We start from the raw sequence: 60948 nt of genomic DNA, 5'->3' as shown, positions 1-60948 counted from the left end.
GAGGCTCTCCGTGGGCCACCTCCTCTTGTCAACTTTTTTGCAACCTTGGAGTTGCCTGGTATTACTCCAGAGTTTTTCTGTAGGGTCTTTAGGGTGCAGGGTGGCTAGTGTAGCTCAGGGTACCACTCCCCTTAGAGGTGTTGCTGTCAGGCGCTCACTCTGTGGGAGTTAGTCTCTGCTCCACAGCCAGCTCCTCAGTCCCTACCCTGTCCTCTGATTCTAGTTCCCCAGGCTCTGTCCTGCTGCAGCTTCAGATTGATTTCAGCTTGTTGCCTTTTCTGTATGGGCCGTTTCGGCAGCCTGGGCTCAGTGTGTTCAATTAAAAACACATTCTGGTGAGCCCTTTGCCTGCCCAGCCCCCAGCAGGGGTTTTCAGTGTTTTCTCCAGTTCCCAAACAACAGTCCCTGAGAGTCTTATTCTTGCAAAGTCCTCCTGTGAGCTGCTCTCCCTTCCCCCTCAAGACTGTGCTCTGCCGGTGTGTCTGGAGGCCTCAGTGAGCGGGACTCACCCCTTTCCTATTGGGGGCGGTGCTCCCAGCTGCAGCTGAGGCCAGCGGGCTCCACCCCCCTGTTCAGCTCTGGTTGGCTGGTCGCACCAGGCCCGCCCCTCAGACCATCTACTGTGCAGACTCCAATCCCAGCCTCCGCTGGTCCGTCTGTGCAGTGCACGCTGGGACAGTGGGAGCCAGTTCCGAAATCAGACACACAAATGCACAAAACAACACACAGGCAGAGAGTCCGCCCTGCAAGGTCCAGCTACCCGCACACGAAGGCCCCCAGCAGGAGGGGACCCAAAGTCAGCTCCATGCAGCTCCCCGCACCACTGGTCTCAGCAAAGCTGTAGCAGCTTCACAAGCCACCATGGCACCCCTCAGAGCTGGTCACAGATCCCAGCCTCTCTGCACCCAGAGCTCAGGGCAGGAAGACACCCTCAGGGCTGGTCTCAGATGCCAGCTTCTCCCACCTGGAGCTCAGGGTGGGAGGGCTCCTCCCCTCCCCCACCCCATGCATATTCAGTGCTTTCTGGGGCTCAACACAGTGCCCCACAGGGAGGCAGAGGGTCCCTGTGTGCTCAGCACCATCCTCTGGTTTCTTACCACTTGGGTGCCACACACCTTGGGACAGCCTTTCTTATGGTTGGCACCCAGAGCACTAGGCTCTGGTCACAGCCACCACTAGAGGCTTTGTTTCCTAGGAAGGCGCCATCCCCTCCTTGCAGACTCACCACTCCCCTGGGTCCCTCTGCTCTGTCTGCTCGCTCCGGGTGTGGGATCCCCACTTTTGGAGGCCGTCCGCACTCCTGAGGGGAGGGAGCTTTGCAGCCTCCAAGCCTCGGGGCTCAGAGACCAGCACAGGCTTTAGGGGGGACTCCCCCTTCCTACGCCCACCCTCCTCTTACCGGACTCCATGATGTTTCCTCTGTGCTCCCCACTCGCACTCCGTCCACTCAGATATGTTTCTCTGTTTTTTCCAAGCTGGCTACGTAGGATTTTAGGAGGAAATCAAGTCCGTGGCTGGGAGCAGGGGCGCTGCTGCTTCTCACAGTGCCGCCATCTTCCCTCTCCTCAGTGACTTTCTTTAGTGGTTTGTTTAGATCCCTTTCTCTTAATATTTTGTGTATCTATGATAGGTTTTTGCATTGTGGTTATTATGAGGCTTATATTTTATATTTATAAAAGTCTAATTTAAGTTGATAACTACTTAAATGTGAATGCATCCTAAAGCTCTACATTTATACTTTCCCCTCACTTTTCACATTATTTATGTCACATTTTACAATTTTTTATCTTGTATATACCTTAACTAATTATTGTGGTCAGTTAGCTTTACTACTTTTGTCTTTTAACTTTCATACTACCTTTATAAGTCATCAACCCACAATAATTACTGTATATTTACCTTTATCTGTGAGATTTATACGTTTTCATATGTGTTCTTGTTACTAATTAGCACTTTTTTTTTTTTTTTATGCCTAAAGAAGTCCCTTTAATATTTCTTGTAATGCTGGTTTAGTGGTGATTAACTTCTTCAGCTTTAGCTTGTCTGTCTGGAAACTCTTTTCTCCCTTTCAATTCTGAATAACTTTGCCAAGTAGAGTATTCTTGGTTGGAAGCTTGGCCTTTTTTCAGCAGTTTAAATATATTGTGCCAGGTTTCTGCTGAAAATTCTGCTAATAGTTTTACAGGAGGTTTCCTTGTACATAACAAATTTTGTTTTTCTTTTGCTACTTTTAACATTTTTTCCTTGTCTTTAATTTGGCAGTTTAATTATAATGTGTCTTACTGTGTGTTTTTGGGTTCATCCTATTTACATTGCTTTCTATATCTGAATGTCTTTTATCATTCCTAGGTTAGGAAAGTTTTCAGTCATTATTTATTCAAGTAAGTTTTCTGCCCTTACCTCATTCTCCTCTCCTTCTGGGACTCCCAAAATGCGAATGTTAGTCTCCTTGATGTTGTCCCATAAGTCCCTTTAGCTATCTTTACAATATATTTTTTTTCCTTTTTCTTTTTGCTGCTCTGATTGGGTGAGTTCCACTGCCCTGTCTTAGAGCTCATGGATCCCTTCTTCTGCATCATCTAGTCTGATGTTGAACCCATCTAGTATATTTTTCAGTTCAGTTTTTATATTCTATAGTTCTGTGGCTTTTATTTAGTACTTTATTATATTTTCCACATATTTGTTAAAGTTCTGTGTTCACTTATTATTCTCATGAGTTTGATGAGCAACTTTATGACCATTACTTTGAACTCTTTATCAGGTGAATTACTTATCTCCATTTAGCTAAGTGTTTTACTTTTCTTTCTTCCTTTCTTCTTTCTTTTTCTTTCTTCTTTCTTTCTCTCTTTCTCTTTCTTTCTTCTTTCTTTCTTTCTCTTCTTTATTTCTCTTTCTTTCTTCTTTCTTTTCTTTTCTTTTCTTTTCTTTTCTTTTCTTTTCTTTTCTTTTCTTTTCTTTTCTTTTCTTTTCTTTTCTTTTTTTTCTTTTTTCTTCTCTTTCCCCCCCCTGAGGTTTTATCTTGTTCTTTTGTTCAGAACACAATCCTTTGATTTCTTCATTTTTCTTGACTCTCTGTATTGATTTCTACACATTAGGTGAAACAGCCCCCACCTTTCCCAATCTTGAAGGGGGGCTTTGTGTAGCAAATGAAACTTATTGTTGAACTGTACCCTTGTACAGCTCTTGTTTGCCTCTCAAACCTTTGTTATTGTCCAAACAGCCAATTTTTTTTTCTCTTTTTCTCTTTATTGTTGAGAGTATTACAGATGTCCCCCCTTTTCCCCCCATTGCTCCACTTTATTTGGTTTCCACTCTGGACCAGACTTCACCACCCTATTGTCTGTGTCCATGGGCAATGCACATATGCATATAAGTTCTTTGATTAATCTCTTCCTGCCTTTCTTCCCTCTGAGATTCATGGCTTCCAGTAATTGAGGGTGTGCCAGGACATGTCAGGACACCCTCAAAGGGGAGAATCTATGTGATCACTTAGATTTAGGCTAATTGGGAGCCATATCACAAGCTGCAGCTTTTAAAGTAAGAAAATATATACAGCTCTGTGAGATCACAATGTCCCACTGGCCACCAGAGACAGGTGCTCTGGAGGTGTTCCGTTGGTGGCAGTTGCAAAAGTATAAACTCCTTTCTTGGATATGCCAGCAAGCTGTAGTAAGGCACAGGGAGAAAGCTACAGGCCTACATTCCCTGAGATTATCTTTATAGTTCTCAAGATATGTGCCTAACTTGAGCCTGCCCTTTATGTCAAAGCTCTAGGACAAGCAAATAGGCCTCATTCACAAAATGCCTGGGGTTATGTTTCAATCTGCTGTCTGTGCAATGCCCTGGAGGTGGTAGACTGTCAAGAACTGTCTCTTTGATTGTTACAGTTTCATGGGAACACAAGTCTTCCTCCCCCACCCCCACTCCCCTGTCTCTAGAGCTAGAGCTAGGCAATCAAGGAGCATCCAGGGGGCAGCATCCTCAAAAACTAGGGTACCAGACATAAAAACAAGGTACCAGATGTATGTGAAACTCCGCTTAGAAGATGCCAATGCTCTGTAGCACAGCAGAGAAATTGGCTGGGGAGAGGCAGAGGGGAAGTATAAAAAATGGTGGCCACCTAGGGGTACAAGATGGTGCCTATCTGCCTCTGTCCCTGGAGAGTACCCCAGCAGCCCCCCTAATGTGTGTTCAGTTAGATGCCTGCCCTTCAAGCCAACACTTTAAGATTAACAAATGAGTCTCTTTCACATAAAGTCTGTATGCGACTTGATTGGCTAGTTCTGAACTGGACCTTCGGTCAGGTGAGCCCAAGCAAGTCCTATAAAAGCTCTTTCTCTGTTGATATAGCCTTGTAGGCCACATGCATGTGAGACCCATTGGCTTTTAAAGCTAGATGTTTGGGAGCTCAGGTCTCAGGTACAGCTCTTAAAAGTTAGGGTGTCTAATGTAGGGTTCAAGCCCTTCATTCCTCAGGGGGCAACTCCAGGAACTCCAGGGGGGAACTCCCCTCTTGAATGTGTGTTGTCATGCCAGGGGTGGGATTTATGGCAAGATTGGGTGTCAGCCTCTCCTACCCTCTTCAGTGTGGTGGTGTTTTTGTTTTTTTTTTTTGCTTGTTTGTTTGCCCAATGTATAGGAGTTGATAAGGTAGTTTTTAGTTTAGTTTTGTTTTTCAGAGAAAATTGTTACATATGTACCTGTAGATCAGGTGTCTGTGGTAGAAGGTGAGTTCAGGGTCTGACCTTCTTAAACCAGAACCAGAGCTGAATATTCCTAAATAACACAGCAAACATAATATGGCAAAATAACATATTTCAGCAAGAAATTATTTGCAGGAAAAATTTTAAAATACATGTAATCCAAATGTCCATTTAGTTGGTTACTCCCTTGTTATCCCTGTTTCTACTTGCACTTCTACTAAAACTGGTACATGTGAGCTAGCGATGGGGATGGGGTTGCAAGGGATAAGGGGGTGAGGAAAGGGAATTTACTAAATTAGTAGCCAATACAGATAGAGATTACAAAAACTTATGGTACCATTATTTTTAAATGATTAGTCATAAATCACTTGGGAATCCTGTTACACTGCAGAATCTCATTCAGTAGGCATGGCCTAGAAGCTGAGAGTCTGCATTTTTAACAAGTCTGCAGGTGATGCTGAGGCTGTTGGCTTAGCTTTAACACGATTAACGAAGAAATATTTTAAAACATTCATGTTTGTCCTAGCTTTATCACAGTTACCCTTCATAAGTGTGTAGAAGGGAGCATTTCTGAAATGTGTAGACATAAGCTTACTAGCATCTGAAGACAGTTGGCAAACAAAAATAGGAGTAACACATAAATAACCCATGAATAGACAATAACAGCTACTATAAAATTATAGTGGCAATATTAAACATTTAAGTAAAATATATTCAAAAATTAAAAATAAAAAGCAAAATTATTTTCCTAATAACAAAAGTACTTACCAGCATACCTCAGAGATATTGTGGGCTCAGTTCCAGACCACTGCAATAAAGGGAGTGTTGCAATAAAACAGAGTTGCAATCTTTTTGCCAGCAAAGGAGTCTTGCCTTCAAGTTATAAGAAAACGCAACATCTGTGAAGCGCAATAAAACAAGGTATGCCTGTAGTTTCAAAAATACTTAAAAATGCAGCTACCTTTGCACTGCAAACTAATAAAGCAAAGTGCTCATGTATATATTTGATACAAATATAAAACTCATTTTTAGTTTAGTAGCTCAGATCACTGCAAATAACCCAGAAAAACCAACCACCAGTAATTTTTTTGGGATATGCAGAAAAACATAATGAACTGTGATTATTGAGGTAGAGTTCAAAACCCATTTAGAATGGTAGAAAAGCCAGAAGTGGGCAAAGTGAGAGCAGCCACAGTGTCACAAACATATTAGACTTCAACCAGAAAAACCGAGCTGTCAGTTAGAATACACCCTAAGCAAACTCCAGCTAGAAAGATATTGTGTAGCTCTGACATTGATAATATGTTAAAAAATTGACATAATATTGCACCCATATAAATCCAAACACAAATCTCATGAATATTCCAAGTAAATTTTCAGAAAAATCACACATTTCTTTTCCTGAAATGATACTCACTTTACCTTTTTCCCCCTGAAAACTAAAATCTATATAGATTGTTCTCTTTCTTCATGTGTTTGTCAGCAAAAATAAGCATTAATCCATTTTCAGAGGCTGCAGATTCTCTAACTATAGCACATACTACAGATTTTCAAATTTAAGTTATGGACAACAATTCTATTTGTTGTGGTCATTAAACATAATTTGAAATGAAAATGTACCTCTCTACCAAATGGTGTTTTTCTACGGAATAAAGTACACAAACTCATCCATGTACAGTTATAAGTATCAAACATTCACCTTCTCTGAACACCATACTATTTCTCTAGGGCTAAACAACAGGTCACACATTTAAGTCATTCCCCAAAGTGCTCCACTCGCACCTCAGTGCACATCTGTGCCATTCTTTAAGGAATTGTTTCTCTTACTGGGTATTTCAATATAATCCACTTACCTTAGTGTATGAATTGTCTTTCCTCATATTTTATACAATTTAGAGAAAAAATGGTAAGGAATGATAAAGATTAGAATACATAGATATTTAGTTAAAAAACATTAAAGATACATAAGGCACAATCTTTTCCCTCATACCTAAATACTGAGATGCATTTCTGTATGAAGCTTTAAAATTGGAGTTATTGATTGGATATACAGACCTTACTTGAGGTGGACATGTATTTCCTCACCCAATTTTTTAGCACAGTTCCTGCTTTACATAATTTTAGTTCAAGAATTTAAAAATTCCTTTATATTTCTCGTAGATCAACATGTCCACAAAAATATCCTAATGCAAAGAGAGTAAACTTTTCTCTTAATTATCAGAAGAGGATTTCTAAAATCTCATTTTACACTTCACTGTTTTAGGGGGACACATCTTCCCCTCCCAGTTAAGTGGAAAGATACTAAGTATACTTTGAGGACCTTCAGATTGTCTAAGGGTCCCTCTGAACGGGTGGTATCTTGGTTGGGATTTTCATTATTTACCTTGGAAGCTAACATGAGAAAATCAAGTAATTCTTTATTTTAGTATCCAAAAAAAAACCAAAACCCCAAAACAGTTTCTAATACTTCATCCTATAAACTTCTCTGTGTAAAACACAAGATAGAATGTGGTTCATCTTCTCTTTATATCTATAGGAGCTTTTTAGGCAGAGGGGTGCTCTCTGCAATAAGTGAACCCCTGCTAGAGAAAGCAGGATTGCCTAACTATATGTCTGACAAAAAGAAATCTTTCACAGTCCAGAACTTAAGTCATGCTGCTCTAAAGAATGAAACCAAATATAGTTTGCTTGTCCTCCAATTGACTCAAAAACTTAGCCTAGGACAAAGTGTCAAGATTGAATTAGGGAGAATATTTCAGAAGAAAATACAGATTCATAAAGAAACATAGAATCAAATAAAATATTTCAGACAGAAAATCAAGGTGAATGTTTTGTGACACAAGAGGAACTAGGCAAAGTGCAGGAGTTCAGGTAAGAATGTCTTTTAATGGTTGAAATCATTCTGATGTGACTATGAAAGCAAACAATATTACAACAACCATTAATGCATTATCTTCTTTGTAATCTTTCATGCAATAATTTCTTTATTCTCACTTACATCTTTTTATACTAGCACAGCATTGTGAAGTTGTGAAGCATAAATTGTATGTAACTGAGAAGAAAGATCAAAATCAACTCAGATTTCCAGAAGAGCTGCAGAATGTGGGAAATGACAGTCCTTAATGTGGAGAGCCCAAATGTGCTAAAAATGACTTTCATCTGCATAATAAGTGGCAAAAGTATAAGCCCATATTGTTATAAAGTAAGAACATAATTATAATGCCTGTGGTTGCTATACAAAGAATCTCATAGAGAAAGAAATTTAGGTAATGTATAATAAATAACTCAAAGGCTAATCATTTATTTTCCATTCTTAAATGTCTTTCGAAATAATTGATGCTCATGAAGTGCAATGTACTGACAGCCCTGGGGTCTGTTGCAACTGAACAGTGACACTGCTCAGAGGGATGGTGTTTTCCCTTGATGAGGAAGATAAGAGTTCAGGATCCAGAATTTGTTTAGAATGTCCACCTTCTGCTGAATTTGTCACCAAGGAATCAATCAGTGAATCAGAACCAAATAAAAATAATTTGGTCATGCTTGGACCTGGTCCTTAGAAGTTGAAATGAATTTTACTGTGCACAGGATGAATTTTAAAAGATGCTGGTTTCTTGTTCAGATTATGGATTTTAATGACATCTTAATAATCCTTTGGAACTGTATTGCTGCTTCTTGCAAAAAATGAATAGTGCCACCGTTTCTTCAACTATAAGATTAAGTATGTTTTGAAAAAATAAAGCATATTAAATCTTCATTTTGTAGGTCAGTATTAAGAAAGGTCCCGATGTTGCTGGTACATAAATGTAAAGATCCATTTCCTGTCTGGAAAGTAGAAGAAATGTTACTGTTTATCAGAAAGCAGTAAAAAAATAAAATAAAATAAAACAGTTAATATTCAAATTTTAAATATCTAAGATATCATACTTTCTGTCATTCAGCCTAATTTGTTAAGCTGCAGAGAAAAGTTCTCTGGTGGACTTCTAGATGAGACAACACATGTTCCCACTCAAGAAGGATATGCTTCCCTACTTTCAAGACTGCACATAGCCAGATAAGCAGTGCTAGCTAATTAATCTGCTCTGGACAAGCATTCTACTCTTGGCTCTCCCTTCAGACCATCTTCCATTTAGAAGTGTATAAACTACTCCTTTTGAAAGGGATATTTGTTTGTTCTCTGTGTGATCCATTGAATAAAACCACTCTTTAGCTCCACCATCTTATATTTTATTTTATTTTGCACATCTGTTTCCTGTTTTTCCAATTGTTTACAAACCTTCCCAAGGCACAATTTTATAATATTCAAAACTGACGGCTTCTTAAAGGAAATGTAAATCTCTTGTGATTCTTTGAAATCTAGTAAGTCAATCTACAAAGAAAAATGTTCGTCTTTACTTGTAAAAAAAAGGCATATAGTTTTGTAAAGACCAGTAATTTTTCCTCATAACAGTTAAATGTAAAGACAATTAATATATTTGTTGACAGAGATGCTCTGGAAAGCTTTCAATCCTTTGCTCTAATTTAGCCACATGGGGAACCCAAGGAATTTGACATTCAGGGCTTATTGAGCAGTGATAAAATTTATCATGTAATTTTAATAGAGAATACTTGCTGAAAAAAAATTTAACTACTATACTTCCTTTTGAAAACATGCTTTTCCACTAGAATAAGTGTTTTTTAAATTCATTTGCTCTTCAGTGATTATTTTATCTCTCTATTACATAAATGGTTATATGAATATCTTTGTTTAACCATATCATGTTTGTTACTGGGCTAATGGTCTTAAAAAGGTGATGCAATATTTCCTTTATTTATTATAATGTGAATATATTAGGTTAGTATTTTAAATACATCCTGTCCAAATTTAATAGATTGTAGACAAAATCATTCAGTCTTCCTTTCAGTGAATAAACAGTGGCAGAAATGATCAGAACAAAAGACTGGGTTACCTTCCTAGACACAAGGACTCAATCTCACACAAAAAAGAAATAATATCCCGAAAGTTCGACTTTAAAATTTTAATTATTTGACTGATTCACACTTTGAAAATGGACAATTCTGCACTGTTAAAATTTACAAAGTTCTGGAGTGTGTGCTGATGAATCCGTGGCTATTGGCAGCACATGAAATTGTATTAGGGATTAGATGTGATAGTATATGTAACGTATTTAGCATGATCTTGACACATGGTAAAAGTGCAGTAGTTATCAGTGGCAGCTCCAGAAGCTCTATATAAGACAGCTTTGGGTCAGTAGTCTGATAGAAAGTAAAGTAAGAAAACTTGTTTTAAAGTTATGATTTTTAAGCAAGTGTATTGCTTTATTTATTTATTTATTTATTTATTTATTTATTTATTTATTTATTTATTTATTATTGTTATTTTGTGTGCCTGAGAAGGAAATGCTGTTGAAAATTATGGGGGAAGTGAAAAAATCTCCCCCATAGGCCACACCAATGACAACTAGAATTATTAAAGACAGGCTTCCACTAAGGGAAGATAGGATCAGGCATTCATCCCCGTGTATGTACAAGGGGACCTGGACACTAATATCTAACACACAGAGACTTGAACCACCTCTAGAGGTCTGCTGAAACTAAAAGGTCCACATTTACATGATTTTCCCTCTAACCTCTGAGTGTTTTGGTTTTACTGTGTTGAACACTACTTTCTTCTATTCTATTGTACTGTTATATTTAAATTTTAGCTCATGAATTTTAACTGTTAGTCAGACTTCCACATTAAGCATATAGGGCACACGCCCTGATTTGGACAATGCAAGGTCAGCCTGTCCATATGTAACGCTCCTGTATTTATATTAATGTTATCTTTATTTTAAACTTCATTTTACTTCAGTATTTATTTATTTTTTATTTAGCTTTATTATTGAAAGAATTACAGATGTCTCATTTTTTTCCCCATTGACCCTTTCTACCCGGCACCCAACCCCCGCCCGAGGCCTTCCCCACACTACTGTGTGTGTCCATGGGTTATGTGTATATGCGTATAAGTTCTTTGGTTAATCTCCCCACCCCCGACTTCCCTCTGAGATCCCTCAGTCTGTTCCATGCTTCTATGTCACTGGATCTATTTTGCCCATCAGTTTATTATATTCTTTAGATTCCATATATAAGTACTTCAGTGTTTATTTTTAATGGTATATTTTATCTCTATCATTTATTATTGAGCTTTTTATCTCTTATTAATTTCTAGCTTTTTAAATTTCTTTTACCTTTCCCTTGTACATTTCAATCTCTCTAAATATTTACCATTTTCAATTTTAGATAACCTTTCCTAATGAATATGTTAAATTATTTTTAATTTGTAAAATAATTAACTAGAAATAAACAATAAGTGAAGTCAGAATTTTGCACAAAAGCTATATATGTACTAACATTTCAAAGGTGAAAATTGTCTTTTATCCCATCCCTCTCAGAATAAAAATGTAATATACTGATCTGCTTGATATTTATAGGCCTTATTGACTCATTCACTCTTCATTTACATTAAGCAACTCAAAACTTCAAGGATGTATTTAAAAAGAATTAGCTAGACATATCCAGAAGGAGTTACAACCTAATTTATAACCCTTCTTTGATAAAATGCAAAAACTGATATCTAAACTAATGTTGCTGAAGCAATGTGTGTGTATATATATATATGTATATATATATATGTATATATATACACACATATATAGATACCTGTATCTATACATATATATGTGTGTGTATATATATATATATGTACTTACTTATTTTGCTTTCATTGATCTGCACGCACAGAATGAAATCATAAACGTAAGGAACATCACCACACCAACGCTGAGTAAGATGATTTCGACCGTGCCAAGGAGATTTATTTTTCCAGTCACTTGTTCTCTGAACATTTTTGCCTTCTCGTCGCCAATGGTACCAGTCTGTAATCAAGTTCATAATTAGCATTATTTGCGTAGATCATTGGTGCAAAATATTTAAAATCCTCCACTTATGCATCATTCTTTTCTCCAAACACCTATATAGGTAATAGTCACCTGTATCTATAAGACAAGCCAATGAAATTCCCTTTGCATGCTAAAGGAGGCAATAAATGCCAAGATAGAATACAGAGTGAAATCCAAGCCTCCTCCCATTAGGCATGTTATCTGGCACTCTTCAATATGCTAGGCTCCACTGATCTTTAAATCTGTCTTACTGAAATCTTTCGCGATTTTCCAAAGTATGTTTCCTAGTGACAGAGGAAAATGGCAAGGGTCAGCTCTTTCATTTCCTCTAAAGGCATATGCAGTGCACTTCCTAATTCTGTGGCTAATCAATTTCATGGCTTATACCAAAAGTATCTTATCAGACAACAGGATAGACTGTCTACACCTGCTCTAATCTGGCTTTTATCAGTTTAGTTGGTTTTTATTAACTATAATATTCAGTGAGTCTTGAATTATTTGAAGTTAGATGTATGAATGACTTTCCTAACACCAGCACAATGACCAAAAAAATGTTTAATAGACACATTTTGAAAATAATCTAAATGATAAAATGTGTTTTATCTTTCTAAAAGAAAAACACAGAAAACTAGCATAAATTGATATTTCTGTGTGGTTTGTTTTTCTCAAATAGCTATAATTAATCATATATAAACTCATTTGTATGGACAATGAAAACACATACAGCTTCAAATATTATACATATAGTGTGGGGCAAAAGTTAGTTTATAGTTGTTAGTACAGAAAATAATACAATAATTAATAAATAATAATAAAAGAATAAACTCTGTGTTTCTCATACTCACAACTGAAAACCTACTTTTGCCCCACCCTGAATATTCAATTTTGAAACATCAAAAGCATTTTTATATACAAAGAGGTTTACTGCTTTTTAATGACTAATAGATAAAAATACTAACCTCATTAAGCCAAAGAATGGGTATAATATAGTTCCTGGTAAGACGCTTTAAAGGCCTGTAATACACATTTAAAATTATGAAAATATATTATATTACACATATATAACAGAAATTTTAGTAATTACCAGTGTAAATAAATATTCAGAAATTAGTTGCTCTTGTAACTTAAGTTTTTTGATTTTTGTTCCCTGTAATGAATCATTTAAATTTTAATATGGCTGTTTCTCAGACATCTTTTATTCTAAAAGCATTCATAACATAGATTTATAATTGATTGACTTTTTCTAATACAGATTTTCACTTTAAACAAATTCTACTCAGGAAAGTAAAATATAAATTCTAGAAACTGTTGTCATAGAAATATTTGGAGAGCTAGCAAAATGAGAGATGCTACCTAATACTTTAAATTTTTCCAAACTATATGTAAATATCATTTCAGTGAACACCAGATATACTTCTAAATTACAGATGAAAGTTATAAGCATTTAATAAAAATTATTTAATACATTCAAGCCAAGTTGAAGTTTTATATTATTTCCTCTTGCTTTAATAAATTTACTCACATTCTTACAAGAAAATACTAAAACTCATGTAAAGATAACCTTGGTAAAGAGACTCACTCAATTTTTTTTGATGTCTTGACCAATAGGTTCACCTGCAGCCGTTTTGCAAATTGTAAAGTGAATCCAGTTATCTAAAAAAAAACAAAACACACACACACAAAAAAAACTAAAATTATTTTTAACTTCTTTTTAAAACATTCTTTTGTAATAGCCAAAATTTATTTTCAATGTTATATAGAACTTAAGGTAAAACAGTTCTACTTGAAACTTGTGAAATTTATTAAATGACTAATTGGACATATTAAATATTTCCTACATAGTTATCCATAATTACATTATATGCATATGTAGGTATGTATGCACATGCACACACACACATAATTTTTTGTCCACCCTAATTTCAAGGTTTTAGTAAGATTTGTGGTATTTACCAAAAATGGTTTTGTGGAATCAATAACAATAACAGTACTGAAACATAAGAGCTCATACAGTTTATTTACTTTCTAAACTATGCATGGTCAAATATAAATTCAGTCAGAACCCATGTATCATCAGTTTAATAGTCTTACTATTATTATTATTAAAATTAAAAATTACTATTAAAATTCTGGCATTTCATTTAATTTTTGAAAATGAGAATATGATAAAAGTAATTAAAAAATTAAAACTGTGGTGCTTCTAAAAATTTTTATAGATTTTTCTTGACACTAAGTATAATAGACCTAGCCCCAAATTCACATATACCCATAAAATCTCCTTTGATCCCCTCATAGTATTTAGTGTCTCTTCATATAAGCAATACTTGCAGTTAACTACAAAATAAGCCTAAACTAGTAATTTATATCAAATTATCTTAAGCCAATTAAAATTATTCCCATCTTTGGTATTCCTGACATTTGAACCACTAAAAATGCTTAAAAAGTTCCATATTTATAAAAACTAAAGTTACCTTGATATTTCGTAAAGCAATAGTGAAAAATCAATGTAATTTTCACTGAAATAAAAGTAATTTATCAAGATTGTGATTCAATAAATGTGATCAATAAGTGTGATTGACAAGGAAAGAATTTATTTTCTCTTTAACTTCATTGGAGAATAAACACAATATTAAACAGGGCAGATCAATAGTGTATTTGCTTACAGGTTCAACATCTAAATATGTGCTGTGTTCCTCTTCATTTGGATTTAAGCCTTCAATACTTTCTTTAATTTCAGGACTTGCATGCAGGTAATGAGGAAGTGAAATGATCACGGGTTTTCCTGAAAGCAAGTTTTAAGAAGACAATTGGAGGTAAATTATTTTCCTCAGTTCACATATCACTCAGAAAGGATTCTTTGAAAATAAAGATTTTTAAATAAATTTTAAAAAAGCATAAAATACAAAATTCTGCATCATTCTACTAGCCAGTCAGTTGATGCCTGTTGTTTATGCCTTGGATGTTATTTTTTAATATGTAAGGTTTAGCCACTGAACACAGTTTCAACCATATATGTTTTTGTTTTAGGCAGTAATATTTCTAAGAATTAATTCATTTAAGAGGGTTTTTCGCCTGGCCGGGCGTGGCTTAGCAGTTGAGCATTGACCTGGGATCCAGGCTATTGGGGTTTGATTCCTGGTCAGGGCACATGCCCGGGTTGTGGGCTCAGTCAATGACTCTCTCATCATTGATGTTTCTATTTCTCTCTCTCCCTCTTCCTCTCTCTGAAATGAATAAAGATTTTTTTTTTTTTAAAAAGAGGGTTTTTCTTTCTTTATTTATACCACTTCAACATGAAGAAGGTGAGCAAAACAAGACAGACCACAAATTGTGTGTAAGTCAATTTTTGTTTCAGAGACATGCTGAAAATACACTTATTTTTATTTGCCATTTTCAAGGAAAGAAAAATGGCAGATGGATAAGTTGAATGCTAAAAGTATTCTGGGAATTATTTTCTTTTTATCCTACATCTAAAAGGAGCACAAGGATTCTACATACAAAGGAAACCATCAAAGTAATAATAAATAATAATAATAATAATAATAATAATAATAAATAATGAGGCTACCCATGGAATGGGAGAAAATTTTTTTAAAAAATATATCTTTATTGACTTCAGAGAGAGGAAAGGAGGGGGAGAGAGAGATAGCAACGTCAATGATGAGAGAGTCATTGATCAGCTGCCTCCTGCATGCCCCCGACAGGGGATGGAGCTGGCAACCCGGGCATGTGCCCTGACCAGGAATCGAACCCCGATCGCCTGGATCTTAGGTCGAGGCTCAACCGCTGAGAAACACCCAGCTGGGCAGGAGAAAATATTTGCAGACCAGATATCCAGTAAGTACTTACTATCCCCAAATCCAAAATATACAAGAAACCCATACGACTCAAAAAGACAAAGAGAGAAAAAATAATTACAAAATGGAACATTTCCCTTACGTTGCACAGGGAAATACTAGTATGATTTTATTGAATAATAACTACGTTTTGCAGCACCAAAACACAATTGGGACCTTGAACATAGCACAAAATCAAAACAAACATTTCCTACCATCCCCCTTACTTTCTGCCCTTATTGCTTTCTCACTTTAAATTTTTAGTGAAAGGGATCCTAGGTAAAGGTTACATTTTTAAAAATAACTGCAAATTATGTCACGAACTGTGTTACTGAGAACAGTTACTCACCTTCTTTGCACTTGCTTATGTCTAGCATACCATAATATGTACAATTATTTGAGATTTCTCTGTCTGTGCAGAAACAATGGTTGTCTGGGTTTTGAACTGGAGATGCAAAGGCCTTGGGTGGAAGAACAAATCTGTATACAGAAATTCCTTTCAGATTATGTTCTGATCCAAACACAGCATAGATGGACCTAAACACAGAGAAGAAAGAGCTTCATTCCAGGGACCTGAACTACATTCTGCAGATTTATTTTTGCTTATTTTTAGATTTATATTCTTGCTTTAACTTGGAATAATCCGATATACTCTTGTTAAAATTCTTGTTTGATGTTTTGGGAAAAGGTTCTTGTGAAATTTTAAGGCATACCAGAACTCAATACCTGAGTATAAGCTATTCTTTTGTTTTCAAAAACTTCTAAGAATAATTTTTGCTTGTGAAGTACCACAGTGTATTGATACTAAAAGCATTTTTCATAGTTTACTTCCTTCATAGATTAAATATTTATATGACTGCCTCAAAGCCTTTGTTTTGTGCTCACTTCAATGAAATAAAAATAAAATGTCTGTCAAAACAGTCATGGAGAGAAAGGCCACTTACTTGATGTGGTGTGTGCATGTCAGTGCTTGATATAACATATCCTATACCTTCATTATTTACCTGGTGTCCACCATAGTCTAGGTAACGTGCTGGGGCTCAATAAATATTTCTTCCAATCACCAGATAACTCTATATGAAGAAACACTGCTCTCTTCAATTTTACAGATACGGAAAAGATTCAGGGACATTAAATACTTGCTCACAACCACAAGGCCTTTGGGAACAGGGCTAGGGTTCAAGCATATGGGTGTGGGTTCCAATGCTGCGTGGTAACTACTAGGCCCCATCAATTTGAAAAGATGCTGCAGTGGAGGTAGAGCACGTTAATTAACACAGTACTGTGACAGTGACATCATCTTCTCTGGACATCTTAGAAAAATTGGTCAGAGAAGGCTAGACTTGACTGTTACTAAACATAATGCAAGTTTAGTAAAAGAAAGAAAATTGTGAAATGACAAGAAAATGATTTACATTATGCAAAATACCTTTCTACATCCTTTAAATTTTTTAAAGCATATATAAATCCATCATGACTTCCATATTGTATTTCTTCTTAATAAATCAAGACTAATTTCATTAAGTATATTTTATTTTCCTCAAATAACATTATTAAGTATGAGCTCCTTGGCCTGTGTTTTGTTATTTGGGGGGAAAAAATCTGACTCACAGAAATATATCAGTGTCTCTGTCTTACCTGCAAATGTCAGAGGAGAAGAATTGCAGTACCCGGGTCTTCTCAACAAAAGGAGGAAATGAGGCTGCATCTGTTTAAAAATTAAGCCAGTAACAAGGAATTCGATGTAATGTGTATCCTAGAAGAATCTAGAAATCTCTATTCCAGCATGGTCAATAGAACTAATAATGCAAATTGTATATGTAATTTTAAAATTCTCCAGTAGCCACATTTTTAAAAAGTAAAACAAGAGGTATGTTTTATTTAACCCAATATATCCAAAATACTGTTATTTAAACATATAGTAGAGTGGAACTTTTTTTTTTTTTACCATGAAATTGATTTAGAATTTCTTTTCTGTTTGCATGGTACTCTTGATAGTGATTCATTCATCTGCTGTAATGGCTGACAAATTTTATTTACATCATTTTTTAAAGTTCTCTCACTAAACAGAATTTTTTACAAATGGTTTGAAAACATATCCATCAAATTAAAAAGGTTATTTTTTGAGTTTATTGAATTTCTGCTGTGGTTATGATCCATGGCACTCACTGGGCATATGAATAAGTAATGAGAGAGAACCTCCATTTGTTCCTTAAATGAATATTGCCAAACTGAGTCACCACTAAAGGTTTTTGTTCAAAATGATAAAACCCATCATTCAGTTTTGAATTTCAGGTTCTATTTCTGGTAAATCTCTAACCTTGTAATCTTATTACCTTTCACTTATACTCTTGTGATAAGTAAAATATTACAGAAGGTCACAGTGAACTTGATCCTGTCATTAAGAAAACTGAATATTAAAGATTAGTTTAAACTCCCCAGACTGGTCCCTGAATGGGCATTGCCTACAACTGCCTTACCAATGCCTTAACCATTAAAGAAAAAGAATACATTGAAAAGCTCTAAAACTCATTATCTGAAATATCACTGAAGATTATATCATAATTATACCAGCAATTAGACAGCTGATATTAGCAAGGCATTAAAAATATTCAAATGTATAGCAATATTTTTATTTTACATTTTTTCAAACTTCCTGAAGAAGGTAGAGGAAGCATTTGCAAATTGTGATGAAAACACATTACAGTTTTTCTGTTTTGTTCATCTCTTTTCCTTAGTGCTTTTCCCAAGAATCTGTCTCACTGGGATCACATCAGAGTCCCCTGCCCTGTCCAATATACCTCTGCTCCTGGTTTGTTTTACTTCTGTTTTCCTCTTAGATCCTTTAATTTCATGCCAGTTGCTCATTTATTTATACTATTGTCATTAACAAATACTCTAGCTCCTGTTTTAAAACTTCTCTACTTCTTAGTTTTAGACAAAAATGCTTACTGATTTTCCCCCCTTAGACCTATAAAGAACACTTTAGTATTTAGGAACAGCAGTGTATTTCGCTCTGCATCTAAGGACTGAAGCACTATGCTTATGCGATTACTAGGGTTAGTAGCATTGGAACACTTGACAGTTTATTTGCAGAAATGCTTTACTTGGAAAGGAATTTCTTTTCTTCCTTCCTTTCATCCACCACCATGGCTCAAAGTGCTACAAAGCAAACCAGTGTTTTTGCTATTTTTCTATAAGGGAGTGATAACAAAATTAAATAAAAATGCCAAAGTCAACAACACTTTGGTATCCCCTGTGTTTCCTTCTCACTCCCTATTTTTTGCATAACTTTTTATCTAAAGTTCTTCATCTTTATTATATTGTTTCCCTACAGGGTGTTGCCTCACCAACTTTGTAAACATCATTCTTCTGCCTCTACTTCTTAGTTGTTGAAAGCTCACCTCTGTTTTAATCACTCATGGTACTTGATTCCGATTGCTCTTTAAAATTTTAATTCTGAAATTAATAGGCATATGTGTGCTGTTTTTTTTCTTCAAGGAGTACAATCAGCCATATCTAACCACCCTCTAAGTTCGTAGTCCTGTCTTTTCCCCAAATCGTATTCAGCATGTTCATCTTTCCATACATTTTTCATGGTTAGTAGACATTTAACCTTGTTTTCTGTTGCTCTTTCTCTCTCATTCTGACCACCTTATTCAAAGTAGATGGCTCTGTCTCCCACCTTCATTGATTCCACCTCAGCTTGAGACTTACTTGGAAGTATGATTTACCTTTTGTAATTATCTTGATATTTTTCAATTTTAAATTATTATCCTTAAAGTGTTTACAAAATATGTGAATTCAACTACTTCTCTAAGTTTTTTAACCCCTTACTTCTATTGCCAGGAAGGCAGTTCATTAAGTAAAGTTTTTACAAAGCAAACATTTCCCTAGTAATTCAATAAAGGCTAATCCTTGATGGTTAATCTTCAGAAATCCCACCACAATAAACAGATATTTACTAAACTTATAAAAGAATAGAGACTCTGAATTATGTACTGTGGATCGAAAGACAGGTAAACACATATCTCCCCTTCAAAATCCTGTAGGTATGATGGTGGATTTGTGGGAGAGAGGGAGGTGGGTTCATTGTGATTATTGCCAAGAAAAATGCTCTTACCTGTACCATTAACCATGTCACAATAGCTTGGCCAATAGTTGAGAGTCCTTAGGAATAAAAAAAAGAAAATTCTCATTTCAAAAGCACTTTTCTCATGTTACATTGTCTATTATGATGCAATATTTTCGCTAAAGTAAAGATTAGATAAAACACATGCTTAGTTTAAGAAATGTTGTAAATCCTTCAGTCCATAGTTTCTTTGAAGCTTTCATCTTATTGAAAGAAATTAAATGCCTGATACCATTAAGTAACCAGATTATAAAACAACACTGCTTACATAGAAACAATTTGGAACAGACACAGTCTGAAAAAAGAAAATTGAGAATCATTGACCAGAAATTTAAATATTTGCTTAGGGGATAACTTTTTTCAAATGGAAGAAATAAATTAATCAGTAGTATGTTGAGTGTTCAAACTGAATAGAAGAAAAATATTAAGTGGGTAACTAATGTAAGCTCAGTATGAGAGAGACGAGGGAAATGCAGAGGAAGAAAGAGAAGCAGATGTTTGATCAACAGAGATTGGAAATATGTAAATAACCAATTTATACACTCACCCCCCCCACACACACTTTTTAACTCTTGCATGAGCTGGCATTAAAGTAGGACAGAGTTTATTAAATTACACTCTGTCGCCTAGTCAAGACATAGATATAAGAAAATAAACTTATCAAAATCTTAAACTGATGTGAAATTCTTATTTCAATTAGGAGCATTTAGCAACTCTCTTCAAAATCTCTCTGTAATATTGAAATGGAGGAAATATTCATGTTCTTCAATATGTAAACAGTGATGTGATTTCCCTTGAAATGAACATTTAGAGGTGTTTGTTTTCCTCCACTAGACTTCTCTATAGAAATATGTGACTATGGACTCTGTAGAAGAAAAAGTGCTACACTAGTCAATACTTAAGTATTGTAGTCAACTTTACATAGGGACTCAGGTGTGAGGAAATGGTTACTTATATTAATAAAAACATTCTATCTCTTTCAATATTTTTTGAGAGAGAGACAGAGAGAGCAAGCAAGAGAGAAAGAAACATCTATGTGAAAGAAAAACATTGATTTGCTGCCTCCTGCATGCTCCTTGACCAGGGATGGAACCCGAAACCTGTGTGCTCTGGCTGGGAATCCCTCCAACCAACTGAGCCACAGGGCCACTTCTTCTTAAGAAAATAAGTGGTCTAAAGGGCCACTTTGAGGAGAAGAGGAGAAGAAAAGCTTTCTGCCCTGACATGTATTAGGGTTCTTCCTATTTTATACACATGATAAATTACCTATATTCCTGTTGAATAGGCAAGATCTAGGAAGAGAAAGAAAATCATGGCTATATGAACATATCTCATTCTATTACTACTTCCAAGGAGATGTGCTCTTTATTTTCAAGACTGATATGCAAATTTTAAAACTACTTGAAGTGCTAATTTTATATATGCATTGATAAGAATTTTAAAAAGCTGAGTTATCAACTACAGAAATTATTTCAAGAAATTTTCAAAGGGGAAAGTCATGAAAGTGTTAGCATGAATGTGTTAGCTTAATGAAGCTTTTATCTTTATAGACACCTTAGGTCATGTCAATGGAATGGACAACTTTTATTTGATACGCAAAATAAAAAAGTTAAAAAACCCAGTAAAACATATTTTTATACCTGCTAGATGATCAGTTGATGCTTTGATTTTTCTCCCTTTTTATTTTGTGGATATTTAGTTAGATGGTGCACTGTAATGCTGGTTACGCAGCAAAAATGAAAATAGTCCCTTTGTATTTCTTTACATAAGAGAACCTGGGGCTGATTTTCAGTAGCTAGGTTCTAGTGTGACCAGCTGTCATAACTAAAGGGTTAATGCCTGATAGAACAGGAATTCTCAGGGCTGAGATACAGGTAGGTCTATTCCACAGGTGGGTGTCTATGTTGTGCCTTTCCAGTTGCTAAATGAACACCACACCTGCTTTAGAGTACCCCAGTAACACACACACACTACACACACTTTACCTGGATACTTACTTTTTACCTTTATAAGTGTCAATTATGGCAACTTTGTTTATATCATCTTTTCCACTGAAAACTTGATAAACTCCATCTACAGTGTTGTTGTACTGAAAAGACATGTACAAGAACAATTATTTCTAGAACAACCCATATTCCCCAAGTTATAAAATATGTAATTAACTCACTTTTGCATGTCTCAAAGACTGACTATCCATAATTATTTTATATAATTTAAAAAATATATATGCAATAAAGTTTTAAAATTGTTGGTCTTTAACAGGTTAAAAAGATAGAATATAAAAGGTGCCAAGGAATAAGTGCTAGATGATGAGGCAAAGGAAGAAAACATATCGGAAGTTGATATAACCCAGACTCTAGTACTCTTTTTCATAATTAAACCAGTAAGACAATTTCGATTACTATTCCTATTATATTGAGGTCAGGGAATATAGAACAAAATCTATGAGAATAATGACAGATTTCTAGTTATTTTAAATGTTATGATCTTTAATAAGTGGTTACAAAAAATTAGATATATAAAATTAAAATCAAAATTACCCAATAATATTTGAGTTAAAAAATAGTAACTGACTCTCTGATCCCTTAAGGCTGTCTACATTGATACTTAATTGATAGATAATGTTGCAATGATAAGCACTATCTAAAATTAAAATAACAACAATGAACTGGAGAATATAACTAATATCACAAAGAGTGCCAAATCATTGTCAAAATTCCAGTTCAAGGGTCGGCTTGTCCTATTTATAATTCAAAATATTAAGCTATAGATAAATCTATCACTAAGTTCACATTTTTCTTAATCTCTAGACTATAATTTCATGACATTTATAGACCACTAGAAGTTCTTATTAATAAACTCCATAAAATAGGACATTGCTCAGTTATCAATCTCTTGTGTGCAAATTTAGGCTTTAAATTTACATTAAAACTATTTGTAAGAGATCTAGAGAAGGAGAAACAATAACACAATTAAAATTTTGGTATTAAATTTGATTTTCTGAGAGGGTAAATCAAAACTGAAAGTACTGTTCAAAGCCTTACCAGCTTATAACCTAATTTTAGATAAATTGTATATTTATCAAAGAATAAAATCCTGATTAAATATCAGCCTCTTAATTTTAAATTTAATCGTTAAATTTAGGTAAGTAAATGTTATGAATTTGGAAAACTGAAACTATGTGAGATAAAGACTTTAAAAAATTAGAATGTATATCCCCAGATAATAAATAGAGTTAACACACTAAATTATAAAATTATAAATTTCCAACGCCATTATATTTACCCAATTAAAGTATAACAATATTGACATTTATATCTGGTACTCACAGGAAAAAACACACCAATTGTTTTAACAATAGGGTATGGTACCAAATTCAAGAATGGATCCTTATAGCCCCACAATAGTTCCTTCACACTTCTCTTTTGAAACAGTGATGACTTTGACTTTTTGATAAGGGAATTGAGTACCACTTGAACAATTGAATTTGGATAGAGATGGGGTACAGCCTACAAAAAAAAAAAGTGCTGTTTAAGACACCATTTGCAATATTAAATATTTAACAAATAAATGGAGTAAGTAGCAGAATTAAGTTTAACAAAATTTAAAAAACTGTATTTCTAAAATTACTGCCAAATCTTGCCAGAACTAAAACTGTAATTTTTCTAGTCCCTATATGAGTACATTTGAGTGCCTCAGTTTCAGCCACAAGAAGAAGACATTCCAAGTTAAGTCCTATTGCCTGGCTGGTTGAGCATTCACCTATGAACCAGGAGGTCAGGGTTCAATTCCTGGTCAAGGTACATGCCTGGGTTGTGGGCTCAATCCCCAGTAGGGGGCAAGCAGGAGGCAGCCGATCAATGACTCTCATCATTGATGCTTCTCTCTCTCTCTCCCTCTCCCTCTCCTTTCCTCTCTCTGAAATCAATAAAACATTAAAAAAAAAACCAAAAAAGTTAAGTCCTATTTTTTTAAATGATAGGCTTTAAGTGGTCTTCCAATTCAGTTGATTTTTTTCATCTTTTCTAATGACCAAAACTCCATTCAAATAAAGACATAGGAACAGAATAAATACTATCTAATATAGTTCTAATCATGACATTAATTATAGCAGATTCTAGAGCATTTCAGAATAATATTTTGTCTACTCACAGCTACAGCCAGATTGAGAACAGTGAAATTGTCAGTCTCTGGTCCAACTGACAGTTCAGGTTCAAAGATGGCACTATTGGGCTGTACAAAATAGACTGTGTTGTTCATGGTGTCATGGGTTATATTTTCCTTGGCTAGATAACGAACTCTGAAATAAGGAATTAAATAAAATTCAAAATTGTGTGAAGTGAACATGAGGACTCAAATGCCATTCATTTGTACAAATACTTTTTCAGTACATAGAATATATCAGAAATTATGTTAAACAATTGGGTTAAAATGATAAAGAATCCAATGCTGGTCTCTAGCAAATTAGAGAAGGGGGTCTTGAATTTACATAGCAGGGGGGAAGTAATATGTGTTATTACAGGAATTTACACAGAGTTCATGGTAAAACACAGGACAGATACAAATCCAGGCTTGGGATAGTCATGGAAGACACATTTTGTAGCAATACTACATAAGTGGTCTGAATTACAAATAGAAGTTCAGTTAAATAAAACAGGTTTAGAAAGTGGCACATATAACGTAAGAAGAATATGGTGTAGTTTTAGAAATGCAAATGGTTGAATTTGCTTGGGTTATAAAGTGAGAGAGTAAGAAGAGTGATGGGAAATAAAGCCACTTAAATAAATAAGATCTCAAACATAAAGGGTTGTATCTCACACTCATATTTTTAGCCTTTATCCTTAGGGTAAGGAGGGGGCAGGAGAAAGGCTTAAGCAGGAGAATATTAAGAACACATTGTCTTAGAAAGAATGCTCAAAATACATAATCTATCTAGTTCTGGCCTTTCCCTCATTTTCCAGGACTTTAATGAGAATTAAATATAATTAATGGAATATAATTTACTTTTTACAAACTAATTTCCCTCTCCTTCCCTATATTGAATACTGGTTAGTATTCAATCAATATTCATTGATTTTAACATCTCTAGGTTTCAAAGTACCAACTACATTTTAGGAATGTGTTGAAGGGTGGTGATTATGGAGAAAAATCTTTTGCAAGTATAAGATATTTACTGAGATGAAATAATGCATACATCATTCATTGCGCTATCATATATTTGAATGTGTATGATGTAAGGTGAATAGATAACAAAGGTAGAGACAGAAAAAACATGGGACTGAAATGTAAAAAACAACTTTTCATTCAGGTATAATAAAAATTTAAATTTCTATAGGGTCTGAATTATGAGTGTCTTGTCCCTCCAGCTCAGTGCCTGGTGCATGCATGGTGAGTTCTCAGTAAATATTTTTGAATGAATAAATTGATGGCTCACATTATTTCAAAATAGAACTCCTAATCATCTAGAAAAAGATTTTATTTTTACAATCATTTCATTAAAGCTTTATTATTTATTCTCCTTTGAAACAGAGATGACTTTGACTTTTTGATAAAAAAGACATGCTAAGTACTAAAGACAATACAAAGAATACAAAAATCTAAAACAGCACCCAGGGCAGTTTATTTCTAGTCAGTTACTATTTTCTCTTACATAAATGTAAATTTAAAATTAGGTTACATGTTATTAACATTTAAAATTTAAATACTTTAATTTTCAGGAATATATATATATACATATTAATTGAAATAAAAGGTGAACAACTGTGACCTAAATTCTAGAGCTTACTTAAATTGTACTTACAACATTGTACCAGTAGATGGCACTCAATGAGAAAAATCCTGTTATTAGAATGCACTTTTATTAGAATGTGCTTTTTAAAAAAAGAAAATAATCACTTATTTGTTTGTTTGTTTAAAAATTAAAATGTACACAGTCTTTGGAAGGTGTTGGTTAAGAATGTCAAAGGGAAAAATCTGACATATTTTGCCCAAGACTGCTTTCTTTGTATTCCTGCTAAAAATAAAGTAAAATAATAATAATAAATAATAATAATAATAATGTTGGATCTGAGAATATCTGAAGGAATTACTAAATATTAATATAGATTATAGAGATGATGCAAGCTGGAATATATGTAATTAAGATCTCAATCCAGGAAATTTCATGCTTTGAGCCACGTTACACCTTGTCAATCAAAGTTTCATCAAAGTCGCTTAAGCGGCCATCAGCCAAATAAGCCTGTGGTTCTGTTTGAGAAAGAATATCGTCCCACACTTCCAATTTCAACTGGATTCAGAGCGTAATTTATGGGGAGGTAGGTTCACCTCAACAGATGGAAGATTCTCAAGCTATGAACTTTCTCTGAAAGGTGGTTTCCCATTATTTAAGGCATCCTAGCAGGCGCTACTGACTTAATTGTGGTGACACTGTGAGACAGGATGACCCCAATATGATCAGAAATCCCTTTAACATTGTTAATAAGTAGAAGTTTATTGTTTATAAACATTAGCTGCAAATCCAACTTGTCTCCTCCAACCCTCTTCCCATCATGGCCTCTCTATATGAATCTAGTATATCTAAACTGCCCATCCCCTTTTGTCCCCAAGAGATAAAAATTAAAACCTCTAACAATAATATATATATTACTTGTCATCTATCAGAGCAGGTAGGTGACATGTAATATATATATTACTAGATTCAATATTATGTTTATGTTTCCCCATATTCTCCATAAAGCAAAAAAACAAACAAAAAAAAACACACCCATAACCTCCCCACAAACAAACAAAAATTTAAACAGAAAACATAAGTTTTCAAATTCTAACAACTATTCTCTTTCCTCACATGTATCGAATTATCATATGATTTTTAAACAATACTCTTAGATATTCATTTGGGCGCATGTGGATTCTAGATTTTTATAGGTACACATCAGAGCTACAACATTTTTTTGAAACAAGATATTCATATAGGCCCTTTTTTTCCTTATAGGCTTTTGATAGTAGGACCATGAAAATAAAAATACTTTTTAAAGTAAGCTCCTCTTTTTTTTTGTAACGATGAAAACCAAGTCTTCTCTGACAGAGTTGTAAATAATCGTAGATGTGCATAGATGCAGGAGACAAAGAATAATTGCTAGGACACAATAGGCACCAAGGCCTTCTGTCCATCATGTGCTATAGCAATAGGCATTACCCACACGAGTGTCATTATTTCATTATATTTTGAGTGTGAGTTGTCAATCTAGAAATATAATAATGTATGGAGAGAAAAAATTATATAATTATAGATTATATAAAACAAATGAGATATTAAAACTTTTAATTATTAAAAAATCATTAAAATATATTTTGTGGTAAGAATTGATCATGGTATATAACTAGTTGTAGTCCTTGAGGGGAAAAAAATCACACATTTGTATATTAAATGATATAGCAGAACTTAAATATGGATCTCATAAATACATGCCTAATCCTTGGTTGTTAGAGTTTGTAACACCTCAACCTCTGCTTTTTTTACTTTGATAGTGGGGGGGGGGGGGGAGACACAGTCTTAAATAGGAGAAAACATACAAAAATCTAGGAGTTACCAGTTCCTAGTTCTGTATGAACATGAATAAATCCTATCACATCCCCTGGTGTGTTTTGTTTAATTGCAAAATGAAAAATTTTGGCTATTATTTCCCCCGTGTCCAAGATGCCATTCAAAAGTGTGTTAAACTATTAGGGAATGTGGGATAAATGTATAGCATATTCAGCCTCAGTGCTGGAAAATACATAATAATGTATTTGAAACCCCCATTTCATCTGGAAATTAGCTTGAATAGAAATCTTTAGCAGGTACTGTAGTTGTGTAAAATCAGTTTAATGTGGTTCTCAAGTGTAAGTGTGTATTGGAATCGCCTAGAGAGGTTTTTAAAACTTATTGTTGGTTTCCCACCCAAGAGTCTCTGATTGATTTGGTCTGGGGTAGGGCCTGAGGATTTGCATTTCTACCAAGTTCCCAGGTAATGCTGATGCTGCTAGCCCAGGGACCACACATTGAGAACCACTGATATAAACTATACATTAATTTAAAAATGTTAAAATACTCTAGTTTTTAAAATTCTGGTAGATTTTTTCCCCCATTGAGCATGCACATTTCAGATTTGTTGAGAATTCATTCCACAAGTGTAAAACACATATAACTTCTTAACTGTAGGACAGTTAATTGATGTTGGTCAATTTAGATGCACATCTATATTTCTTATCATTATTAAATCCTTAGATCAGAATTCTATATAGGCAGAAACAAAATATTTCAATGTATACTAGTGACAAGATAATATAAGTACATTTCAAATCAATGGCATTTATCATATGTAAGCCACTTTAGAAATACATATGGTCAAGGGAAGTGTGCCACTTACTTGAGGGAACTCACTCACCTGTATGTATAAGGACCTACTTGCTTAACCTTAACATTGCTGCTGTTCAACATCACTTCGTCTGGATTTTGCACATCAAAGATCCAAAACTGTCTGTAAACTTCTGTGCCAGTTTTAACCCAGTTTTTAAAAGCAATTGTACCTTCTTCAAGAACAACTTCCTATAAAAAAGAGAACAAGTTTTGGTTATTTCTTTAATGAATAAGGGCACTTCTGGGAATTTTCACCTTTAGTTAGCCAATGAAAAGATGATATGCATGTACCTTGTACATGAGAACCCTTGCAATCTTGCCACACACTTGCAACAGAAATGTTTCAACAAATTATTATAGCAACCTCTTTAGTTAACCTTTTACAAAAAGGATTTATGTGTAACACTGTACACGTGTCTGTTGATCTTAAGCCAATTACTACCAAGCCTTCTACAGAGACCCTGTGGCAATATTGCAGCAGTTAGTAACAACACAATTTACTAAGCAAATTTTATTAAAGCTGTTCCAAAAAGTTATTATCAGGTAGAACATTAAGTTTTCTTCGGTCCTCAGTGAGTTGAGTTGATGAGGCAAAACAGAAAAAGAGAGAAAAATCTAGTGGTCATGGAAGCTATTTTCTTCAAAAGCTGGACACTTCAGGGGATGATCACTTAATGTTTGTTAAGAAAACAAATGCTTCCTAATAAGCAACACAAAATTGACTCCCCCCCTTCAAAATCATGCTCAGTATGGCTTCCCTAACCCTCAATATATCTGCAGCAACCCAACAGTACACATTTCCAAAAATTACAACAGTCTAATTCATTATTATTAGGATACTTTTTCTAAATAAAATGATTAAATAAAGAAGTTTTCCTAGTATTCTTTTGTGAAATCCAATAAAAAATATTGATACCCCTTGTAGCGGGAAAAAACCACCAATGACAGAATCATAAACCCCTGTATTAGAAATCTATCCCTTTCTTTGGGAGCTTTGGGACTGAGTGGAAAGTCACCAAAACCCTCAGGGTTAATCTTGTTATCTTTAAAATAAAGGAGTTTTAGATGCTATCCCAGTTTCCTTCTACGGCTTTCCCTCTCTGAGCCGGAAGTCTATGAAGCTATAGTCACTAGTGCCAACAAAGGTGATTTTGCATCAGGGAGTATTTCCAATTAAGAACCTTGGAAAAAATGCCCAGATGGAAAGCTCCAACTTGCCTTAGTGTGCTAGAGGAAGGGGAAGAAAACTATTTCACAGAAAATGAACATGAAGAGGCCCATGAATATAGAAACACAATTTGACCTATTTTTTTCCTTCACCCGGAAGCATCAATTCATAGAATGATGGATCAGGAAAGGACACGGAACATTATCATCACATTTTTCTAGTGCGCACTCCGAGACTCTGAGAAGCCAGGAGGCTCGCCCAAGGATAACCTGGGCACATCGTGGCAGAGTCACGCTGAGAACCCCGGGCCCTGACCCTAGACTACTCCTCTTTTACACCATGCACTTTGTGCAACCTCTGCACTTAGTTGGGAAGAATCAAATCAAGTTTCATATCTTCAGGAAACTTTACTTATTGCTTAAAGCAGAGAATAGGGCAATTCCTTAGGGCGAACAAGGCACCACTCTAAAAACGCCATTACAAAATCCTGTTGTTGCAATAATTTATACTGGGTACACCGAGCTGCGAAAGTGATGGTAGGCACTATGACTTTCACCACCAATTGTTCTTGGAAAACCTTCCATTTGCTCCCAGAAAATTGGATTTCCGTACTAACAAGCCCCATATTAAGACAAAATTACAAATAGATAATGTGTTATGGCTATTCTTCTAAATGTAAAGATGTATAATGAGGATGTTGAAGCTGAAATCTATATAGAAGCTGAGAGCTGTATTAATTTACCTATTTCAAGAGACTTATGAAGGGAAAACATACATGACCCTATACATGTACACATTACTCTCACACTCTAAGAATCTTAAGGACTAATGCAATATAAATTATTTATCATGTACCTCTCAAGGCACATCGTTTAGTTCACTTCTTAATGAAAGAAAATCAATAAATGTTTATAGAATTGAAAACGGTCTGTGATGGAATGTTTTTAGCAGGACAGAAGTCCTCCCTCACTCTAATGCATATGCATTTAATGTCAAAAGACCCGGTAAGTGTAATATACCTTTCTTCTAAAGGCCATAAATCAGTTTGCCTTAATTGTTAATCTGAAGATTAAAAAAAAAATAGAAATGTTGAAACACAAAGATTTGAAATGGATGCTTTGAATTATCTACTGTTAAAATTAGGGTCATCTAAACCCATCCGATTTTTTCAGAGATAGAAATGGGTCACAGAGAAAACAGATGTCTGATTCAATGACATATGACACTTTAGTAGCTGATAATAATAATAATTAAAAAAAATACAGGTATTTTCACTGCAATTTTGTGTAGTTTCCGCATCATCATGATTTGTTCAGAGACAAAGAGAAAAATATTGAAGCAGTCAATATAGGAATGCATTTCTTCTGGTCCTAACACGATTATATGTATTAGAAAATTGTATAGCCATTCCTTGACTATCAAGGCTAAATATGTCACAAGTTCTTTTTTTTTTTAAAGGAGTAAAAGATTTTATGTCCCTTGTGAATTTTAAAGGCCTTGATTTTTAAATTGGATTTGGACTACCCAGTCGATTCTCCAAATCCTTCACTAAATTTGAAGTGTAAAGCTGATCACTATTGCACAGAAAAAGTAATATAATTTAAGATCCTCTGACTTAGTTGATGTGTACATCAGTATCTGTCCCTGACTTTACGTATACAGACTATCCAGCCCCAGTAATGGCTGGGTTCTAACCTTGTGACTCTCATGGCATGGTTTCTAGCTGGGTTGGAAAGCCATTGATTTTGAAACTTCTATTCTAGTTCATTAATCTAAAAACAGATATTTATGATAGTGATATATTTTATCTAGTCACACGCTCACTTGATTACTGTTGTTGCAGGAAAACAGTACCCATCTACATGACTGACAACTGTATGTAACTACAAAAATGCCCTTGAAATCTTCCTATGTGTGGAGTATGTAGGGTACAGTTGTAGAAAAGACATTGTCCCATTTCTCAAGGATATTATAAAACACTAAGAGGCAGAATCATGCATAGCAGATTGTAATCAATGAGTTAGACTCCCTTACCCTACCCCCTCCCTGACCAAGTACGGTGGCTTCTTCCCTCAAAGCATAGAGTGACATGGTTAAGAATGAATCTAAGATGCTATGAGTTTGACCCTGAGTTTGGTCATGTACTAACCATTTAAAATCAGGCAGATTATTAAATTATTTTTGTACCTCAGTTTCCTGATCTGTAAAATGGGAATATTAGGTTAAACCATATGAAATTATTATTTTTGAAAGTCAACATTAGTTGCATATAGTTTAAGTAAGTATTTATTCTCATAGTTTGTTATAAATATTAATAAATATGAGCACTTAAAAAGGTGTTAGCAGATAAAAAGCATTCAATAAACTCATTACCTATTATTACTATATAAATCTTACCCACTCTTTAGAGGAAGAATGCTAATGTAATTTACTCCCAGATTGTTTTAACTGATTCATTTATATTATATACTATCTAAACAAGTCATGTGGCAACAACTCATGTAATATCCCATGAAACTCATTTTTCTGCTACTTAATCATTTTTGTATTTATACTCACCACAGTGAAATGAAAACTTCCTTGAAAAGCAGAAACATACTGAAAATAATCTTTTTCTCTCCAAGCACTACCACAACTTGTTCTGTTAGGTACAAGCAATTTCCTCATGTTAAAAAGTATTTCTCATTTGTGTGTGTGTGTGTGTGTGTGTGTGTGTGCGTGCGCACACTGAGAGAAAGAGAATGAATTAGAATATTTGTGGTGCTGAGTCAAAAAAATGGCCTTAGTCTCAGTTACAAAGTTATCAGTTAAAACCCAGAATGAAATTCAGTGAAACAAATTGAATTTAATATTTCTAAAACTCAGGAAATTAGCCTCCAGGAATTTATGTGAGAACCTAAAATGAGACATTTAATATTTGGCATGAAAAGTAAACTATGTTGATATTACATTGGGCTGGAAGAAGAAAATTATATATGTTTAACTGTTATTTCTTGAAACATTGTTTTTAAATAATTTTATTATTACAATTAAAATGCAAATATTTCTAGTGTTTAATCCATTTTTATTACTATATTAATTTAAAAAAATTTTTGAAATGTATCGTACTCATATATTGTCATTACACTTTTTAACATTCTACCTTCTTTAACCACAAGTATTTCAGGCATTTCTTTTTGAATTTTTTTTTAAATATATCTTTATTGATTTCAGAGAGAGGAAGAGAGAGGGAGAGAGAGATAGAAACATCAATAATGAGAGTCATTGACCAGCTGCCTCCTGCATGCCCCATGCTGGGGATAGAGCTCAAAACCCCGGCATGTGCCCTGACTGGGAATTAAACCTCGATCTCCTGGTTCATAGGTCCATTCTCAACCACTGAGCCATGCCAGCTGGGCTTGAATTTTTTAAATATTACAAAAATGTACAAACTATTTTGTTTTATGTAGAAATACTATAAGCATATATTATGAAATTAATATAAATGTAAATTAATTTATATTATTAAAATATGGTCTATTGATTCCACAGTCTAGTCATTTTAATGAACATACATAATTATTATTTCAATTTACTTTATCTGAAAGCATTCATTATAAGCTACTAAAGGATCATTCTTTCCAAGAATTGGAGGAAGTAAAGGATGGTATAATTGAATGATAATATACTTGAACATTAGTCTTTTAATAGGTAAATAAAAAGAAAACTTTAATTCCCTTATTGGTGTTCTATAGTTAATACCATAGGGAAATTAAATTAAAATTTATTTGAAATTAGTTATGTTACATAATATTAACTAAACATTTATCAAGTGATATTAACATAGTCGAGTGATAAATTATCTTTTATAAATCGTGGCAGAACTTTGACCTGTTTCCAAAGTGCTTTTGTAGTTTGCAGATTTGTGGCAGTTTAAGCTATTGACTTTTAGTTTATTTAGCAAGATTACATAAACCTGCTGACTCAACACAAATCTATTAGGAACCACAGTATAAAATGCTGGTCAGGAAGTTTTCTACTATAATCCATAAAAAAGCATGAAGTTCCTAAAAAACATCCTTTGGAAATAAAGGAATATTTCTGAGCTATTTTAGACCATTTCAAACGCTAGTATCAGGGTGTCATCTTTTAGAACAGGAAGGTACCATAGAGTTCTGACTCTATACTTTATAAATAACATAAAAATATAATATGATTTTCTAACATTTTTCAATTAAACACTTTAATTCTTTTTTTTTTTTTAATGGTGCTTGTGTACAGGTAATAACTTTCCCAATTTGCTATTAGTCAATTAAATGAAGAAAACAATCTTCAATGAGTTCCAATGATAAACAAAAACTGACCAGTAGGATAATTTGTATATATTTATAAAATAACAGCAATAACCCAGTGCTCCCGAGGCAAGGATAAGACAATTGGCTCTCTGAGTTTTCACACAATTCAGACATCTGACTTTTACTATATGCCAAACTGATAGATATGCCAATCTCATTTAAAAAACTAGTTTGTAAACTAAATAAAAAGAAGTCTTATTTAAACAAAGAAAATAGTTCCAACATCTTTATATGATTAAAATTGCCAAGGTAAACATGGTTATATAGAAATGTGAGACGACATCAGGCTCAGCTGTAAATGTACCACAGACCTTGCCCATTGAAGGGATTCTGAGACTGTCTTAGGTGATGGATATGTAGCTGGGATATAATGTACGCTATCATTTAATAGACTTTTGGAACACTTTCTTCTCTCAAATTTCAGCTTTGTACCTCTTCCTTCTTCCAGAGTCTATATCCATACTATTCCCTTTTGTCGTGTAAAATATTGCACAGAAAACCCTCATTTCAAAACAAAAGGGAAAGCACTCTCTCTCTTTGTTTCCTCTCCCCCACGCCCTATTACCTTACCCTGCTGAAATTATGCATTCAGAATCTTAGTGCCACGTTTTAAACAGTATTTCCTTAAATTTCACCTGCCTGAGAATATTTTATTGTCTTTCCTTGAGTGTTGGCCTCCTCTTAAATGCCAAAAAATTATGCTCTTTTGTCCTTATTTCTTCACGTAAAATCATTTCTTTGCTTTCTGTTTCGTCTTCCCCCCTCTGAAGTATGCACACGTCATGTAGTTTTCTCTCTACTCCTTTGTCTCTACAGTCATACTCTCTGGAAAGCAAATCACTGTTTAGTTTTATCTGTAATCTGTATGGCAATAAGAAAGTCTATTTGAACTCTGACCTTTGAAATACACACTGGTGTGCATATGAAACCATTTATAAAACCTCTGTGTTGTATTCTTCTAAGGCACACACTTCTCTTGGTAACTCCGCTGAGTATGTAGTTTGTATTCCTGTCTCCCTCAATTTAATCCCTCTGTCCTAACTGCCACTGCCTCCGACCCCCCTCAGTGCTTTCTCTGCAGCCTGTCACACTAGAACAGTGCCTTTTGTTACAGAGTATGCTAAGATCTTTCTCAAAGAGAGCCATAAATCCTCCTGGAACCTTTTTCCATGTTTTGCATTTTCGTCTTACTTTCCAACACTTTCTACTGTAGCTAAAGGACAAGAAGCACCATCGACTTTCTGCCTTGAGATTGCCGAGGCTTGGAAGCTGACTCCTCCTTTTGGCTAGGTGAGGGTCAAGCTGTTTTAAGATCCTGTGACTGTAAAATAGGTGAAATAATAGTACCTTCTCATAGATATTTGTGAACATTAAATAAACGAGTGCATATGGAACTCTTAGTAGCACTAAATAAATGTGAGCCGTTTGATGATACGGATCTCTAACTGTACCCCTACCAAAAAACATACACCAGTGACTATTGCCTGTCGCATCATTAATGAAATATTCTTCTGCCTGGTGTCCAAAGCTTTCTAAATCTTACCCCATGTGGTTGCTTTTCTAACCATCTCTTGTTAATACTGTATTTTTAGCACATCCTCTATATTCTTCCTTTCCTCTTCACAATGTTTAATTGCACTTTCACAAGTTTTCCCATAATATTAATAGGTGTTTTCATGCCTTTATTTCAGCCTCTTTGAACTTTCAAAATTCTATAATTCTTCAAAATCCAACTCAAATCTCACCTTCCTGAAGTTATTGAATATGAATACTCTCTTTCTAAATAGCATTTATTTTTCCATATTATACATGTTAGAATTCAATTCTAAAAGTCTCATGGACCTCTATTTTTTTACAATGTGCTTTCTCCCAGTTAAAACTTAAATTTGAGATAAAAATTTATTTTATCCTTTCTTAGTCTCTATACAAAAGCAAATTTTTTATGTATCAAAAGACTTATTTTCTCAGGGTTAGCTATTATGAACATAGAGACAAATATGAAACAATTGAAATAGACGCTAGCAGTTTGTATGCCACCTAACAGATGGTCTATATGTACTAATATTGTTGAAGTAAGTGATGATCAATAATCAGCTACTGATCAACAATTATGTATCTGAAAAAATAGTCTTAGTCTAAAATTCTGTGCAGTGGGTGATTATTGTGATGTTTCTATTCTGGAGACTTTTCCAAAAGATAAGTGGTAGTCTATGTGTTAGCACACACACATTTCATTCTCTTTCCACAGAAGATCCAGGAGGTGAGCAGAGTTTACAGAGTAGTGAATGTGTTATGCAATGGTGATTCCATCTCACACTGTTACATGAGCTTCATCTCATGATCTAGCTGTCTCTATAAACCTACATCAAAAGTAATATCAAGAAAATTGAGAATTCCAAAGAAGGGGATGACTTTCAATTTATAATTTTGTTTTCCAGTTAAATTCTTGGGGCTGAAGATTTACAATCTGTTAGCAATAGAGAAGCCAGAAATGACTATATTATTATGGAGCAAATATAGCATGCAAATATAAAAAACTATAACCTCAAAAATGTCTTATTTTTCTACCTTTTATAGTAAGAGCAGTTATAATGGTATAGTGAGATTATTTCTTTTAACTTTAAAACCTTTATAATTTAAAAAATATATATCTTTATTGACTTCAGAGAGAGGAAGGGAGAGAGAAATAGAAATATCAATGATGAGAGAGTCATCATTGATCAGCTGCCTCCTGCACGCCCCCAACTAAGGATTGAGCCCTCAACCTGGGCTTGTGCCCTGACCGGGAATCAAAGAGCGATCTCCTGGGTCCTAGGTTGATGCTCAAAGGCTGAGCCATGCCAGTCGGCATAAAACCTTCATAATTTTTTAGCCAATGAAAGAAATAGAAAATAGTAATTTTCATCATGAGTAACTAGATTTAAAATTAATTCTTCAGATTAGTCAATTAAGTCAATGCTTCCTTGAAGTAAAACAGTATTTATTGATATTTCTAGTAAGATTAAGATGACAAATATAGATGAATGGAGGAAGAAGATAAAGGCCTTAGCAGTAACAGAAATTTGAGTATAAATTGGTACATGTAGCCCATTTTATGATTTAATTTTTGTTGTTCTCCATTGTTCACTGTACTTATTAACCTTCTATCTAGGCCTTTGCCATCTAATCAGGCTGAGAATTGACGCCAGTACTCAGACATGTTTTATTTGGCCAGGATTATCTTTTGAAAATAGAAACATGCATGCCTTTGGGTAGGGTACACATTCTCATGTTCACAATAGTTTTACAAAAAATTTCTGGTCCATTATTAAACACAATTATGTTTAAATGAATACATATAATATGTATTTATAGATTTATATTATGTATGTTATATATTATATATTATAAATTTACATTTACTTTCCTCAGTTTTAACCAAGGTACATTTACTTTTACACATGCACCCTCACAGAATATACTTACCTATTTTTTACTCAAAAGCATGCTCTTTAAACAGTTATTTCAACTAACCTGCATGCATATGAATAGCTTTTATCAGAATTTGAATATTTATACTTAAGATAGCAATTCATTCATGGTAAATATATATTATACTTTTAACATTTCTCTACTGTGTACAGTTGCAGTGGCTCATAATCACTTTTGTACCAAGGACAAAAAGTTACCAGTTACCATGAAATATAAAACAGGTACCCACGGCGAACAAGGGACAGAAGATAGAATGAATCAGAATGACAAAAAACATCCTTTAGGCTACTTGTACCTTTTTAATTGTCTTCCCAATAAGCAAGTCTCCCACTGGCATGAGAATGCCTCCAAACAAAGCCAGCACAGCACCGATCACAGCACCGGCAAGAAGCCCATGGTTTCGATCACAGCCCATCTTTCTTGTTCAGGGAAAAGTTAAGGTTCGGCACCTGTGTCTTTCAAACTCCCAGGTTTCCAAGAACTCTGGCTCTAGCATTAGAAACAGATCATAAAACAGAAGCTTAAATATCAATACAAACAGATCAAAGTACAAAGAAAACACGTTATGAAACAGGTTATTTTCCCAGTTATCAATAAACAAATGCTTTTCTTGTTGTTTTAAGAGCCTGATTTTCTAAATGAAGTCCTCCCCTTGCTTGCTTTTTGCTACCTACCCGTGGTAGAAATTAAAAACACTGTCACATACAGCATTTCTTCAAAATTTTCCTCCCTAGTTTTTTTCTATAGATAATTAACATTGAAATCTTATCTAAGGAGAATGTGCTTACTGTATCTCACCACCCATGTCCCTTAGTCTGTGACAGTTGCACCCTCTCCCTCTCTATCTGCCTTCTCCACTCAAACATGCACACCACCCTGGGGTTTTTCTTCACACTGAATGTGTGTGGGCAGATGTCTTCTCTGTCTAAGTGCTAAGCAAGTATGGGGACATTTTCTCCTTATGATACCTTATTCACAAATGGACAGCAAGGTATGGATTTTACAGACAGCGATTTGATGAGTTTCAGAAAGAATCAATTCTTCTAACCACTGTCAGCTATCTGTTAAAACAAAAAAACATGGGTAAACTGGGAAAATACAATATTAGAAAATTAATACTAGAATGCTAATATCATCAAAACTATCATTACTATGAAAAGGAAATCCCATTTTCATAACTATTGACCTCAGGCCTAAATTGTTTCTTGTACTGTTGAAAACATTGAAATATTTTAAATAACTCTCCTTTACTTTCAATGTTATTGTTAATAATTGACTTTTGGTTGGAGTAAAGGTGCAAAGAATTTGAAGAAATTATATAAAGGAAAAGGTGCCTAGTTTTAATGCTAAGTACTTTAATGCTTTGTCACTAGTCTCAAAGAATTTTTTTATGTATTCATTTGCAATATCATTTATATTGTCATGGGCAACTGATTTATGCCAACTCTGTTAAAATTAATTAGTTTGTGCCAGTTTGTATTTCACCTAGTCAATATTTTTAATATCTTTTTACTATGTAGTTGTTTCATAAGGACTGGAAGAAAAGGATTGGTGGAATGAATGGATCCTCTTGTAACAAATTTACTAAGAATCTGTTACTTCTAATATTTGAAGCCACATTTGCTTGGGCTATTACAATTGTAACAGCATTTTTTAAAATGGGGTTTACCTGACATTGATGGACAGTCGGAATGCTTTGAAGCTTATTAACAAATATTCCCTACTTCAAAATGCCTATGGCCAAAGAAAACATAAATTCCTACAGAATGTAGGGATCTCAGATTTCCCTCCACAGTTTTGTTGCAACACTTGAACCAGTCTTTTGATTTTATTAGTATTTATTTCAAACTGTGGAACCACTCAGTTTTTTTAAAAAAATGTTATTGGCATAGCTAAGAAAATACTGGTAAGAAAATTTTTAAAAAAGTAGACTGTCCCCCCAAAATGGAGAAATATAAATGTCACAAAGTTTTTCCATGGCAATTTTATTTATTTTTACTTTTTTTTTTTAATCCATTGTGATTTCTCTCTACCTATGCCTTATACCTAGGAGACTTCCACTGTAAGTCAGGAGGTAACAAACTCATTCACTGAGGTCCTGGTGGCTAAGAGGATAGAAGGGCCATGAGTGTCACATCGTTTTTCAAATGTAAAAGGAAAACACATAAGCCTAAACATTTGACTTATTTTTCCTGTGGAATTTTGTGTCATTGAGCAAGTAGGGTTGGCTTTTTATTAATTGCTTGGAGGCAGAGTATGAAGAATACCTTTCCCTGCCCTCTAAAATCATGCAACATGCTATCACCTACAGCTTTGTCCAGACTTGTCATAATACAATAGAACAAGTTATTTAAAGTTGATAATAAGGACTGGATAATATCAGGTAGAATTACCTTGCAAAGTATAAGTATAACTATACAGTACCTTAAACTTTTTTAAAAACATATCTTTTTAAACAACCACAGCAGTTGCTAAGTACAGAATATTACCCTGCTATAAACAAATAACCATATTCAAGGTAGCTAATTAAATAATATTTACTGAAAGCCCATTGCATAGACCATCCATCAACTCTTATTTGTAAGTTATAACCTAAAGTTGCAATTAAATACGGGGATCCAACTTGGTATAACTAAGATTAGTAGACTAGAGATTAAACCAAAACCTGATTTGCCACTCTTTTGCCTGGTGACCATGGGAAAGCCTTTAAATTTCTCTATACCTCAATTTCTTCATGTGCAAAAAAAAGATATGAAGACCAGATACATTTTTAATTTAAGCCTCTGAACCAGATTGTTACATGGAAGACCAATATGCAGAATTTTTATGATTACAGCAGTGGTGGGGAACAAGGGACCCTAATTTCTAAATTGGCTTCTCTGACACTCTCCTTCTCACATTTAGGAAGCTCTAGGAGAATCTCTGTAGAGCCCAGTGGCTTTGCAAGCCTATTTAAAAATTGAGACAAAAAATCCATAGTGCCAACTTCCAGTTTTATTTATTATATAACATCATGAATCTTTCTAAAAAATACAACTCAAAGATTAAGTCATCTTTTTTGGAAAGTTATTTCATGTCTTATATAAACTTCACTAAAATTATACAATATTAATGTCATTTGCAAATCAGACAGATGGAATATTAAATGATTTGAAAATTCCAATTTTATTGTTGCCAAAATAGATATATGTGCATATATTTGCTCCTTTCCAGATTCTGTGCCATAATGTAGTAGTGACTCTATCTGACTCATCCAGAATCTTTCTCTTTTATTCAAGCAGCCCCCTGTGCTACAGGGAGGAGTTTCTACAAAGAGCAAGCAGTCCCAAGAATGACCACTTGAGGTCCCAGGAGGCAGACATGGTTTCCAGAGCCTCTGCCTCTAAAGCTGAAAACTCATTACTACTTTTTAGAACCCTGGGCCCAGAAATGTCAAGTAATGGGGATGCCTGGGTACTGCTTACACACCGGCAGCTGTAAGCTTAAAATTGCAGTGAAATCGTGTACATGCCCCAAGGCTGTCGAGCCAGGTTCATCAGAAAACAGAAATGAAAGGAAATTTATTCTGTAGAATAACATGTTTGGACAGTTATTTGTCTAACACCAGTCTGGATGATACATAAGCAAAGATACACGTACTATCCTGACATTACTTCAAACATGCACTAATATTTTTGAGAAAGAGTGAGAGAGAAGGAGAGAGAGAGATTAAGTTTCTTTACTTTTTAAAATTCTGATTGATTCACTTTTGTTAACACGGTGTAAGTTTACATTTTTTCCTTAAGAACAGGCAAGATATTTGACATACTTGTGTTCATTTATTATCCTCAGTGCCTTGAACATAATCATGAGTAATTAAGTATTGCTATTATAAATTATACTTTAACACTATGCTTTATATTACAAAATTACAATCAGTTTTATTCACTTGAGGCAGAGGAAGGCCTACTATATTATGTAAGACATGTATTGAGCAAATAAGGGAAAAGTTCAGGCCACATCACACATTCTATTCAACAGCTTCTCCACTTATGTTTACCCTCAGAAAAAAGGTGTAGTTTGTCCCCACTTTTCTTTCAAATTTAGATATTGAGAGCATGAAAAATTTGTGTCTTACAAACTTAGTTTTCTTAATAACACAGCTCCTTACATATTAAAATAGGTAATTTATTTCACTTGCTAATTAAAGATTAATTCTTATTCTTTATTGTTATTTTTCCTTCATACAAAATACACAAGACATTGATATCTGTAATAATTTGTTTCTTGCTTAAAGTACCTAAATTCAGAAAGTAAAGATTAATCACAGGTACAGAAAAGAAAACTTATTATTGAGACTTCTGTAAGGAAGGAAGAAAAAAATAAAAAGACGTGTTTTAAGTTATGACTATTATACTTTCCATGAGCCTATAGGGAAATCAGCTGTATCCTCTCGGCTTATAGATTATAAATCCAACTCCTTTTGTAGAATTAGTGAGGGTATCTTATTCCTTTGGGCTATATTTGAAAGAATAGAATTTTTCTTTTTCTTTTTTTTACTATCAGATTGCCAGAGTATTTCTAGAACTAATTTATGATCATTATGCCTTTCCTCTGTGTTGAAAACCTGGTGGTAGAAACTGAGAGGCTGGGCCATAAGAAGCCTCTCCAATATAGAGGCCAGAGAATCAGAAGATTTCCAGAGAATCTATAATTATTCCCATGTGTAGGTAAAGTTGTGTTCCCTGGGAAGCTCCACTCAGAAAGAGTAGGGCCCAGAGATAAAGTTTCCTGGGATGTGAACTACAAAACTTGAAAAAGTTTCAGATGACAAGAGTAATTGTATCATAAATGAATGTCAAGACCTGGATGACATTTTCTTACTCATGAGTGAGTAGCACTGCAAATTTCCTATTCTATCCAGCTTCCAGCATTTCTTCCAGCTTCCTTAAAATAGAAAAACAGCCCCCACTACCTGTTATCCACTACTCACACATTGTTATTCTTTTGATATAATCTTCCTCACCTAATAAATCCAATATCTGCTCACAAAAACAATTTTGGAGTTTTATTTTTGAGGGAGTGGTTAATGAAATGATGACAGTTAGCTTTCAAAATTAATTAAACCCCTTTTCACACTCTTACCCTACACCCCACCTAGATGTGTTTACAAAAACATGATTTCTTAGACATGATGAAGATTCAGATTAGAATCCAAGTGAGTTGAAATGGGTGTAAGTAAATCATTTAAATCTGGTTATGCTTTATCAACTGGAAAGATAAGTACTTCATAAATTTCTGTTTAGAGATAGAATTCTTTCAAATCAAATTTTACATGCAATCTCAATATGTAAAGATAATTTTGTTTTTGTTTGTTTTTTAAAGAAGCCATTCTGTTCAAAAGGGAAAGAAACTGTGGCCCTTTCCTATTCCAGTCAGACCTTACTTGGCTTCTGCGCCATCCCCACTGAACCCAATGGCTCTGCAGAACATTTTTAAATAACTAGATTAAGAGACCTCCAACATCTTTTCTTATTGAAGTTACCACAACCCTTTTAATTTATATTTGCCTTTCCATCCTATCAGAACATGTGGAAGTAAAAATATATAATAGAAAAAAATTATAGACATCTATATTATAAAACAATACTACACTAAATTATAATTTTCAAATGTTACAATTTAAAACTTGTTTTGGTGGTAGTCTTGAAAAATTAAAACAGTAAGTATATTGGATTTTATATATTTAAGGGTGTGTCTAGAAACAAGACTACCTTTTGGAATACTTTTTAGAGTACTTGATTACAGCGATTACTATAGGTTTGAAATGATTAGAGTCATATAGGTTTAGGTTTAAATGAGATTATCTAGAGCCATTCTTAATCTTTGAACCCTACACAGAAATGCTATTATCAATTTTCCACCCCAAATTCTACTATAATAGTAAGATATCATAAGATTTGTAATGGTTAAGATACTGGGCTTTGAAGTCTAGTAATTTAGGTTCAATTCCAAGTCTTAATATTATGGTTTCTCTGTGACTCAACTTTCTCTAAAATGGGTATATTATACATTAAATGAGGCAGCAAATGTCAAGTAAAATTAAATGAGGTAATGTATAAAAATTCCTATCATAGTTAATATTATTGTTATATTGAAATGTTATAAAACATTATGTTAAAAACTATAGCATAATAAATGTTATTTTATATTGACCAAGTATTATTATAAAAAACTGATAAATGTATACAGTTTATGTAAACAGGAATGATTATTTGCAAAACAGTTTATAATATAATCTGATAAAATGATTTAATCTTTTTATATACAAAAACTTAGAAAATCATGCAAATGGAAAGAAAGCTACTGGGTTATAAAGTGCTACTTGAAACCTTTTCCATGACTTGGGCCAGTGAACTAAAACACATTGTGATTAAATCAGAAAAAAGTTACAAAATTAGTTCCTTCAGGAACAAAAAATCCATAAGATTCAAATGTGTTTGAGTAAACATCCCCAAATATTTTCATAAAAAATAAAGGTGGAAACTATAACTTCAGAGGTAAATTCCAAAATTTTCAGTGTACTATGTCCAAGTACCTTTCCAATTATAATTATGATATTCCTCCCAGGTTAACCTATTGTATGATGACTGTGTATTTCATTTATTGTTCTGGTTTAATAATGATTCTGGTAAATGAAAATATGTCTTTATATTTCTTCTTTCATAAATTTCAATGGACCATTGGAGTCTCTATATAACAAACCTTTTTAAAATTTAATTTTGGTTATTTTGTGAACCAATATTAAAAGCAATGTTTTTTTTTAGATCCACAAGATATTACTGGCAAGGATTTAGACTAATAAGGTTTGTTTGGGTAAAGAATCTAAAACTTCTGATAAATCCAGAAAAACCTGATAGGAATACTACAAAAGATTCATACTTGTCAGAAATTTAATAAAAATAACCTTGGGCACACACACACAAAAAAGACATTATCAACTTAAAATCGTATAGAAATGGACTGAAAAGTACATGCAAATAATTTAAAAATATATTTCGAAAAATATATTTCACCAAGTTACTTGATAATTTCACTAACTATTTGAGATTTACTCTAGAGAATTTGTGCCATTTATGGTTATGTATGGATTCATTTAGTGTGATTAAATTGAAACTTTTAATTTCTTCAGAATGATTTATCTTTTATTTATACTTGGTTTCATCATTCAAAAAAATAATTTTCCCAGTGATCTCACTTCTAGGAATATATTCTAAGAATCCTGAAACACTAATCAGAAAGAATATATGCACCCCTATGTTCATAGCAGCACAATTTACAATAGCTAAGATCTGGAAACAGCCCAGGTGCCCATCAGTAGATGAGTGGATAAAAAAGCTGTGGGACATACACACCATGGAATACTGTGCAGCAGTAAAGAAGAAGGATCTTGTACAATTTGGGACAGTATGGATGGACTTGGAGAATATTATGCTAAACGAAATAAGCCCGGCAGAGAAAGACAAACATCATGTGATCTCATTTATATGTGAAATCTAAACAACATAATAAACTGATGAACGGAATAGATTCAATGACATGGAAGCATGGATCAGACTAACAAGTCTCAGAGGGAAGGTGGGGGTGGGTGGGTAGGTGGACAGAGATTAACCAAAGAACTTATATGCACATATGCATAACCCAGGGACACAAAAGATGGTGGGGAGAGGGACTGGGGAGGAGGGTGGGATGGGGTGGGAGGGGTCAATGGGGAGACAAAGGGACATCTGCAATATTTTGAACAATACAAAAATAAAAATATTAAAATTTAAAAGTAAAATTTAAAAATAATAATTATTATTACTAATAATATTTGTAATAAGCTTCCTAAATAACCTAAAACACCAATTTTGTTTTATTTTTATTCTGCTACATAATTTTATATAATTTACGCTTGGGTCAGTGATAAAATCTAGAATCATTATTTTGGAATTGATATTATTTACCATTCCCAGATAAATTATAACCTTTGTTCATTTAAAAAAAGTTAATAAGAACATATCCAAATACACATTGCATTTAACCATGTAGACAAAGTTAAATTCACCAAAAATTGAGTAATTCAGATAGAAAATTAAATAAAATAATGACTCTATAAAGCAATATGTAGTTAACAATTTCATACAAAATAGCATTTTGACATAAGAGTGGCAAGTCATTTACACCAACTAATCCTACTATATTAATTTAATTTATGATGATTTCCATTCATAATTTAAATTAAATATCATGTATAAATAGCCTAAATATAGAGTGAAAGTTTTACAATAATCTAATTGGATTGTAAATCATTTTAAATATTAACAAATAAATGTTTAAAGAAAAACATAACATTTTAAACATCAAGAAGTGAAATGTCATTGACCATTAAACAAGGTTTTATATCTTTTAAACATATAAAGTCTAGTGATTTTAACAAAACAGCTACTGCTTTTTGTTGTTGTTATATAACTTCTTAAAAGTGTTTATATACTATAGTGGTATCATCTATCACTTGGGAGACAGAAATCTCTTATGTTTAAAAAACAAACAAAAAAATATATGACTTACCTTTAAAAAAGCTAAGAAGAATTTTTCAACCAAATGCGCCAACATTTGAACAGACAGTTCTTAGTAGGACCAAATGACCTTCTGCAGAAAAAACCCTACCCTAAAATCCTCATTACATAAAGTGTGTGAGTTTAAATACGCTTAAAAAAAAAAAAAAAAAAAAGGGCACAAGGTCCTCAAGTCCCAGTGAGTGGCTTGTTGCCAGAGAAATTACAAAAAAAAAAGGACCCACACACCCACACACATCACACAACTGGTATGGCCCTTAAGAGTCTATTTTTATCGTCTGGAAAGGACCCATTACCTATATCTGAGATACTCGGCAGCATTTTATTTATTTATTTTTTTGGCCATTTGCCCATCCAACTAAGTCAGAGGCCAGGGAGGAAAAGGAACTGAAGCTGCCTGCAACACATTTTGTCTTACCACACAGTTACTCTAGATGATGAACTAGGGCTGTGAGTCTGAAAAGTGTAAATTAGGGAGATTAATCAGAGTTTCACTTCCCCGTCATGATTAGCTTGCCAAACTCATTTCATGAAATTTAAATAAAACACACGTTTCTATACAGCATGAATCTGAAGCACATTGAGGCCAATAACCTTGAAAACAGTTGGAAACTCTGTCAATCAAGGAGGACAAACAGACTTTTAAAAAGGAAATGGCCTATTGTTCTAACTGGAAGTTCTTAACTCTATCATTTTCTGTGAGTTTTGTAAAAATTTCATGGGTACAGAAAAATTCCCCTATAAAAATCAAAATATTAAATTCCTCTTAAATTTTTTCAGCCAAAACACAACTATCAAATAAGTTTTAAATAGAATTACTATTTATTTTTTTAAATGTATCTTTATTATTGAAAGTATTACATATGTCCCCCCTTCTCCCACTGATCTCCTCCCCTCTTCCCCCCTAGGCCTTCACCACACTATTGTCTGTGTCCAAGGGTTATGTTTATAGGCATATAAGTTCTTTGGTTAATTACTATTTAGAATGACCTTTTAATATATATTTTAAATATGTTTTTATTGATTTGAGAGAGAGAGGAAGGGAGATAGATAGAAACAGATAAGAAAGAAACATTGATCAGCTACCTCCTGCATGCCCCCTACTGGGGATCGAGCCCTCAACACAGGCATGTGCCCTGACTGGGAATTGAACCAGTGGCCTCCTGGTTCATGGGTTGGTGTTCAACCACTGAGTCACATCAGCTGGGAAATATTTTTAAAAGTATATACATGATTTACTTTTAAAAAAAAGTCATTAATTTTAAATCTTATCAAAATACAAAGTATTGCACTTTGGGGGGGGAAAAAAGACCCTAAGTATTAAGAATCCATTCTTACAAAACAATTTTCAGAATCCTATAGACAAAATCAAAATCTTCAGAAGGTTAAACTGTCACCTATCAGACATGGCTCTAAATAAATGCTTCCAAGGCAACCTTGAACTAAAGCAACTTGACAAAAACAGGCTGATATATATTTAGTTCATTACATTGGACTTAAAGCAGTTCTTATCATTGGCTTGCTCCTGCTATTCCTTTGGGGCATGTGGGGAATCCTATCATAGGTTAGCAGAGCAATACACTGAAGGAAGGAACCCAAAGCACTCTTTTTTTCTCAAGTATTGTTTTTTTTCCCCCAAGGTATTTTTACTGACATATTTATTTAAAAATTAGTAACATGTTATAAAATACTTTAGGTATTTTGGGATTTGTTTTCAGATTTCAGACCACTTAATTAAGATAAAGTAAAAATGGCCATGCACATTTCTTGCAATTATAATGATATTGTTCTCATGATAATTTATGTTTTTCATTTTAAAAGATTAACTTACAGAGATTTCAATTACCTTAAAAAGATGATTTCCTTATAAAGGGGACCTTTTCTCTGTTGTATTAGTAAAAAGATAGTATAAAAGCTAATTAAATATTTTCAGTAAGCATATCAATTTTATTTATTTAAACTGCTTTGATATATTTCAACCTACTTCTCTCTCTCTCGCGCGCACACACACACACACACACACACATATGACAATTCAGAAATAGCTCACTAACACAGGTGTTCAGATAGGACCTCTTTAAAAGAGTATATTTTAAACATATTGAATGAATAGTTAGGTTATAATGAAAATATGAACAACATTAGAGAACTATTTCAGAATAAATGCATGCAAAATAGATGCCTAAGTTGACACTGAACTTACTTGGATCACTATTTAATCAGAAGCCTAATGTCATCCATCCAAATCCTCTGAAGGTCTCTGGAGAGGAAAATGTCACACACTCCCAAGAGCAGTCCAAAGAGTCAAATTTACATTCCCAGAAGCAGCTGTTAAGTGTTCAGTCCCACAGACAACAGTTCCTGAGTAGCTTAGCACACAAGACTGGGAAAGCGCACAGCTAAGTAAAATCTACAGTCATATATTTAGATTTTGAGCAAAATATACACCTTGAACAATAAGGCAGCAAAATACTGCATCCATTTTAGAGTAAAAATGTTGAGGATTTCATTTTTACAACATTATGTACTCACAGTATTTTGAAGGGATGTATTTTATATGACAGTATACCTTTGTCTTATGTAAATCCACTATCATACTAGATACATTTAGAAGAATAAAGGAAAAAATTTAAATCTATTAAACTCAACTTAGGCACAGTTCTTTGGGAACTCTTTTTTTTATTTTTTTATTTTTTTATTGTGAGAGACCACATAGGGTTTGGAATCAGACAGACATAAATGAATTCTGATGTTACTTGGCCCTGTTTACAATGACTGAGGATTAGGAGTTAAATAACTACTTACCTTTATTTTCTTAATCAAAAAATATAGAAAACTAAATAAGAGGGTGATTATATGAACTAAATGAGGTGAGTTTTGTGCAACACTTGACAGGGGCCTGATTACTAGGCACTCAAATATGCTTCCTCTCCCATTGAGCTCCTGCCCCCCTTTCCCTTCTCTACTTTATTTTCTGCAGATTACATAGCATAGCCCATGAGAAGACACCTGACTTATTTTCTTGTCCTGTCTCTGCATCAGGTAGAATATTGGCTCCGTGAGAAGGGTGAGGATGGGGCCACTTATTTAGTTCACTGCTGAATCCCCAGAGCACAGACCAGGTTCAAGCTGGTTGAATGAATGAACTCACACACAATGATCTTAACCATAATAATATTTCAAAGGGGTGAGAATAACCAGAAATTGAGGTTCTTATGCTGCTTGTTCATACTACAAATATGCAATGGGTTTTTTTGGGATAGAGCATTTGATGTGAAAGTGAATGGGCCTGAGCTTGAATCTGGCATCCATCACTTTCTAACTACTTTGCCTCTCTTAGTCACAATGAAAATATCTCCAGTTTAGAATTTTTGTAAAGATTAAGAGTGATAATATGAAGGATCTGTGCAGAGCCTGACATACAGTATCCATTTAATAAATAATTGCTATGTTGGTCATTGTCTATTAAGCAAATTTTATTTCAGATAATTTATTAAAGTAATATGGACAATTAAGAAATATTGAAAATTATAGAAAGGTATAAAATAATAAGTCTCTTTCAAAGCCTAATTCTATTCCTCAGAAGTAAAAAATCAGGTATGTTTCCTCCACTCCAGTAATTTTGTGAATCTTAAAGTTATATACATATGTATATGGAATAATACTTATACTGAATCATACTTTCTGCAATCTGTCTCTTCTCATATTATGTGCCTTAGAGATACTCTCATATTATGAAGAAACTTTTTCTAAAATTAAAAGAAATTCCATAATAAACAATATATTGTCTTTTAAATGACCAGTCTCCTATTTAATAGGCTTTTTAAAAAATTGTTTCTAGATGTTGGTCTTACAAAAACCATGCTAAAAATTCATGTATACATAGTTTTGTTTACTGGTGCTAAGACACCAGTAAACAGCAGTTTAATTTCAAAATGAAAAGTGTGTACTCTTTTTTTCATTAAGGACAATTTCACCAAATTTCTGTTTATGCATGTACACAATGCATATGTATGCCTATCTCCATACATCACTCATGCTGGTTTATACACAACTTTAAGTTTGTTAACAAGTTCTTTTTTATTGATAAATATTTGAGTAAAGTTTAACCTTTTTCTTAAGTATATTAGACATTTATATTTTAAAAAATTTTAATAATGTCCTTATTTATCTTTTTTTTTGTATTTTTTTATTTTTTCCTCATTAATTAGTAAGGAAATAGTTTTCTGACATTTGACAATTAAACAAAATTAAACTATTCTTAACTTCATTTTTATTGTATTTTTATTTTATTAATTAAAAAATTTTAATGATGATGTTATTGCAGGTGTTCTCCTTCCCCTTTCCCTTTGCCCATTTCCACTCACCCCAACTTTCACTACCCTAAGCCTTCACCAAACTATTGTATTTTTAAATTACCCAAATTTTCCATTTTTATGACATTAATTTTCATAGTATTATATTAAGTATTGAATCATGCTTTGAAAGGCTTTTTCCACTTCAAGAATATAAAAATAATAACTTACTCTAGCATTTATAGGGCTCTTGAAATCCTTTATAACAGTACTTTTAAATAAGCTGATTCATGGAATTTAACACTTGTGAAGTAAAAGAGGAAGAGTAAAGTAAATTGAGCAAGATAAATATTGCAACATATTTGAGAAGCAGATGATAGATGGTATTATAAGAGTTCTAGAAGAGTGATCACATGGCCCACGTGCTGATCACTGCTTTATTAGCAATAATAGAGCTGTGAACTGGGAAATACTAGTAATCATAATCCTGATATCCTTTCTTGTCAAAGGTATATAACTATGGAGTCTACCTATACTCTAGTTGAAGATCAAATCAGATGGTAAATTTAAAGAGGAAACTGTAAAGCTGCATGCAGTTTCTATGTAGTACAGATTCTTAAGTAATTAATTTCATTTTTTACAATTCAGCAAATGAAAAGAATTTTAGTATAATATACATTATAATTCTAGATTTTATAAGTAAGCAAAGACATAAATTATGACGATGATACAATAACAGAGTTAACACATATTGGGGGCTTGCTATCTGCTAGCTGTTAAACTAAATAGTTCACATGTGTTACCTCATTGACCTACCATATCACCTTACCAGGCTCTGTAGACAACTAGCTGAGGTCACCCTGCTAAACATGTCAAAACAAGGATTAAAACCCACATAGCCTAACTGAGAGCCTATACTGTTTTTTGAGAAGAAAAAAAAGACAAATAAGTTCTTGATTAATATCTAATTTCACATGTTCTTTTCAACACATTTAGGCAAATTGAATAACAATTTAAAATAATTGTGCAATATTTGATATTGTATTAAGAGAAAAATGTATCTAAACACAACAAAGAATGAATAAATAATGATCATATTCTGTAAGTGGCTATTAACAGAATTATTTTGAGATTAAATAAAACAATTAAAATCTATTCTAAAGACCTGTAAAATATCTCAAAATATTAGTTACCAGTGTAAAACTATAAGGTAAAATTTGTTTTAGCACTTTAATTCTTGGGGATAACTAACCATGGAGATTTATACACACACACACATACATATTTATGCACATGCACAGTATACCTATGGTTACATATGTGTATGTATGTGTTTGTCTATATACATGTGTGTGTGTATCTATAGATAGATAGATAGATAGATAGATAGATAGATAGATAGATAGATAGATGAACATATATATATTTTTTCAATTGCTGCCATGTTCATTAAACCAATGGAATCTCCTACCTGCTTTGTCTGGCGAGGAAATGCTTTAACATGTAGAAGTAAAAATAAATAAATATATCTGAACATAATTTAATAAGAGAATGCTAAATGCATAAGACATAATAGTATAATGTAATGCCAGTGAAAGCTTGAGGTCTATAATATCACCTTTAAAAGAATGTTTCATTTTATCAATAAAACATTACTAAAGATAAAAAGAAGAACATCAGAATAATTAAAGTTTAGACTTAAACCATGTGATCTAATGAATTGAAACACAGGATGAAAGCAAACATACTTCATTAAAAATATAAAATAAATGTACCCATATGTTTAAAAGAAGCCATGGTAGGAGATTTGTGTAAAATAGAGATTAAAGAGAGAGCACCTCTGTGGATAGTTCTCATGTGGGTAGGGTCAGATCAATATGTAAATTTCATAGGCCGTCTAAAAATGTTGGTAGACCTAATTTTTACTTGAAATGTTTGCAAAGCTGAAATAAATTTCTAAGGAGAGGGAGAAAGGTCAACATTTAAATGATACCAAAACACATAAGGGAATGTTATGACAAGCATAGCTGTCAGTGTAATTTATATTCATATAGTTGATAGGAAACTATTGCGGTGGGGGAAACAGAAATATTCAGGTAAAAAAATAACTAGGCCTCAAACCATAGGGTGGTGAAATAGTAGGAAAAAAATCAATAACAAAAACAAGCATTTAGTTAATAAATGCCAAATAAAAAAGGTTGAGAAAAAAATTATGCAATCAATAAGCTTGAAATTCATAGGGCAAAAACATAGAAAGTTCATTGAATTGAGGGTACAAGAAATTTTAATGTCAAGAAAGGTAATCTAGACTAGAAATAGTCTCTGAAATGGGGTCTTAAAAATGAAATAAATAAAATATTTTTAAGAAGAGCTAGAGAAATCAATTTGCATTTGCATTGGCTCATGGCTTGATCAAAATGATATGCTTTAAAATGCTAAAATAATATCAGGTTTTTGTTATTCTGTTCAAACATTTTAAAAGTTAAGGGCATGATGAATGCATAAAAACAAAAAAAAAAATATATAAAGAAATCAGATGGATAATGAGACGGAATGATTTTGTTCCATTTAATAAATAGACATACTAACAACACTGGCAAGTATGTCTTGAAAAAACTTAATTATATTAACATTATGTCATCTGACAGTCTGTTATCCTAAATTTAAAGATACCCAGCACTTGTGCATCAGATTTCTGAAAAAGTTAAAACACACACACACACACACACACACACACACACACACACACACACACAGTTTTTAGGGACTTGGAAGCATACCTAATTAGATTTCTTTTTAAAGCTAAAAAAAAGTTTCGAAGAACCATGTTACATAACAATAATTTATTTTAAAAATCACTACACAGGAAACAATACATTTTACATGGCTTTCTCTCTGTCTCTCTCTTGAAATGGAGACCTTTGATTCTTTCCCCTGACGCTTGGGAGAACCATTTGGCACAAAACATGCATTAGAATGACACAGCAGCTTCTGCTAGGAATTTTAAAGAAATATAAAAGTCTATCAAACCCTATAGTGAAATCAAGCTATTATTTTCCAAGTTGATTCTCAGTGGGCTCTTGGAGAAACCTGAGTTTCCTGTCTTCTAAAAGACCACAGCAGGTTTGTTTTCAAGTGCTGCTTCTCAAATGAACCCTTGGAAGAACTTGAAATATATTAAGATTCGAGAAGCAAATGTTTCCCTGGAAACATTATGGATTGTTTAAATTGTTGTTTTGGTGGTTTTTTTTTTTTTTTTTTTTTTTACATATTTCCCTGAGCACATTCTAGAAATTATAAACATTAGAATTCAGACAGAATAAATAGTGACAAACTATTCTATAATGCATAAGACAGATATCATGTAAATTCAGAATAACTCTAAAATATCAATACCCTGCAATTGTCCTGCATATGTGTCTGTCTGTGAAAGCTGGTTATCTGCTTGGATGAGTGAAATGAAGATTTGTTGGAGGCAGAGTAAAACCTTCCATTGGAATCTCAACTTAAATTTTGAGTAATAGAGAAGTTTGACTTATTAAACTTCATTTTACCCCTGATACTTTAGTATCAGCATTAAAGTTTTCTTCTCATTATGGAACACTGACAATGGATTTGATAAAGGAATTTACCCTGTGGTTAAATAGGAAGAAATATTCCCTCCTTCTAACTCTACTATGTAGATTTAGGTAGCACCAACCATGTTTTTATGCAAGTATCTGTGATCCTTACTGTTCTCCAACAAGCACCAAGGGACTCAAAACATGTTTATTGTGACCATTCCCTTTCAGATACCTTCTCTTTTGTTCTGAGGAGTGATTTAAATAAACAATAGGTATGGAATCTGAGTTGCTATGGAATGTCACCCTTGAATACCTCTGCTTATTCCTGCTGGTTCTACACGGCTCAGTCAGTACATCCACCCTGAGAGACTGCTAGGACACACTGTTTTCTTGGCTTTTGGGGCCCACGGTCTCTCCGTTGTGGTATTTAGGTAAGCAAACCATCCTACTCCACAATGCCTCCAGTTTATGAGTAAAGATACAAATGTGAATTAAGATGCTTATGTTGCCTGAGTATGTTTCAGTGTCCTTGTAAAACTCCTTTTGTTAAAAGCACAGTGCTTTCCTGTTCAGAGTGAATACGCTGAGAATACCATTGTTTTCCCAGGTTGTATACACAAGGCTTGGAGCACCATCCTTCATGTATTCTAAGGACTGAAAACACTTTCTGGACATTATCCAAGATTGTTGCTAGGCCTGTTTTTCCTCTCATTTTCTACAACTCCTCCGGGAAAATTGTGTAATCACAGAAGGTTGGAGGAAAGAAGACTACAGCAAGTAAAATTTATAGATGAAATAAGTTCACAAAACATGCAACTCAAAATTAAAACCATTAAACATTTCCCGTGTTATAAAGAAGCATGTCACAAATACTGTTTTTATAAACTTCAGTTTAGACACTTTTCTCTTTCACAGCTTCTTTGTTTTAAGTTTTCCTTCTGTTCTTCCTTGATTATATTTATTGTCCTAATTGACTTTTTTTGACAACTAATTTTTATCTAATATTCTTTCAAAATAATACATAGTTTTAGGCATGCAAATTTGGAATTGTATTCACATTAACTTATTGTAATTATACTTACAAAAGCACAGCTATTCTAAGCCAGAAGAAACCTTTGGTCCTTCACTCCTTTTACGGATATGCTCACACATCCACAGATATCTACATTTCTGTTTTGAAGGGCACCCACCTCCAGTGGCAGTTCAATACACAATTGTGGGTTTTCAAATAGTTTAGTCAAAACAAAATTTATTCTGCCACTTATTTTTAACCTCATATTTACTGTTCTATGTAGTAGAAAATATTTAAATTCTTCAAGCTATGAAACTTAAAAATAAAAAGTGACGATTAAGTTAAATTTGTGCTATTTACTGATTTTTTTTCTGGTTTATCAGCCATGTCATTTAGGTTAGAGAAGAAAATACTGTGGTGATTTTCAAGTCTTTTGGTGCAAATTAATTACTTGGAAAACCTGTTCTTTTCTGTGATAAAATATTCTACCATTTAATATGTCATTTTCAGACAGACAATCTTCATCTAATCCTAGGTGAATAAAATTAAAACTAAGATTGGAGCGAAGAGCCCACCAGTAGATGAGTGGATAAAAAAGCTGTGAAACATTCACACCATGGAATACTACACAGCTGTAAAGAAGAAGGATCTTGTACTGTTTGGGACAGTATGGATGGACTTGGAGAATATTATGCTAAGTGAAATAAGCCAGGCAGAGAAAGACAAACATCACATGATCTCACATGTAGAATCTAAAGAATATAATAAATTGATGAACAAAATAGACTCAGTGACATAGAAACATGGAACAGACTGATGAATCTCAGAGGGAAGTGGGGGGTGGGTATGTGGGTAGGGAGAGGTTAATATAAGAATTTATATGCATATATACATAACCCAAGGACACGGACAATAGTGTGATGAAGGCCTGGGACAAGGAGTGGGTGCAGGGTGGAAGGAGTCAATGGGGAAAAAGGGGACATCTGTAATATTTTCTACAAGAAAGATAAATTTTTAAAAATACTGAAAATAGACAATGTGTTAAGATGTGTTTTGGGGAGCTGGTTTCAACTTTTAGTTGAAGATGAAACATAATTAATAAATCTGACTAAATCTGGCTATTTCAATTGACTAAATCATAATTGTTAAGAGATACTTCCATTTCCCAGAGGGGGAAAAATAGTAACCTTTCTTTAGAACTTAACATCCTTAGATCCTTAGTGCATCCTGTGTAGAGAGCAGCAGCTTGTGTTCCAGAAGCTATGAATGTCAGGCTTTGCTTTCAGAGATGTCCTTTAATATTGAATTCAGAAGGAAATATTCAAAAGCTGCTTCCATATTTTGATTTATAAAACATGTATTAACATGGCATTAATATGGTATTGGCACTAAAAATGCCAGTGTTAGATTTAATATTTTTCTTTAATTAAATAGGGAGTGTTATAAGAACATGTATTTTCCCTCAGGACTCACAAAACCTAAAGTCCTTTGCTGGGAACTGATCTTTCTGTTATCACCTCTTTCTTAGCCCCACCCTCTAAGAAAGGGGTGGGGAACCTTTTTTCTGCCAAGGGCCATTTGGATATTTAAAACATCATTTGTGAGCCATACAAAATTATCAACTTCAAAATTAGCTATGAAAAAAGCTCCTAGATTTATTGCATTTCGATTCTTGCTTGCAGTTGCCTTGGCAGGGCCAGACCAAATGATTTTGTGGGCTGTACATGGCCCCTGGCTGGCCATCCCCCACCCCTGCCTATGGATAAGAACAAGATAACCTGTGCTCATATTGCTAAGGCCATCTTAGAACCTCAAGGAAAAGCAACCTGGTTGAAAAGCCAAAACCCAAGTAAGAGAAAGAACAGAGAAAGTTAAGAAGAACCAGCAGTTAGACCCAACTGTGCCTGAACAGCATGAATTCGAGAATTTTCAATTATGTGGGCCCCCAAAATCCTCATATTGATTCAGTTAGTTTGTGTTGAAAGTACCCAAACTGTTACCCTCAGCATCTATGTAAGACATGGACTTTAACTCAAATAATTTAAGCAACTAAACCATCTAACCAAGTGGTAGTGCATTAAGTGTGATCATAAAGCATTATTTAATGAGTAGGCCTCTAAAACAGAGAGGAAAGAAAAAAATATCCCTGCAATATGATTTTCTACACTATAGATGCTGAAGGACCCATACTATTGGTATCACAGCATAGCTTAAAATGAGACATGGGCATGTCAAATTCTTTGTTAGGAAAGGAGGAGCCTTACTTTTCCAAGTTATCTGATATCAAGTTTAAAAAGATTGGTTATTTTCCATATGTTCATTATTTAATATTTAGTAGACACCAGGCACATAATGGAATATTAAACACATGTAATCTGCTTTAAGCAAAATTCTGAATAGTAAACAGATAGTCTGATTCTTCCACATTAAAAAATGTTTTTTGGAGAGTTTTAGTACTTCTTTCATTCCAGACATCTATTGAAAAACTGCAACAAGGATGAATGACATGCTCCTACAAACAAGCTTTTCTCAAACATTTTAAATGATTTAATGTATATGTTGTGTTTATGTGTCCATTGCCAGAAATGTCATAATTGCTTAAAACAAAGATTTCTAAAATTTATTAGAATAATTCAATCACACCAAAAACCATGATCCAATATTAAATTTAGATCATTAGTAAGCGGTTGCATTAATTTTTTTCTGCCTATTAAAAATTCTTTCCAAGTATTTTGAATATTATACTCTACCATTTAATTTTTTGCATGCCAATCTATTATCTCTTTATAGACTAATATGTATGATCCCTTGCTAATAGTTTGATTCCTTTGGGTTGTTTAGTGGATTTGTTCTGGGCTGCTCATTTATTTTGTTAACAAACAGTGGGCCCTTATCTGACTACCAAATGCACTTCTGTGAGAGTCGAGTGTGGCCTAGCCATCGGAGCCTTAAACAAGGACTCTAGGAATGGCTTTTCTGTTCTGATGGCAGTTAATTCAAGAAAAATGGTTTAAGGTCTGTCTTTGTCCTTGTTTCCATCTGTGAGATGAGACTAATCATCATTAATCTGGGCACTGCTTAGTTGAATTGACATATTAGTGGATTAAAAAAAAAATCAATTATAGAATTCCATCAAAACAAATTAAGTGTAAGAAAAAATGAAAAAAATCACCCAATGTATCCTTGTGCCATAAAAACTTGAGTCAGGCTGATTCTTTTACTCTCAGGAGAAACTTTAATATGATGAACTCTTAAATATCAAAACAAAAGGTATCAATGCCAAAACCCAGGAGAAAAGGACAGTGACTGGAACCTTGTAGCAGTCCTGTCTCAGGAGAGGCTGCCGGCTCTACCCCTGCTAATGAGTGTGATAAACACGAGTTAGAATCAATAGGGTGATAAGAGAAATACAATGCCAACATATGAAGAGTTACAGTTTATATATAGCATGAATATGTGTAAAAAAAAAAAGGTGTCATTAAAATCTGAAAACATGCCTAAAATCAGAAAGGGCAAACTAGTTGAAAATGTACTGCAGGCAGCAAGTACTCAAACAGAGGATGAGTGTATGCCCCCCGATGTCTTTACATTATGGCAGAAATGAGCTTTTTGAATAAATTAATTTTCTAATATGTTTTTGTGTTGGATTACATGGTATATTATTTAAGGCATAGATTTTAAAGAGAAATAGTAACATGTTTATTGATTTATATGTGAATAAGGAGTTAATAATGTAAAATGGAAATATTAAAATATACTACATATATATGGATAAGTTTATAAATTGTTTAGAACTATTAATAGAAGTCAAAATTACAGGATCTTTTTATTACTATAAAGATTATATGTGATACAAGTCTTGTAAGTCTTGTTTACTTATGCTTTTAATTTAATGCAAGTCATATATATATATATGTGTGTGTGTGTGTGGAAAAAAAAAAAATATATATATATAAGCTTGGATAATGGGATAGTAACCAGCAGACAATAAATTTGAAATAACTAAAATTACATTCTGAATTTAAGCTTAATTTTTATGTAGTTGCTATCTATTATAAACTATAAATTACTATTTTCAAAACTGGATAAACTGTAAAATTATTTAGCTTGTGTAAATAATAAAAATACTGATGTGATAAAAGAGCTGATCTAAATATTCTTAGCAGCAGAATATGAAGAGTTGGCACAATGCCAGTGAAGTGAGTCCTGCATTCACTGATAAATTGGGTTGCCATAGCAAGGCCATAGTCACTGAGTTTCTAAGCAACCTAAGACTCCACAGACTTCAGATACTTAGGAGTCCACTGATCTTTCATCAGCCTTAAGGGAGAAATATGAAAATCTGTGGTACCAAATTCAGTGGAGGATTTCCTGATTACCCAGTAGATCAGTGACCCCTATAAAGTCTCCCCCATATTACTAGCCATTTGATTTATTAAATAATAATATTCACACGGGAAATAATCGATTACTCAAAGTGCTAAGTGGATGAAATTAAGTACAGGAAATGATCTGTACCTACTATGTGTTGAGCAGACAAATATTTGCTAAATGAATAAACAAGATGCAACACATAATCCAATCCTTTAAAAACAAAGTCATTTACATAATGCTGGTATTCATAAAGTTCTTGCCTTTTAATATAAAAATATATCTGTTTAGGATCCTCACCACACTCAGACCAAGGCTACAACTTTAAAAATGTGATTTATCACCACTATAGGATATCCCAATTTGAGTGCTTTTGTTATTAAAAATAAAAATAAGTTCACACTCATTAGGAAAATTTTATATATATATATATATATATATATATATATATATATATATATATATAATCTGTTTAGTAGAATTACTATATAGCATGTCATCAATTTTTTGGTAATAATTATTTACATTTAGGTAACAATTTTAAATCAGTAATTGCTTGTGATCTTATATTGAAATATTTAATCATAGCTTGTCTAGATGGCTTAAATAACTATATGAACCCCCCAATGTCAAACAAAATTGTACAGGTCTGAGCTATAAGCAAGGTTATAAATTATTCCTTGAATGAGGTTGTCTTAACATTTCCTGTCCTTGTCTCTGTTAAACATTTTCGTCAGTCCCCTATCTTCACACAGTATCAACTGAGGCAAATCATTGCCTCCAGTGTTCTCTTTTAACTTACAAAGCTCAATTTCCAACTATTTAAGATAAGCACAATGAAATCAAGTTGAGGCATATAAGATTGTTTGCCCCTAAACAGAACATTATATCACAATGCAGGTAGAAATAAAATGTCATTACTAGAAATGGTCATATGTGACTAGTAAAATAATTATGTCTGGAACCTATAAAATTTTACCTAATTCTAGTACCTGATTTTCTATGCCTCCCATTATGTAGCGAATTATTACCAAGAAAAAAAAAATCATAGAAATGATTTACAAATTAAAAAATGGCTCTCTCTTAATGGTTATTTTTAAATGTTATTTCCTATATCCTGTTAGTTATTGAATCAAAGATGCAGGAACCCAAGTCAATTTTACAATATGATGACAGAGTTCTCTGACCTGGCAGGAACATAAAGTTGTAAGTCACCTCTCAAGCAGGTCACAATAGCCACCTGTTGACTAGCACCATCCAGGAATGCAAGCAGGAGAAACTGCCTGTGATCGCCACTGGTTACTGTTGACTAGAAGAAGTGGAAGAGGAAAGAGTCTTTTTCTCTCCAAGACTGTGAGACTCTGCCTCACAATCTTAATATAACAGAGTCCAAAAGTTACATAATGATATTTATTATAATTGCAACTTCAGATAAAAAGCAAAACCTACATGTTAACAGTCTTCCTTATCTTCTTAAGAAAAGTAGCTGCACAGGAATTTGCTGTTTTAGTATGGTTTTTGCGTTAAGATACACCTGCATTGTTGCATGTATATAAGTGCATGTATGTTGGAGGGTGTGGATAATGTCAAATAATTTTTAATATCTTCTTATCACTTACTATTGTAGTTTTTACTGACACGATCATAGTAAAGTTACCACACCTGACCAATTCCTTCCATTCCCTTGTAGATACAACTCCTTATCTAAAAGCTTGAGACAGGGTGCCTGAATGTCTGTAATATCTCATATACTCTGTTTCCTGAGAGAAGAACACAAGTACAGCTTAAAATGAACAAAGCACAAATCAGATCAAAGAAAGAGATTTTAGTATTGCAGGAACAAGTCTTGAGTCCTACACTGTTAGGCAAGATAAGGTTAGGATTACATAGGCGTAATTACCAGTTAGAAGTCCGATGAGAAAGTGCAAGGCCACCAGTGTTAACGCACTTACAAAATGCTGGTTGGAAGACAACAGGATTAACACTGATGACTCTGGTTGTGTTTGCCCCAAGTGCTGGGTCAAATCACTGCTGTACATCAGTCAGCCCCACCTCCAAGTAGCCAAGAATGGCTGTGGAATTTTGATTGGCACTCCAGTGAGGCAGTGGGGTTCCTAAATCAAAGTAAAC

The 60948-nt window shown here is 33.7% G+C and overlaps 1 protein-coding gene across 1 annotated transcript; it reads right to left on the bottom strand.

Moving 5' to 3' along the window:
• Window positions 1-8011: 8011 nt before the first annotated feature.
• Window positions 8012-45712, bottom strand: CD36 (CD36 molecule (CD36 blood group)). Its single transcript, XM_016199836.2, has 15 exons — window positions 45570-45712; window positions 37949-38041; window positions 37276-37469; window positions 28036-28196; window positions 23762-23909; window positions 22939-23118; window positions 21607-21698; window positions 19601-19647; window positions 17116-17185; window positions 15827-16014; window positions 14305-14423; window positions 13221-13294; window positions 12601-12655; window positions 11453-11617; window positions 8012-8525 (listed from the first exon to the last, which is right to left on the bottom strand). The coding sequence occupies exons 3-14, from the start codon at window positions 37393-37395 to the stop codon at window positions 11453-11455; spliced, it is 1419 nt and encodes a 472-aa protein (XP_016055322.1). The 5' UTR covers window positions 37396-37469; window positions 37949-38041; window positions 45570-45712; the 3' UTR covers window positions 8012-8525.
• Window positions 45713-60948: the final 15236 nt, after the last annotated feature.

Source organism: Miniopterus natalensis, chromosome 10 (genome assembly GCF_054644295.1).
Source record: "Miniopterus natalensis isolate mMinNat1 chromosome 10, mMinNat1.hap1, whole genome shotgun sequence".
In the NCBI taxonomy this organism is placed as follows: Eukaryota; Metazoa; Chordata; class Mammalia; order Chiroptera; family Miniopteridae; genus Miniopterus; species Miniopterus natalensis.
The sequence above is the reverse complement of the archived record's forward strand: the minus strand, read 5'-3'. Positions and strand labels throughout refer to the sequence as shown.

What these genes read in the sequence shown, in the direction of transcription:
- CD36 (XM_016199836.2), bottom strand. Translation starts at nt 37,395, where the DNA reads ATGGGCTGTGATCGAAACCATGGGCTTCTTGCCGGTGCTGTGATCGGT. An exon ending in GTAGGTCCTTATACATACAG is followed by an intron (nt 23,910 to 28,035) that starts GTGAGTGAGTTC and finishes TCCTTATTTCAG; the next exon opens with AGTTCGTTATCTAGCCAAGG. An exon ending in CATAAGCAAGTGCAAAGAAG is followed by an intron (nt 14,424 to 15,826) that starts GTGAGTAACTGT and finishes ACTTGCTTTCAG; the next exon opens with GAAAACCCGTGATCATTTCA.